At 42.0% G+C, this 72,089-nt stretch overlaps 5 protein-coding genes across 5 annotated transcripts in view; 2 read left to right on the top strand and 3 right to left on the bottom strand.

Moving 5' to 3' along the window:
- Nucleotides 1-43,498: 43,498 nt before the first annotated feature.
- Nucleotides 43,499-46,657, bottom strand: LOC122320698. The gene is made up of 4 exons (XM_043208865.1): nt 46,459-46,657; nt 45,906-46,374; nt 44,236-45,284; nt 43,499-43,959 (listed from the first exon to the last, which is right to left on the bottom strand). The coding sequence occupies exons 1-4, from the start codon at nt 46,655-46,657 to the stop codon at nt 43,499-43,501; spliced, it is 2,178 nt and encodes a 725-aa protein (XP_043064800.1).
- Nucleotides 46,658-47,776: 1,119 nt separating this feature from the next.
- On the bottom strand, nt 47,777-48,733 carry LOC122320697. Its single transcript, XM_043208864.1, has one exon. It carries the CDS (start codon nt 48,731-48,733, stop codon nt 47,777-47,779), a length of 957 nt encoding a protein of 318 aa, XP_043064799.1.
- A 7,681-nt stretch (nt 48,734-56,414) lies between these two features.
- On the top strand, nt 56,415-58,538 carry LOC122320696. The gene has a single exon (XM_043208863.1). The coding sequence runs from the start codon at nt 56,415-56,417 to the stop codon at nt 58,536-58,538; it is 2,124 nt and encodes a 707-aa protein (XP_043064798.1).
- An 18-nt stretch (nt 58,539-58,556) lies between these two features.
- LOC122320695 lies at nt 58,557-61,558 on the top strand. The gene is made up of 2 exons (XM_043208862.1): nt 58,557-59,833; nt 60,985-61,558. The coding sequence occupies exons 1-2, from the start codon at nt 58,557-58,559 to the stop codon at nt 61,556-61,558; spliced, it is 1,851 nt and encodes a 616-aa protein (XP_043064797.1).
- A 6,847-nt stretch (nt 61,559-68,405) lies between these two features.
- The window catches only part of LOC122320694, a 13,893-nt gene continuing 10,209 nt past the window's right edge, over nt 68,406-72,089 (bottom strand). Inside the window, exons 2-3 of the mRNA XM_043208861.1 lie at nt 68,662-69,220; nt 68,406-68,603 (exon numbers count right to left, since the gene is read on the bottom strand). Of these exons, the coding sequence (XP_043064796.1) occupies nt 68,406-68,603; nt 68,662-69,220 (757 nt within the window). The remainder of the gene's footprint in view (nt 68,604-68,661; nt 69,221-72,089) is intronic.

Raw genomic sequence — 72,089 nt, 5'->3', positions numbered from 1 at the left:
GGTAAAGGGTGCGACTTGTGCAATAGAGAAAACCATCCAGTGCGGACATGCGCACGGTTTCTCCGGATGTCTGTCGATGAGCGGTCCGCCTATATCAAAGGCAAGAAGCTGTGTCTGAACTGCTTCGCACGAGGACATCAGCTAGGGGACTGTGACAGCACTCATAGTTGCTTCACATGCCGCGGCCGCCATCACACGCTACTGCATCGAGGTAACGCGTCTCCAACGCCCTCGACTCCAACTCCAACTTCTTCGCCCAGGTCAAGACCAACTACGACCGCTCCAGCGACTACCAATGCCGCAACCTCCACGGTGCAAAATTATTTTGCCACGGGTCATAGATCCGTCTTGTTGGGCACCGCCGTTATTGACATTTGCCATTTGGGATCAACCTTCAAAGCTCGTGCCTTGATCGACTCTGGATCGGAGGCGACATTCATAACTGAGAGGCTGTTCAACTTGATTAAGTTGCCTCATCAGCTCATTCGAGCTTCCTCCGGCTTAAGCCAAACACTGGCAGCAGAATCCGAAAGACTCTGCCAGTTTTCAATTCGTTCTCCGACCAGGCCTGGCCTGCAACTAGACGCGACTGCCTATGTCCACAATTAGCTGGTCAACTTCCGTCCTGCTCAATTCCGCAGCATTTCCTACGGGAGCTTCCCGATTTTTCTTTGGCGGACCCGAAATTTTATGAGAGTGCACAGATAGATGTGTTAATCGGGGCTGATCTGCTGCCTTCCATACTCCTAAGCGGCACCCGAGCAAACATCTGTGGCTCTCTTCTTGGTCAAGAGACTATATTCGGATGGATCCTTACCGGACCAGTACCAGCTGCTAGGCAAGAGCAAATTTCCGCTTTCTCCACTCGAATCTCCCATATATTCGATTCAAACCTGGATCAACTTCTCACCAAGTTTTGGGAGGTGGAGGATCTGCCAATAAAAATGGCAAAAGAGTCAGATTTGGCTTGGGAGGAAAATTTCCTCCGGACAACCACGAGAGACGATAGTGGAAAATATATCGTAAGCCTTCCATTCCGTGATCCGGAGAACGTAAAGTCCGCCCTGGGACACTCCAGATCCTTCGCGTTGGCTCAATTCTTAAGAAACGAGCAGCGTTTGAAAAGGGACAGAGAGGTCTATCCTACCCATGATTCTGCGAGTAATTATCTTCCGCATCATGCCGTGCTCAAGCCGGAAAGTACGACCACCAAGCTTCGTGTGGTGTTCAATGCCTCGAGCCCTTCAGACAATGGGGTCAGTCCAAATGATATCCTTCATGCTGGCCCGGTCTTACAGTCCGATCTGACCATTCAAATTCTGAAGTGGCGATATTTCCGATACGTTTACAGTGCCGATATCGAGAAAATGTATCGACAGATCTGGGTAGACCCGAAGCATACCCCGTTCCAACGCATTTTATTCCGAAACAGCGAGGGGTACATTCGAGATTTTAAATTAAAGACGGTAACTTTCGGGATTAATTGTGCGCCCTTCCTGGCGATACGAGTCCTACAACAGCTAGCGACTGACGTTCAGCTCAGCCATCCAAGAGCGAGCAAAGTCATTCGTAGCGCAATGTATGTAGACGATGTCCTTTCGGGAGCTGACTCTGCTGGAGATGCTCAACTCACAATAAAAGAGTTACAGAATGCCCTAGACTCCGCGGGTTTTCCGTTAAGAAAATGGACATCCAACAACAAAGAGGTGTTAGCTCATATCCAACCCGATCATCTTCTGAACAGCGATTTCCTTGATCTCGACACTGAAAGTACAGCCAAGAGTTTTTCTTCGTTCCACCAGATCTACCCACAGAAATGTCCCCCACAAAACGCCAGGTGCTTTCCCAAATCGCCCAACTGTTTGATCCGGCAGGCTGGCTCGCTCCATTTGTTGTGTGTGCCAAGATCTTTATGCAAGAGATTTGGCTTCAGGAGCTGGGGTGGGACGATAAGCTGCCATCTGAGCTGTGCCAAAGGTGGCACAGTTTTCTTCAGAGCTATTCGGTCCTTGATCAGGTCCGGATTTTAAGATGGGTTTCCTTTCGCCCAGAATTCCGCTTAGAGCATCATGGATTTTGTGATGCCTCGCAGAAAGCCTACGGCGCTGCGATCTACGTGCGCGTAGAGATGGGACATACCATGATGGTACACCTGCTCACCGCCAAGACGCGCGCTGCGCCAGTCAAAACTGTGTCGCTTCCTCGACTAGAGCTGTGCGGAGCTTTACTGCTTGCCGAAATGGCTGAAGCGATCCTTGCCGATGCTGAATTCGAATCTCCACTGCTGGACCGACTCCACTATTGTGTTGGCGCGGTTAGCAAAACCAGCTTGCCATTGGACTACATTCGTTGCCAACAGAGTGACGAAGATCACTCAGTCCACAAAGGCAGCCAACTGGTCACACGGTCAATCCGAACATAATCCCGCTGACTTGGCTAGTCTGGGCTGGCCCTTCCAGAGCTTGTCGGTAGTTCTCTCTGGTGGCATAGACCCACGTGGTTGCAAAGGCCACGCAGCCAATGGCCTAGCCAGGGGACCGACCTACCCGTGACAGAGATCGAAAAGCGAGCAGTCAAAGCCCACGTAGCGTATATTCCGAACGAAGACTTCCTTGATCGTTTTTCAAAATTGGATAGAGCGTTGCGGGTCCTCGCGTATGTCCAGCGATTTATCAGTCGGTGCAAAAAACAATCGCCGTTTTCAGAGATCCGTCTGGAGGCCAAGGAACTTGTCGCTGCCGAACGGCTCATTATTCTCTGCACTCAGCGCAGGTATTTAACGAACGAGTATCGCTGTTTGAGTCAGAAGCTTCCGGTGCCCCCTTCCAGTTCGATCCTCTTCTTAAACCCTTTCCTAGATCAGGAGGGGCTGATAAGGGCATGTGGCCGAGTCACAGCCTCTGAAAGTTTGCGTTACGATGAACGACATCCAATAATCCTCCCGTACGAATGTTCACTCTCTCGGCTTCTGGTAAAGTTCACGCATCTCATAACGCTTCACGGTGGTAATCAGTTGGTGGTACGTCTCACCCGGTCCAGATATTGGGTTCCGAGAATTAAAAACTTGGTGAAGGCAGTTATCAATGCCTGCAATGTCTGCGTTATTTACAAAAAGAGATTGCAAGTCCAGATGATGGGAAATTTTCCAAGAGAACGAGTGTCATTCTTCCGTCCATTCACGTACACGGGGATGGACTACGCAGGGCCCTTCGATATAAAAAATTACACTGGTAGAGCATGTCTTATTACGAAAGGGTATGTGTTGGTTTTCGTTTGTTTCTCCACTAAGGCTATCCATTTGGAGCCTACTTCAGATCTGACGACCGAGAAATTTCTTGCGGCGTTCGCTCGGTTCGTATCCAGAAGAGGGTGTCCTCGCCAAGTGCAGTCGGACAATGGGAAGACCTTTGTTGGCGCTTCCACATTACTGTCTCGGGATTTTCTTAAAGAGTCTGTGACTGATGCGTATAGTCATCAGCAGCTCGACTGGCATTTCATTCCGCCAGGAGCACCCCATATGGGAGGCCTATGGGAAGCTGGTGTCAAGAGCTTCAAGGCATTGTTCTATAAATGCACAGCTACGCGGAAATATACCTTTGAAGAACTTGCCACTCTGCTAGCGAAGATTGAAGCTTGTCTAAATTCCAGGCCGCTATCTCCCATGTCAGAGGATCCCACTGATCTTCTAGCGTTGACACCAGGGCACTTTCTTGTCGGCGGCCCTCTTCTATCCATAGTGGAGCCCGAAGTAAAGGGAGAATCCAAGACCATATTAAACAGGTGGCAACATTTGAAAGCGCTCCATCAGCAATTCCGCGCTCGAATTCCTCAAGCTGAGCGCGGAGAAGCGGCTACGGGCAGTTCTTGTCAATAAGTATTGCGCAAATTGCCTTGCCCACGAGCATTCGCAAGGGGACTGCCGTAGCGGTGACCGGTGCAGAACGTGCGATGAGGAGCATCACACGCTGCTCCACATCACCGAGCCTTCCAAGCCTTCCAAAAGGGGCTCCGCTTCTCAGCAGCGTTCGCGCCGGCAAGATCCGCCAACTCTCAGAGCGCTCGCTTCTCCACCGCGCTCAGCATCCTCGACACCAGAGCCCTTGACTCGCGCAGCGCGCGCTGCTCCGACGCTGGCAACCCTCCTTCAGCACCACGTCGTCAACGTCCTGCCAAAGGCTTTGGTCACCCTGGAGGCGGGTCCGAAGATCGTGGACACCGTGGCGCTCATCGACCCCTGCTCGCCTCAAAGCTGCATCGACGCCACCCTGGCGTCCAGCCTTCGTCTGCCGACCACCAATGTCGGAAAGGAAAGGGTGTGCACGGCGATCCTCCGATCGAAAGTCGTCGGGGGAGCTGCATTGGAAGTCGTCCTCAAGGTCGAACCCGGCGTCGGCGTCTGCACCCCCATCCGAGCGATCGACGAATCTGTCGTCGGCCGCTACAAGGACCTTCCGCTGGCCGACAAGCGGTTCTATCTGCCGGCGTCGATTTCCATGGTCCTGGGTGCGGACGTCTACGCCAAGGTCATCCAACCAGGATTCCACCTGGTCGCCGAGGGATTGCCAGTAGCTCAGAAGACCATCTTCGGCTGGATCCTGTCGGGCGCCTGCAACCAGGGCTAGTTATTTTGCAACGCCAGCGGTTGCAAGGGGGGCGGAATGTTCAGGCCTCTCCCGCTCTCCCTCTCCCAGAGCTTCTCCCCACACCGCACTCTCCCTCTCCCGGAGCTTGGAGCATGTCGCGCTCGGCCGTCCAGGCTCTCCACTCCCCGAGCGCAAGAAGTCTCCATTGCGCCTCCAAACGCCTAGCTTAGAATAGCTTAAGTCAGTTCCAAATACGTCATCGCATGAATTAAACGCCCGGACGGTCCGCGCCATAACCGAAATCTAAAGTCTTTTTCTTTTCCGCGATCGCCGAGTGTTTTTCTTGCCCCCACAGCTAACACCGCCAGCCGTCGCTGACCACAGGAGTTTGCTGCCTTCAAGTCGGACGCCCCCAGCACAACATACATAAAGGACATATTGCCGCAGACTGTCCCTCAAAATTTCGTTGTAGGACATGCCATGGATTGCATCATTCTTCTTTGCATCGCCCAACTGTGACCAAGACTGCGATTGAGAAAGAGGAGCACGAGGACTCTCAAGCCAGTTCCTCATCTCAGGTGTTTGCAGGAATTACGCGCAACTCGAGACGCTCGCTCATCCCAACAGCTCTTATCTTAATAAAGGACAAGTGTGGCGTATATCACTCTGCTAGAGCTCTATTAGACTCAAGTTCTGAAGTCTATTTCATTACGGAAACTTTTGCGAAAACCCTTCAATTACCATGAAAGCAAAAGAATTTAGAGGTATCGGGAATTGGCAACATTCGAGAGCGCATAAAGTTTTCTTTAGAAGCAACCATCCGGTCACGACTAACAGTTGATGAATGGACTCTGCAGTTTTCGGTCACAAAGTCAATAGCTCAACAGCAGCCAGATCGTTGCATAGACATTTCACAATGGTCTATCCCGGAAGACATTGATTTGGCGGATCCACAGTTTTTTAAGCCAAAAAAGATAAAAAGAACCTCACTATGTCATTCCGCACCATGCAGTGTTGCGGCCTCAAAGCTCAACTACTAAACTGCGTGTGGTTTTTTGTCTCTAAACGACATCCTAATGGTTGGACCAACGATCCAACAAAATTTGATTATAACGTTGTTGGCTTTCAGATTGCACAAATTCGTATTCACAGCTGACATAACCAAAATGTATCGGCAATTCTTGGTCGACCCTGAAGACCGTAATTTCCAGCTTATTTTCTGGAGAGATAGTATTCATCAGCCTCTACAATTGTTTCGTTTGAATACGGTGACTTACGGCCTTGCTAGTGCTCCGTTTTTGGCTATACAGAGTCTTTATTTCTTTTCCAAAAGATACGAAAAGGAATTCCCAATTGGATCGATTACTATACAGAACGACATGTACGTAGATGACCTTCTGACAAGAGCAGACAGCTTAGAGGATTTGCGAATTAAAATGCTTCAGACCGAAGAGATTCTCTCATGAGCAGGTTTAAAGCTGTCCAAGTGGAATTTTAGCGGCGAGGGCAAATGTGTAAGAGAATACCAGTTTAAGATGGAAGACAAAGAAGTGACAAAGGCTTTGGGAATGTCATGGAAGCCGCAAATGGATATATTTTGCTTCCGATTTGATCTACCGAAATCCGAAGCTACCACCAAGAGGCAAATTATTTCCATTATTGCAAGTTTATACGACCTCCTTGGACTTCTAAGTCCAATCATTATTCGGTACAAAATGTTCGTACAAGTGTTTTGGAGGCATAGTCTTGAATGGGATGACCCACTGCCAGCAACGCTGCAAGAAAGCTGGAGGCGAATTAAGCCTGATTTACTGTTGCTAAACCGAATTGAAGTGCCAAGATTTGTCAATTCTTCTCGCAATATGGAGTGCGAAATACATGGGTTTGCAGATGCCTCAGAGCTTGCGTACGGGTGCTACATTTATCTGCGATCATCTCAAAGAGGACAAGCGGAATCACATTTAGTTATCGCAAAATCAAAGGTGGCACCTCTTCAGACTGTCTGTCTCCCGAGGTTAGAATTGTGCGCAGCTTTGCTGCTGTGTGAAACTTGGGATAAAATCAAACACAAGTTTGAAAACATATTCAAGGATGTCACATTTTGGTCAGATTCGACAATTGTCTTGCAGTGGATTACAATGCACACATCCCAGCTTAAGTGTTTTGTAGCCAATCGAGTATCAACGATTAAAACAAAGTCTGTGAACGTTAAATGGCGACATGTTCCGGGTAAGGAGAATCCAGCGGATATCGTATCCCGAGGATGCACAGCAACAGATCTTCCAAACACAATCTGGTTCACAGGGCCAACATTTCTTCGATTTGATAAATACTCATGGCCAAAGGAAAAACGAACATCCAACTCAGCAGATACCGCACTAGAATTGCGTAAGGTATCAACATTTAAATGTAGCGATAGTGGCACCGAGGGAACCATCATGAATCAACTTATCAGCAGAACCTCATCATATCTTCGAATTCTCCGGATTGTAGCGTTCATATTTCGAGTTTTTAATGGCGTTCCTGCCAGTAGACAGCTTCTTGGCTCACAACCTATCAAGCTAGAAGCTAGCGAAATTCAAAGGGCGTTTGTATATGTCATCTCCACCATTCAAAGCCAAAGTTTTACGAAGGAATTAGTTGACCTAAAAAAGGGAAATCGTCTCAGTCAACATCTTCAAAAATTGACTCCGTTTGTAGCTGAAGCTGACATTGGACATCGAACTGTCACAGTGATCAGAGTCGGTGGCCGTTTAGCAAACGCTCCGATTCCTGTCGATGCAAAATTCCCATTGCTTCTTCCTACAGATCACCCTTTTACCTATAAGTACGTGGAATATCTTCACAAGGTCAATATGCATGCGGGCCCCAAAGCGCTGATTGGAATTTTAAGGCTTCAAATATGGATTGTAAACTCTCGTCGCATCGCCGCCAAGGTAGTCAGGAAATGTGTTCATTGTTGCCATTACAAGCCCAGACTAATGCAACAAATTATGGGATCCTTTCCAGCTGAAAGGCTTACTCTAAGCAAGCCATTCGCTATCTCAGGAGTAGATCTGTGTGGACCATTTTTAACCTCCTACCGGATACGTGGAAAAGTTCCATACAAAACGTATATGGCCGTATTTATCTGCTTTGCAACCAAAGCAGTGCATGTTGAACTTGTATCAGACCTCTCCACTAATACTTTTGTTTTATGTTTAAAGCGCTTCGTTGGACGCAGAGGACTGCCAGAGAGTATTTGGTGCGACAACGCAACTAATTTTGTTGGTGCTCAATCCCAACTTGACGGAATCAAAAAGCAGCTGTTCAGTCAGCAGGCCCTTCAAGACCTACAGACGTTCACCTCGTCAACGGGCGTCTTGTTTCACTTCATCCCTCCACGTGCGCCGCACTTCGGCGGGCTCTGGGAAGCGGCGGTGAAGTCAATGAAGCATTTGTTGATCAAAAACATTGGCAATTCTGGTCTGACATACGAGGAACTGCAAACTGTTGCCATTGAGGTCGAAGCCGTCCTAAATTCAAGACCAATGGCACCAATATCAGAGGATCCGAATGATGGAGAAGCTCTAAACCCATCTCATTTCTTATTAGGTTCTTCTATAAAGGTGCTTCCAGAACCGTGTTTGCAGGATCGGAACCCTAACATTCTGACTCGCTGGCAGCGGGTCACGAATCTCAAACAGCAGTTGTGGGATCTCTGGCGAAGAGACTACCTTCACACTTTGCAATTCCGCAGCAAATGGTTGACGCCGCAAGCCAACATCACACCTGGACAACTGGTAGTTATCCACGATGACAACGCTCCACCTCAGCAGTGGCCTCTCGGCCGAATCTTAAACACTTGTGCTGGAGCTGACGGAAGAGTCAGAGTTGTGGATATAAAGACGATGAAAGGAGTTACTCGCCGTCCCATTTGTAAGATTGCGCCACTCCCAGTCTAAGGATCTATTGCAAGGACCAGAGTCCTTCCAACGGGGGGAGTATGTAGAAGCATCATAAACGAATATCCTACATTGTACTTGTAAATAAGATCCACTTACTGTAACCAAACGAGCTTGCACTCTTGTCATCAGCATAAAGCTTGTAAGCTGAGATTAGTTCAATACAGATATTAGTAGAAAACAGAACACCTCCCTGTCTCTTGATTTCTTTTTGGAATCTCGTTTGCACAAGGGCAAACACCCCACACACGCACTCTTACATCGAGATCTTGGGCTTGCACAAGGGCAAGCCGCAACTAAATTCATGTTAAAAGGTGCAAGGCGAAACAGTTAGTTTATAAATCCGGGCAGCTTTGAATACTTACATAAGTTAACACCCGAAATAATAAGATCAACAAAATAAAAGATAGGGTGAGCATAGATTGCGTAATTGAGGAAATGGTATTGCAATACCATGCCTTCAATAAGTTCGACGCCCCGCGCGCTGAGCTTGCACTTTACAATCATGGGAACGCTTAACACCAAACGCCCAAAGTTGATTGAACTAAGGCAAGTGCATCCAACAACAATAATAATAAGATCGGATGACACGTGCGCTGAGCTTGCACCTTCTTGACCATCGATCGTGGGAAACGCTTATCCCCAAAGTTGAGTGAACTGAAGCAAAGTGCATCCAACAACAATGACTAATAGTGAATCGCCCAATTACAATTAAGATTGGCCAACAGCGACAACGACATCAGCAATTGCGGAAGCCAAAACAAATAGAAACAAAGAACGTCAGCAGAAGCAGCGACAACGGCAGAGACGGTGACAGCGATGGAGCGACGCGTAGCTATAAATTAAACCTGTAAAACCTAATCCAGTTAGTTCTTAATCAAACTCAATAAAGTAAAGATTGATTTTTTTTATAACAAATTATAATCATTCTTTTAACTGGCGCCCGAACAGGGACCTGATTAAAAGCCGCGAAAGGATACTAAGTTCCGCGTCCCGCGAAGTTCAGAAAAGTTTCTGACGTTTCGTTCCAACCTCCGCCTAATAAGTGAGAAGTGAAAAGGACTCGAGACCCGGAAGTGCAAAAGTGCCGTTTTAAAGAACGCTACAAAATTGTACTCCTGAAAAAACAGGACTTGTACCTAGCGGAAAAATCAGGCCAAAAACTTATCGCCGTGATCCCTTTAGTATCCGTTCGGAGGGAACGTGAACCAAAGTACAGAGAAGGCCCCTTAGTAGACCCACACTCAGGAGAGATCGTTGCAGAGTGGGATAAAACGGAATCCGCCGATCCTGTCGTCACGAGAGCACGCCGAGATATGTTACTACTGTAAGCATAGTTTTAAGCAAAACAAGAATCTAAAAAATTGAAAAATACAAACACACCAATTACTGAAATTTTAAAAATATTACAAGATACACAAAAATCTACGAAAATAAAAAATATAGGAAACACACTTTAATATTATTTTTAAAAAACCACAACAATTTAAAAACTCGAAAATTTTTATTAAACCCCCAATATAATTAAAATTCTCTAGAAAAATATTTCCGAATTCTGAGTGACTAAAATTAAAAATTTAGCTTAACCGTAACGTTTTTTTTGATTGCTCAAATGACCGAACAAGAGTTAGCAGACAGACTCGCAAATCTCGCCGGACCTTCATCAGTTAGTAACGCACAACTAAACGCGAGAGTCATGACCGAGAGAGATATCGAGGAAAAAATAAAAGCTGTCTTAGAGGCCAACCTCGGCAGCCTAGTGAAGAAAATTCTAAACTCTAGAGCATCGGAAGATATAAAAAATCCGTTAAGGGAAATGTTAATTGCTTTCGGTATGCCGAAATGGATAATAATGGACAATGAACGATCATTAAGCTCAGCAGCAATCAAGTTTATGTTAGAAGATGAACTAAAAATATCAGTACACACCACTGCCCCTTATGCATCGACAAGTAACGGACAAATAGAAAGGTTCCACTCAACTTTATCCGAAATCATGCGTTGCCTCAAAAAAGACAACGGTAGCATGACATTTGAGGACCTAATTTTTAAAGCAGTTCAGGCATATAACAAGTCAATCCATTCCATAACAAAGGAAAGCCCCATAGACATATTTTTCAGAAGCACAATTTCCAATTCTGCAGAAGAGATAGAAAAGAAAAGAGAAGAAATTAAACAGAAAATTCTAAACAAACAAAACGCTGACCTACAGTACCACAACCAGGAAAAAACGCTCCCGAAAATTTTTAAACCAGGCGACACAGTCCACGTAAGAATAGACAAAAGGTTAGGAAGTAAACTGACACCTAGGTACAAAGTGGAAAAAGTAGCAGAAAATAAAACAACCACCATCAAGACACAATCAGGAAAAATCATACATAAAAATAACATAAGAACATAATTTTTCAGACTATTTTTACCAACGTGCTTGGGAATAACCACGGTCCTTGACTATTCCAACTCACAAATCATCTCACTCGAAACCGGACTTGCAGCTAAACAAGACGGAACATTCAAAATCATCCACATCTTTAATTTGCAGAGCTATAAGGACACTTTAGCGAAATTAGAGGAATCATTTTATTCACTTAACTCATCTCATCCACTACACCCATACCTTTCCTACGAACTAGAACAGATTCACAACGATTTACGCATACTCCGAACACAAAAGAGACCAAAAAGAGCAATAGAAACAATAGGTACTGCGTGGAAATGGCTAGCAGGTTCACCAGACCACCACGACTACGAGATCATAGTCAACAAAATAGATGAGCAATTAGAAAATAACAACAAACAAGTGGTAATCAACAAATTAATTAATGAGAAAATAAACCAACTTACTAAAACTACCAATGCTATGTTAAAAGTTACCCAGAGCTCGGAAGAAATAGCAAACCAAAATGCTAATATTTTAAAATATAAAATTCAATTAATTAAAGAAGAAATTAATAACATTATTTACGCAATCACATGGGCAAAATCTAACACAATAAATTCATTTGTATTCACAAGCACAGAAACTAAAATAGTAGAGGACATTTTCAAAAAAGAAAATAACTTATTTTTTAACATAGAGGAATTATTAGAATTTGCTAAAGTTAAATTAGCCACAAACGGCGATGACCTCATTTATATTATTAGCCTTCCAACCATCAAAACAGATAATTGTAGAACTTTAAAAATTAAAGCACTAAAGAAAGCCCAAATGATCAATGATATAAAATATGAAAATTTGTTAGAATGTAAGAAACAATTATTTGCTATTAAAACACCTTGCGAATCCCATAATGATAAGACAGTCTGCAATACAGAAAATTTGTTAAACTTAAGTAACGACACTTGCGTAAATGCTCTCCTGAATCTCCGAGAACCTCAATGTAAGATGATCAACAATCAACACATCCCAGATTTCGAGGAAATACTGCCTGGAACCATATTGCTGAACAACTTCAATGGACCAGTTCTGCTAGACGAAAAACTTCTACAACTGCAAGGCTCTTTCATTATTCAATACCGAAATTCAACGGTAACTATTGGCGAAACTATCTACAAGTCGAAAGAAATCAACTCGGTCGAACCAGAGCCTCCCTTATTCCAACTTATGGGAGAGAAGACTAAACTAGAGGAAGTCCTATCTCTTCAAATGATCAAGGAATTAAATCTTGACAACACAAAGGCGCTGGAAAAATTAAGAAGAAAATCGATCATAGAATCCTCAGTCAGCTTCGGATCCACCATCATCCTACTCCTACTAATAATAGGATCGGTCACGGAACTACTACGAAGACGTAAAACAACGAAAAGTACTGCAGCCCCTGTACCAGAAACGCGAGAAGAACCCCACATTCCGGACCTGTGCTGTATTACATTGCGACCGAGGACAGTCGCGCTTAAGGAGGGAAGAGTTAACACCCGAAATAATAAGATCAACAAAATAAAAGATAGGGTGAGCATAGATTGCGTAATTGAGGAAATGGTATTGCAATACCATGCCTTCAATAAGTTCGACGCCCCGCGCGCTGAGCTTGCACTTTACAATCATGGGAACGCTTAACACCAAACGCCCAAAGTTGATTGAACTAAGGCAAGTGCATCCAACAACAATAATAATAAGATCGGATGACACGTGCGCTGAGCTTGCACCTTCTTGACCATCGATCGTGGGAAACGCTTATCCCCAAAGTTGAGTGAACTGAAGCAAAGTGCATCCAACAACAATGACTAATAGTGAATCGCCCAATTACAATTAAGATTGGCCAACAGCGACAACGACATCAGCAATTGCGGAAGCCAAAACAAATAGAAACAAAGAACGTCAGCAGAAGCAGCGACAACGGCAGAGACGGTGACAGCGATGGAGCGACGCGTAGCTATAAATTAAACCTGTAAAACCTAATCCAGTTAGTTCTTAATCAAACTCAATAAAGTAAAGATTGATTTTTTTTATAACAAATTATAATCATTCTTTTAACTCATACACTTAAAATGTTTTCTAAGAAATAAAAAAATAAAAATAAAGAATTTTTTTTTTTTAGAAAAATAGGAAATAAAGTTTTACAGAAATTGAATTTATTTACCAGTGAGTCTTAATGAATAAAAATAATGACTCAGTAAGGCTCCACACGTTGGGCGCAACTGTTTCTTAATAATAATAATGAATTATAACTGTAGCGTGTAACGTTCGACTGAAGTGTTATGAATCGAGGGATCTGTACTTACGGGGCACGCTATAGGGTCCGGCACTAACTCGTCGGCTTTGGGGGTTTTGTTCTTGCTTTATACAGACCCTGACACTGTTTACAAATTATTATTAAAAGACTACGAATAGAGCGTGCTTGTTATAGTGCTCGCATGTTGCCCACCCTACCTAAGATCACCTGCCGCAAGAGCATGGCTTCGGTGACCCCTTTTGTACCCTACGACCGTGAAAACATCAGCAAAGTTCAGTAATTTAAGGTTTTAAGCTTCAATTTTTAATTGTTGAATTCAGAAAAATAAGACATAAATAATATAATTAAGAACTAGTGTATATAATTTCATAAAAGAGTAATGGGCATGCAATAGTAATAATATTTGAATAATAGCATGGGTATATAAAAAAAAGAGTGAAAATATGTATGGTTTTTAACTTTTCAACTTTTAGGATTTCAATTTGTTTCAGTGTATACTGGTATTTGGGTTTTTGTTTCTTCAAATAAATTTATGACTTAGGAAATATTTTTAAATAAATTCAAGATTAAGTTCAAATAAATTCTATTCATGTTCTAAGTACTTAACATTCATAGTTTAATTATTAAATTTAATATTTAAATCGATTTAATTCCAAGATAGGATAATTAAATTAATTCAATTCCAATAGTTAACTTCATTAATAGGGATTCCTTGAATTCTGGCTTCTCGTATTATCAAATGAGATTATAAAAATTATTCAATTAGCCATTAGATCTCCAGTCGCAGGCGTGCTGGAAAAGGTCTATGGCGTATTACACCATAAGATTACAAAAATACTCAAATCCACTAGATAATTTTGAAAACGATTAAAAATAAACTTTAAGCCAGTATTAATCCCGATAAATATTTTTTATGTTTAGGGAGAATTTAAAAAAAATAGTTGATATTCTTCTCCATCAATTAGTCCGTGTTGATTGCTGTTGTTGTGTAAAGTTGTAAGGTAACCCTCACAAGGGCCCCCTCCCCCCACTGTAGGTACTGTAAATATTAGTTAGGAATAGTTTATAAGGTGGAATATTAAGACTTAGGTTAAGGACATCCCAAAGACCCATGGAGGGCACCCTTTCTAAGCTAGTTTTAAGGCCCATGAAGGGCATTCCTTTTCTTAGCTAGACCTACGGTAGAGAACCCGTACATACGTTTCCCGGCGGGTGCACTCGCCACACCGCCCTGGCAACATCGCCGCCAACACCTGCCACATCCCCGGCCACACCAGGAGCACCGGCAACCGGATGACGGGGCCGGCCAACCGATTCCCGGGTGACGGGATCGGCCGCTCGCATTCCTCCCTGTAGTTTGGGCACCGGCACCCGGTTGACGGGGCCGGACGACCGACTCCCGGCTGACGGGATCGGCCGCCCTTAGCCTGTCCAGGTCTGCTGGCCGCCCCGGTTGACGGGCCGGCGGCCCGACCGCGGCAGACACCCTCCCCCAGCTACCTCACCGGCCGCACTCGGAGTGCCCACGGTTGACTGGCCGGAGCGGGAACCAGTATCCGGATGACGGATCGGTTCTCCGGCGGCCAGTGGCCAGGCGTATTCCTGCGAGGACCCGGATTTTCCCCTCCAGACACACACCTAAGTAAAAGCCCGCCTCCTTTTCCTGCCTGTCTCCGTAAATAAATAAATATTTCTGTAGGGGACCCTGGATAGACTGAGTATTTATCCTGGCCCGTGATTAGCATCCTTACAAAGTTGCTTGCAAATAAGTTGCAAAGTGCTTGGGGTCGTTTGCAGAAAATTAAATCAAATCAGCTTGAGGCTAGGCACTAAGGGTTCTAACCACTGTGCGAGCGTAGGTGCGTTGACCGCGGAGGTTATGTCTGCATATGCAAGGACCGCGCGTGTGTGTGTGTGTAGTCGGCCCAGAAGATCACGCGCGCATGCTTATGAGGTTATGCACTGAAGGAGAGGTTATGCTGCGGCCAGCAGAGGAGCTCGTGTGTATAAGTGTTGGCTGCCACTAAATCCCCTGCGCATGTATACATGGAGCGCGTTCTCCTGTAGGTATGGTCACTTGGGGCTACCGCACATGGGTGTCTCCCGCTTCAGGTTATGTAATTCTACTCATCTGGGGTGCTCCCGGGGACAACAACTTTATACAACCCGCTACTGGGCACAACCTGACAAATGGGAACGGACACATGAAATTCCTCACCAAAAACTCTATTCCCAAAAAATATCTATTACCTTTCGATCGGCCCTAAAACCCTTTTGAGGTTCAGAATAAATTTCACAGATGGGAGCCGGCCGACTCGGTTTTCTTCCCCTTGTTTGCCTAAAATTATTATTATTAAAATTATTAATATCGAATTTGATTCACCGATCGAAGACTTTAAACTTTGTGCATGTGCACGCTACGAAGGTCGGATTGGAAAGAACCGGAACTTAACCAGGAAAATCTGGCCTAGGGTGACAACGGAAATACACCGCAGCTGCCAAACATGCCAAGATGGCAATTAAGCTTTCCAGATCTACCCTGGTACAACTGTCTAGATTAGCCCTGGTCAGTTGACATTTCCAAAAAAATACTAACTAAGCTAGGCTTACCAACATCTGTGGTTTAAACTGAGCTACCCTAATACAGCCGATTACTATCGCCACGGTCAGTTACCATCTCAAACAAAAAAAATACTAAGTAAGCCGGGCTTACTAACAGCTGTTGATTTGAAACTAAGCTAAGCTCAGAAACAAAAGAGTATTTTCTTGGCCGAATTAAAGAAAATGTTTGTTGCTTCAGTCGCCGCTACAGAATATCATACTTTTGTAACGCAACACACTTAGGTATAATATGATTATAGTAAAGATATACAACTTGTTGTCTTAATATCGAGTTCCAACATAAAAATGTTGTGAAAAATATACCTAATCTTAGTAATGACCTCCAGGACTCACTATCAAACTCAATTTTATTGCCATACTGATTTAGTACCATTATAACTACTAATCGGATTTTCGTAACCTAAAATTACATTTTATAGTTGACACAGTTGGATGATCAATAATTTTATCAGGCATCATGAAATCGTACTGATCAAGTTTTAGTTGCATATACTCCCTGTACGTAATTAGTTGCATCCATTCTTCCTTTTCAAATCCAATGTAAAATTGTCGGGAAGTTGACAACCCGCATTTCAACCTTAAGTTGTGAACAACATTGTACTCGAAGTCAGAAATAACTTCATGTTCCTGATTCTTTTGACTTTTTTTGCTTTCTTTAATCCTGACACGGGTCCATAATGGTTGAGTACTTTATTTAAACTTGGAATATTTATTGGGAAGACCGCTATATAAAGAGGAAAGTCAAACCCTTAAGCTCTCAGTTGACTTTAAAATTTCAAGCAATCATGAACACTGTAGATCGTAATTCAAGCGTTATAGTTGATTTTCAATACTTACTTGAAATATTTTTACCCCTTCAAACCACCATTTAACATAAAGGAATTGTTAAGTTTAGCGGGAAATGTTAAATTATAATACCCTAAAAATTACCAAAAAAGTGGAGTGTGCCCATTATGAATGTCTGGCAGCTCTGCTAATAAAAGAATTAATTGAATTCGAACGAACGAACAAGCAAGTTGATTTTTGGTGCTGAAGGAAGTTTTATTTGGAAGCCTTTTTTTCTCTCGTCTTTGGATCACCCACCATTTCACCAGTTGTTTTCACGCAACATTTTGGCGCCCCCGGGTGGACATTTGGACTCTTGGATTAATCTGGATCTTCGCAAATTTTTGGAATTTTTTGACCTTTGGATGTTGACATCGCCGGTAAATGAGTTGCCTTGTCAAGGAAAGTTTTCAACAGGTAACAGCATTCAATAAATTATTTGAAAGTGCAAGTGATCATTACCAATAAATTTATTGAGTGTTCAAAGTACATACCTAATTTTTAAAAAAAACTGCTTGTGAACAAATCATTTAAAACTTACCTCACATATACACACACACAAATTTGCATATACGGTTCCCTTTTTGCATTCTTCTTTGTGCTTGTACAATTCGATCTTTGGAGATTGTCATCTGTACTTTTCTGTGTCAAAAATTGGTTTTGCTTATGCACAGTGGGCTACTGAGTGCAAATTTGTGACGAAAATTTAACTTGCTGATTTTTTTTGCATTCTTCTTTGTGCTTGTGCAGTTGGACCTTTGAAGGTTGCCATCTGCATTTTACTGTAGCAACTATTGGTTTTGCTTATTTACAGTGGGCTACTGAGTGCAAATTTGTGACAAAAATTTAACTGGCTGATTACAGTTACTTGTTCATTTCGGTATTTGGGCAGGCACAATTGGTAGCTGTCTGCGCATATTAAACACGAAATATAGCATTTAGGGCAATATTAATTTACAGTTTGGTATTTTAATTGGTTTTATTTAACTTTATAATCATGCCTGGTAAACGCAAAGTAAACAAGTCTTTTGATGACTCCGATTTGGATCAATTTGATTGTGTATATCAACTCCACAAAAATGTTATGAGGGATATAGAACGTATTCGGAAAAGCGTCGCTGAGACTGAGGACATGGAGCCTATGCACGTGTAATGCCAACTAGAAATCTTAAATCGATATATGGATAGGGCATTTCAGATTCAATTAGATTTGGAGAAAATTAACCCCAATACAGATAGTAGAGCTGATCTTGAAACTTTGTTCGTAGTAACCAAATCTCTATTGTTAAGTAAAAATGATCGACCGTGCTTCCCTAAAGACAGTGCTAATTCAACTATGATTAGTAATACTAAGCAGTCAAAGCAACTACCAGCAATGAAACTGCCTAAGTTCAGTGGTGATTATGCTGAGTAAAAGAATTTTATTGGGTTATTTGAAAACTTGGTGGATAGTGATTGTAATTTGTCTAATATTGAAAAGTTCAACCACTTGCTTTCTTGTCTTGAGGGAGAGGCCTTAGGCACAGTAAAGTCATATCAAATTGCCTCTGCAAATTACCCAAAGGCACCAGCAACAGTTAAAAAGGTTTACGATAATAACTGTTTAATTGCATTCGACAATATTTCGAAATTATTTGATAGGTATTCCCAAAATCCAGAGCGCCAATTCTACGGCCTTAAGGGCAGTGATCGATAATGTTCGAGCTATTTATGGATCCTTATCATCTTTAGCAGACTCTAAACAAATTTGCGAGGCCATGCTCATTCACATTACTATGAGTAAAGTTGATCAATCTACTAAAACTAAATGGGAAGAGAGTTTAGACTATACCAAGATTCCCTCTTGGGAGGATTGTGAATCTGCTCTTAATAGAAGATTTCAGCATTTGTCAGCTGAAGATGCCTCCTCCAGTCATGCAAAATCAAATAAGTTTTTCAAAAGAGCAGTAAAACTTCTTTGACAGCAGTTCAGGTAGATCAACAAAAATGCGTGTTTTGTAAATCTGATCAACATTACATTCAATCGTGTTCAGCGTTTGCTGCTAGTCCATGCAATAAGAGATTCTCATTCGCTAAAAGTCATCCACTTTGTATAAATTGCTTACGCAAGGGTCACTCAGTCACATCTTGTAAGTCTGGACCCTGTAGAGTGTGCTCAAAGCCACACCACACCTTATTGCATAGGTATACCAATCCTCAAACGACCTTTGTCTCTCAACCGTCTGCAGCATCGCATATCGCTGTTGATCAAGGAACACAGGATGCTTATCAGCTAACTCAATCAAAAAATCTTGTAAGTCCGTCAACAACAGCTTCGTCTTATGATGCAAGTTCCGATACAGATAGGGTAGTTTTAGCAACTGCTTTTGTGAAAATTAAAGACCAAGCCGGAACCTATCAGCTGGCAAGAGCATTATTAGATGGAGGTTCTCAGGTTGACTTCATGACCGAAGAGTTAGCCAAGATGCTTAAACTTAAAAGAAAGAGGCAAGAGGTCAATCTGCTCGGTTTTGATAGCTTGTGTTTGTGTACATGTGGTACAGACATCTTTTGCTTCTCGTTTTAACGATCAGGAGATTCTCACCGAATTCGGCATTATGTCTTCTGTATCTTCGTTTCAGCCAGATCGGCCAATAGAAAACATAAAGTATCCAAGGAATGTGGACTTAGCTGATCCGCTTTTTTATAAACCTCAACGTATCGATATTCTCTTAGGTGCTGAGTCATTCTTTGAGCTGCTCAGAGATGGAAGAATAGATTGTGGCCGAGGGCTGCCACCGTTGAGAGCAACAGAGTTGGGTTGGATCTTTGCTGGCCGGTGCAAATCAAACCACCAAATTATGCCAACAAATACTTCATTAATAAGTACAATTAGCGACCCACAGGCTTTAGATGCCTTCGTTCAAAAGTTCTAGGAGTTGGAAGATCTTCCAAACTCAACAAATCCTCGTTTTTACACCCCAGAACAGCAAATCGTTTGGGGAAACCATTACTCGAGTGTCTGATGGTCGGCTTTGTGTATCATTGCCATTTAAAACCAGCCCGAATCGCCTTGGCTTGTCATTCGACACTGCCAAACGCAGATTTCTTTCTTTAGAGAGAAGAATGGCTAATCAACCTGAAAATCAAGCAATGTACATAGCATTTATGAAGGAGTATCTTGATCTTGGACACATGAGTTCCACAGATAATAAAATCCCTCAAGAACCGCATTACTTCATTCCATACCAATGCGTGTTGAGACCTCAAAGCACATCGACAAAACTTAGAGTAGTTTTCGATGCTTCGAGTAAAACTTCGTCTCAAATTTCTTTAAATGACTTACTCATGGTAGGTCCAACCATTCAACCAACATTATATTCAACATTGTTGCGTTTTAGATTCCGTCGATATGCTGTAACTGCTAATATAGCAAAAATGTACCGTCAAGTTCGTATTGACGAGACCCAGCAAAACTTTCAACTGATTGTCTGGCGAGAATGTCCAGCAGATCCACTACAAATATTCAAACTCAAAACAGTGACTTATGGAACGGCTTCAGCGCCATTTCTAGCTGTCCGGTGCTTGAAGTATTTGAGCGAAAAGCACAAGTTGTCCCATCCAGTTGCCTCTAGAGCTTTATCCAATGAATTTTACGTTGATGATTTATTATCAAGTGTTGACACAAGTCAAGAATTACAGACATTGCACTCTGAATTGGTGTCGGTTCTCAGCGAGCATGGATTCGAACTGACTAAATGGTACTCGAATTGTAAGGATGTCAGTTCACTTGATTCAGCTGTGGCAGTAGGAAAGCAGGATGAGACTAAGATACTAGGTCTTATTTGGGATCCACTAAAAGATGAATTTAAATACTCTGCTGAAGGTTTACATGCAGAAGAACCATTTACTAAGAGGACGATTTTGGCCTTTGTTTCTCGATTGTATGATCCTCTTGGACTTTTGTGTCCGATTATCGTGAGAGCAAAGATATTTATTCAGGAAATTTGGTTACAACGTTTAGATTGGGATGACTTGCTGCCACCTAACTTGCAAGGCATTGCAGCCAGCCTTATGGCAGATTTTGAGTGCTTAGACTCAATAATCATACCTCGCCACATAGGGCATAGGCACAGTTCAAGCGTCAAATCCATGGTTTTGCAGACGCCTCAACCAGGGCTTATGGCTGTTGTCTTTATTTACGGATAGATGTGGGAGAGCATAAAATTGTTCGGCTCCTTACAGCCAAATCGAAAGTGGCACCACTGAAAACTAAATCAGTGCCGCGGTTAGAGTTGTGTGCAGCACAATAACTAGCAAATTTATGGGCCAAGCTCAAGCCCTTGCTAGAATTTTAAGTCGAACAAATCGTATTCTGGTCCGATTCAGAGGTTGTCTTGCATTGGCTCAAAACACATCCGTCTACTTTGAATGCCTTTGTCGCCAATCGAGTCGCTGAGGTACAAAAATTGACAGCAGAAGGTTCTTGGCGCCATGTCCCAACAAGTGATAACCCTGCTGATTTGGTATCGCGAGGATGCTCAGCTGTAGAGCTGAAATCATCTCTTTGGTTTACAGGTCCTTCGTTCCTGCAGCGCGATCAAAGTTCTTGGCCAATTAACCCTCATTTTGAACTTTCTGAGGAGCAACAAGCATTGGAGAAGCGCAAGTCCGCCACAGGCTTAATCGCGGCCGATGTTGGACCTCATCCAATCGTTGAATTAATAGAAAACACGTCATCATATATGAAAATCTTGCGCATTGTAGCATATATGCTTCGATTCATAAATGGGCGAAAGGTGGTTTATGAATCAATTCAGATATCACCTGAAGAACTGAACTCAGCATTTATCGCGATTATACACCTCCTGCAGCACATTATGTACGGAGAGGAAATAGAGAAAACTCAGAAATCGGTTCTACTGCAACCATCTCTTCAAAAGTTAAACCCATTTCTATATCAACATGAATTGAAGGGTCGAAAGTATTGGGTATTGAGAATAGGAGGGCGATTATTCAATGCACCGTTGCCACACCATGCTAAATTTCCCTTACTCATGCCAAAAGACTGCACATTTATTCTGCGATACATAAAACACCTGCACTTAACTAACTGTCATGCTGGAGCTCGAGTTCTGGTTAGTTTACTTCGCCAACAAGTCTGGCTTATAAATGCTCGAAGAGAGTGTGGAGCTGTTGTTCGAAAGTTTGTTCATTGTTTCAAATACAAGCCCGTTTTGGCTTCCCAGATAATGGGTAATTTACCCGCTGAAAGACTGACTGCAAATGATCCATTCAAGATCAGCGGAGTAGATTTCTTTGGTCCAATTTCAATAACTTTGGGGATAAGAGGGAAATCTCCTGTGAAAATGTATATCGCAGTGTTTATTTGTTTCACAACGAAAGCAGTTCACTGAGAGCTCGTTACTGATCTAACTTCTAAATCATTTCTGATGTGTCTTTCTAGATTTGTAGGTCGTCGTGGTCTTGTCAAGACCATCTATTGCGACAATGCTGCCAATTTTGTCGGGGCTGCTCGCATGTTGGCAGAGTTCAAGGAGGATTTTGTCGCTGCGAGGGATACAATAGCCAAGGATGCGGCAGCCAAGGGCATTGCCTTTGCTTTCATTCCACCGCGTGCTTCCCATTTCGGCGGCCTGTGGGAAGCTGCGGTGAAGTCAGCGAAGTCGCTGTTTATCAAGGCGATAGGGAGCGCAGTGCTGCGACAAGACGAGGTGGAGACGGCGCTTGTGGAGGTAGAGGCCATTTTAAACTCCAGACCCATCGTCGCAGAGTTAACGAGTCCCAACGACGTAGAACCAATAACGCCGGCGCACTTTCTCGTAGGGAGAACGCTCGTTGCGCTGCCATTCGGGTCAATTCCGCAAACAGGAGACGCGAATCTGACCTACTTGCAACGATGGCATCGAATTTGCGCAATCAAGCAGCGCTTTTGGGCCGAGTGGTCAAAGGATTACGTTCTAAGTCTGCAGCAAAAAGGAAAATGGACAAAGGAGGAAAGGAACTTAGCGATCGGCCAAATAGTTCTGGTTCACGAGGACAACGTGCCCCCTCAGCAGTGGCTGATAGGGCGAATTGCAGAGACAGTGGTCGGCGGCGATGGTAGAGTTCGAGTTGCAGTTGTCCGCACAAGGAGTGGTGTATACAAACGGGCTACCCATAAGCTAGCACCTCTACCATTAGAATAGCATGTTTGCTGTATTGAATTGTATTGAGTATTGAAGTGTTTTAAGTATTGAATTGTATTAAGCATTGAATTGTATTAAGCATTGAATTGTATTAATATTGCATACTAGAGGTCCTGTGTCCGCTTCGCTGGTCAACACAATTTAACAACATAAAAGTCAATGTTGCAACATTTTTCAAATATGTGGAAGTATAGAAAGATGGTGATTTAACACTTTTCCAGTTTGACTTTTCCACTTGCGCAGCACAATCCAGCCGTTTCTCTTTTAAACTTTAACGCACTGCAATATCGGTATATAGTCGCCATTGGTCCAATATCTAAATTTTCATTATCACTGTAGTTCGCAGTGGGGTCATATTGGAATGCCAAGCGATTGAATGATGCCAATGATCTCCATGTGCTCATTTGTCTTTCTTCGCTTAAGTTTTGTGAATATACTTGTTGCTGGCTTGGATGTCTGCGGCCAATGTTTACGTCGTCCTCTAAGCATTTTGGACTATGGACAGAGCACAGTGGGTGATTTGGTCTCGCTAGCGGCATTTAATTAATAACTTCTAAACTAAAATAGATATCTTCAGTCGGTTTTTTTTCACCGATCAAAGAAAAATCATAAAATTTTTTAAGTTAAAAAAAGTTTTTTTTTAATACTTTTTTATTTTTTTTTTAATTTAAAAAAATATATTTTTTAATTTTAAATTTTGATTTATTTTTATTTTTTAAACTTCAATTAATATATTCCATAAACAAACATAATTTAAAAATGGCTAGAATTTTATTCAGAATCATCGGAATCAGACGGCGGCATAGTAAAAATACTAAAATATACTAAAAAAGATCCCTTTTTGCTACTGACATTGTGCCTTAAAAGTACCATAGTTTGAAGGCTAGCAGGTACTAGCAGTTCATATTACACACATTGGACGCCACAGATTCACACTTTCGGCTAATAAAAGAGTTAGACTGAATCCACTTGAATCAGGTAAGTTCTTCTCCACGAAAGACAGGTGTACGCTAATCCGGGCTCGTTGTTAATACACTGAATTGCCACTACGTTTTATGAGCTACACATTTATAGACCGGTCACAAACATTAATTTTTTTTGTAATGCATACCTTGAAATTAATAAAAAACCAAACTTTTAATAAATTCACTAAAAATTGTAAATTTCCGAGGAACTTGAATTCGATGCGCGCAGGTAAAATTTTGTAAAGTTCTTTGCAAAATCATTTTCTGTGTTTTTCCGTTCACAGCTGATGATCAGCTCATCGTAGAGCTTTTAAAATGCTTGGATAAATCTAATCAAAGTATCTATTATCGAATTGTGAAAAAAAATCATCGCTTTTTGAAAGTTGAAATTTGAATTAAATGCCGCTAGCGAGACCAAATCGCCCACTGTGCAGAGTGGTGAATTTATCCTCAAATGCACGATCCACAAAATTTTCACAGTACAACTTAAATTGAATAAAAATTCTTTTTTTTTCACAATTTCACAGTGAACACAAAAATAGAGTTAAAATGCTATGGGAGCGAGTTTGTCAGTGTGACAACTCACTTTATATGCGACAATATTGCAATTTTCTTACGGATCCCTAATTTTTTCAAAATAAATTATAGCCTATTTAACTCCACGATAATATAGCTTTCTATCGGTGAAAGAATTTTTTAAATCGGACCAGTAGTTCCGGAGCCTATTCGCTGCAAACAAACAAACAAACAAATTTTACCTCTTTATAATATTAGTATAGATTGAATTGTATTGTTTGAATTGAAGACCTTCAGTCGTTCAACGCGGCCGATGCACTATGGTTTTTTTTTTCGATTTTTTTGGCATAAACTCTAATTTTAAACCTATTGAATTGAAATTTGGTTTGAATACATTTTGTAAGCTCCCAAGATGAACTACCAAGTTTCAAATAATTTGGGGCACTATTTCATAAAGCTGCCATATAACCGATCTGGCCGATTTGCCCCAACTTGTTTATCAAGCTATTGCTTTGAAATTTGGTTTGTATACATTTTTGAAGCTCTTAAGATGACCTACCAAGTTTCAAATAATTTGGAGCACTATTTCATATAGCTGCCATATAACCGATCTGGCCGACATACAAAAAAGCTCCATTAAACATTTTTATTTCTTATTTTCTTTATATTGTGTTTAATAAAAAAAAAACCAATTATCTAAGATCACATTTTAGTACTCATCTCCATTATTAGTGCTTCAATCTGAAAGTAAAGATACATTTTACAAAATTTTAAACAAGTTTGGTTATGTTACTTGCTATAGAAGTTACTCAATTTTCTTTATGATTTTTTTCGAAAACGTGTGGATTCGGACAAAAATGGTTAAATTCTCATTAATCTGCACACTTTGGTTAATAGTTTCTCATTTACAACTTTTTGCAACACTTTGCCATGCAAAAGTACTGATCCACGAAACACAACTACACTTGTTAAGCTCGTTCTAAAAATACACATAAACAAAACACGGTACAGTTGGAAAAAAACACAACAACGACACAAACATTGGTAAACTTTAGTTTTGGATATTCCATATTTATTCACTTATTTTTTTCGTAAACTTTTGCCACAACAAACGATCAAAGTTGCACAATTTTTCGCGCAAATTTCATACAAAACAGGTGGTACATAATTAGCTGACTTTAACAGCTCGCCAGCAGAACAGTGTTGCTCTATATATTAAAGTTACATATTTTTTTTATCTGTCTAGGGTGTTTAAAAATTAAAAATAAAAAAAAAATGTAAGATACAAAAAAAAAAAAAATTGACTTTATGCCAAAAAAACGGGAAAAAAAACCATAGTGCGATGTTAAGTTTAGCGGGAAATGTTAAATTATAATACCCTAAAAATTACCAAAAAAAAGTGGAGTGTGCCAATTATGAATGTCTGGCAGCTCTGCTAATAAAAGAATTAATTGAATTGTAACGAACGAACAAGCAAGTTGATTTTTGGTGCTGAAGGAAGTTTTATTTGGAAGCCTTTTTTTCTCTCGTCTTTGGATCACCCACCATTTCACCAGTTGTTTGCACGCAACAGGAATTATATAATGATGCAATTAGACAACATCTTAATGAACACAAAATTAACGGATTGGATTGGACAGCTGGGGATATAGCATATATATATCTTCAAGAAATTCTTCACCGCTTAATAAGTACAATTCAATTATTGTACGCGGTGAAATAAAGAAAAATTTTGCTCAGCTACACCAAATCTAGAATACATAAGAATAAACATCTACTCCGATATTCATTGAATAATTTTTTGTTTAAGCTTTTGTTTAAAAATCAGTAAAAAAGGTGATTGGGAGCGATCCCGCCAAAAAAGGCTGCAAAAAACATACTTATTGTAACTACTGTGGGCGAAAAACTTGGAAAAAAAAACGCAATCAGCATAAAATTAAGAAAAACTAAAAAATTAAAATAAAGAAGAAAAAAAAACAATTAAAAGAAAAATATTGCAAACTTTAAAAATGTTTACACAGTTTATAAATCCGAATAATATACAAAAATAAATTTATATATATATTAGGTTGTCAAAAAAGTCTTGCGGTATTTTCGCTAGTTGGCGCTGAAATCGCGTAGTTCTTGTTTTATTCATCGCATCAGGTCATACTATACCTTTTTGGAAAGCTCATTTCACGCGCTAACACGTGTTTGATTGATTGTCTTTTCTTTTAAGTTATAGCGTCGCAATCATGGAGCAAAATAAAGAGAAAATACGGCATATTTTACAGTACTACTACGATAAAGGCAAAAATGCATCTCAAGCCGCCAATAAAATTTGTGCAGTTTATGGACCCGATACAGTTTCCATTTCCACCGCACAACGATGGTTTCAACGTTTTCGTTCTGGTGTAGAGGTGTCGAAAATTGCGATAAAATCGCTGAATTGGTCGGAAGAGACCGGCATAGTAGCAGCCGTAGCATCGGTCAAGAGCTGGGCATGAGTCATCAAACCGTTATTAACCATTTGAAGAAGCTTGGAGTCACTAAGAAGCTCGATGTATGAGTGCCACACGAATTGACGCGAAAAAACATCTTTGACCGTATCGACGCATGCGAATCGCTTCTAAATCGCAACAAAATCGTCCCGTTTTTGAAGAGTACGGTGACTGGCGATAAAAAGTGGGTCACTTACGATAACGTAAGGCGCAAACGGTCGTGGTTCTTCTGTGTGTTTGGTGGGATTGGCAGGGAATAATCCACTATGAGCTGCTCCCCTATGGCCAAACGCTCAATTCGGGCCTGTACTGCCAACAACTGGACCGCTTGAAGACAGCACTCATGCAGAAGAGGCTATTTTGATCAACAGAGGCCGAATTGTCTTCCACCAGGACAACGCCAGGCCACACACATCTTTAGTGACGCGCCAGAAGCTCCGGGAGCTCGGATGGGAGGTTCTTTTGCATCCACCGTATAGTCCGGATCTCGCACCAAGTGATTACCACCTGTTTCTGTCCATGGCGAACGCGCTTGGTAGTCTGAGGTTGGCCACAAGAGAGTCCTGTGAAAATTGGCTCTCCGAGTTTTTTGCCAATAGGGAAGCGAGCTTCTATGTGAGGGGCATTATGAAGTTGGCATCTCGTTGGGAACGCGTCATCGAACAAAACGGCGCATATTTGACTTGAATCGCATTATTGTAACCAATTTTATGAACAATTCAATATAAATAGTGGGAAATAATTATAAGGTCGTTGTTTTTAATCCCACGAGTACGATTTCTTTAATATTGAGTTTTTATTTAAACCATAAATCGAGAAAAAATGTCACTAAAATCTTACAACGTTATCATATAGCTGCCATAGGAAAGATCAAAAAATCTATAAAGAAATAACGAAAATTCAATTATACCATCTTTGTTTTTCATCAGACAAGCGGAATTTTCGGAATATAGAGTTTTCTAACGACTCTTGAATTACGAATAAAACTTCTTCAAAATCGGACAACTATATCATATAGCTGCCATGCGAACAATATTCGAAAATATAGAAAATAAGAAGCTAGCTTCGGCAAGCCGAAGCTTATATACCCTTGCAGTCATTTTATTTCCGTTATTTCTATATAGACACGCCTTTAGGTAAAGTTTCAGCACATAGCTTTAAAACTGAGAGACTAGTTTGAAGAGAAACGGACAGACGGAGAGACAGACAGACGGACAGACAGACAGACGTACATCCGTATTTGGATTCTGATCGTGATGCTGATCAAGAATATATATACTTTATGGGGTCTAAGGAGTCTCCTTCACTGCGTTGCAAACTTCTGACTGAAATTATAATACCCTCTGCTCTGCAAGGGTTAATGAATAGAAAAATCGTCATAGCTTCGATGTGGTTTAGCCTTTATGTATTTTGTTCGACTTATTATATGACTGCAAGGGTATAGAAGCTTCAATAATTTCAAAAAGAAAAGATCTTATTCAAAAAGGTGGTTTGTTACCTGTTTTTATAAGTACATTGCTTTCGGGTATTTTTCGAAAACATAATTTAACCAAAGTCATTTTCATTGATAAACGATGAAAGAGGAATTGATATTATAAACAAGTGATTTTGATAAATGGATTAAAAAACGACAAGAATTGTGTTACTAACAAAATAAAAACGAAATAAGTCATTCAACATTCATAATAACCACAAACCCCCTGTAATGGAAAATAAAACTGTTAGAACACAAATAAACAGTTTACCTAATCGGATTAATTTAAGACCTAGCACTTCAAATTCAGTTATAAATAAAGAGTTTTCAGATTTACCACCCGAAAGTGATGAGGAAGCTGAATTAAACCCTGATGAGAGAATTAATCAGTTACAAAATAAACGTAAGATCAAAGATAAATCTTTTTTCTCCAAATAAACAAACTTAGAAGGTGGCAATACAAAAAGTTAAATTTAGTGCTCAACAAAAAAAATTATAAGAGTTCAAAAATTATAAGGTTGAAACTAAACCATTTCAGAATGACGTGCATGTAAGAGTTTTCCGCTGATTTTCCGAGGAAATTTCCATTTTCCAAGGTAAAAAACCTTCTGCCCCTCCTAAGGGGGTTATTATCTTACGAAAAAACCCTTGATTCGGTTCCCAAGTTTTTTTGGGGCTGAGATATAGCTGGAGTCAAAATTCCGAAGCATTAACAAAATCTTAAATAGAAAAAATTTTTGAATTCAAAGATTTCGGGGGGGGCTCGGGCCCCCCGGGCACCCCCCCTGGATACGTGCCTTGCCCTGACAAATTATGGCCATGAGTTATGAGATTTTCCTTGTATGACGCTTTTTGCTTCTCTATTTCATCTTTTATTGCGAGTATGCCAAAATCCCTGTGGATGTTTTGGTTTCGAATATACCATGGTGCCCCAGTGATAATTCTCAGGGTCTTTGCTTGAGCGCGCTGTATGATGTCTATGTTAGTTTTGCTCGCGTTCCTCCAGAGCTGGGAGCCATACGTTCAGATTGGTTTAAGAGTGGAGTTGTAGAGCAGTACTTTGTAGTCCAGACACATGGGCGATCGGGCGTTTATAATCCAGTGGAGGCTGCTGGCTTTTAATTTAAAGTGTAGTTTCTTGCATTCGATGTGTCTACGCAATGTTAGACGTCTGTCGAGGTGGATGCCGAGATTTGGCGAATCTGTGAGCTATTCAAGTAGATCGGAGGGCATGTTTGTTTGTTGAGAGTAAACGTTATGTGTTTACACTTGTGTTCATTAATTTGATACGCCAGTTGGATAGCCATTTCTCTACTACCGTGAGGTGATTGGCTAATTGGGATTTAGCACGGACTGGGCATCTGGAGGGGCTGAGGATCGCAGTATCGTCAGCGAAGGTGGATGTTAGTAGTCGGTCGCTCGTGAGAATATCCGCTGTGTAAAGGACGAATAGAGTTGTTCCAAGTGCGCTTCCTTGTGGGACTCCAGCTTCGATTTTGTAGTTGTTGAATCTTGTTGTGTTGCACCTCACCGCGAAGACTCTGTTATAGGAATACGACTCAAGTAATTTTTGAGTGTACCCGGGAAAGTGTGTTTAGTGCTTGTTTAGTTTGGACAGGCATGATAATAGACTTATTGGTCTGTAAGAGAACGGAAACGTGTGATCTTTTCCGGGCTTCGGTTTCATTGTAATTATTGACTTTTTCCATATTTTTGGGTAGTAGCCTGTAGCGAGCGGAGTATATAATTTTAATTCTATTTTAATTAAATAAATATATCCGTTGTAAGGGCACATGCAAATGATTTCAATTCATATTTTAAGTACATAAATACATACATTGTATATGCCCATACAAACTAACACATTCCTTCTCAAGTGTCCGGCCAGCGAGCCGGCCCTAAAATGCTGACCATGCATTCCCACGGAGACGACTGGCCTTCACACCAACTAACACTTAAAGCCAGCCGTCTCGTGGTATATATAAACATAGGGAAAATATGCCAATGCAAGTATATACTCCTATCGCTGCTCACTTCAGTTTTTAGCCTTTAAGAATATATGTTTGAGAATAAAGTTCAGTTCAGAATACCACTCACAACGGCACGGTGTTATAATTTGTATCGATCTTACAATATAATTCTACATGGCGACCGTGACAGGACGTGGAATATTTTTTTTTGTCAAGTACTAAATGAACGATACTAAAGAATAAATGAGAAAGTGAATTAAAAAAAAAAAAAAAAAAAACGAACAATAATGATATCCACTGACAACAAAAATCTGAAATAAAACAGAAAGACAATTAATCATTACAAAAGGAACGCAAGGAACTATTTACAACGCATGGTAGGCAGGACCGCCCACTATGCCAACGATCTTGGATTTAAAAGAAGAGTATTAGTACGGCAAGCAATATCCGCTGGCTGTATCACCGTTGGAAAAGTATGGATGGTACACCCGTACCCCAAAAAGACAAGCCCTCACTTCAAGAGGCACTGGAAACACAGCCAAAGGATGGACCAAGACCTTTGACCATTGCCGAATATAAAGCAAGGCAAGCAGCGAGGGAGCGTCAGCGAGCCCAGGACAGGGACAACCGGTTAACGCAAATACCGAAAACTACACCCCAAAAAAAAACAAAGGGGAGGCAGGCGAGCGAAACTACTCAAAGAGCGGGCGGTGATCATCGGGGACTTGAAGGAAGGAAGACCCCAAACCAACCAGGAAAAATTAAAACAGCGACTAAAGGAATTAAATTGCCTTCTCCACCGGGAAAAGAAGAAGCGGACTAAGTAATTAGTTCACCGCTTGATTTTTTTTAGCACTTGCAACGCGTTTACGCGGGGTGCGCTAATTAAGCTCATTAACAACTTATTTTTTTCACATAAACTCATGTACTAACACACAACTTTTGGTGTAAACTTAATATAAGTAAAGCCATTGTAACTTGAATATTGCCGATATGTAAACTAAAAGTTGTGCACTTAATAACCTCATCATTTATAGGTTTACTAAACAGCTTATTCCCCCTACTCACAAAAAAAAAAATAATTAATCACATTATAAAGCAAAAATGGGTCTGTGGAGCTCAAAAGAGGAAGAAATAAAAGACAATACGGCTAACGTCGTGAACAATGTCATTGTCGACAACACTCCTCTTTTTAACTCCATGTATATTCTTTTAATAATAATAACTGTAGCTCTATTGATACAAGTAGTGCTTAAAGTGCATTACATTTATAAAAAATGTATCAAAAGAGAACATTTGTATAAAGAACACATGAGCCGAGCACAAGACCTCGACAAAATTAAAAAAAAAAAAAAAGAGAACAACTCAAAAATATTCTTCATGAAAATTAATAAAACGATTATATATGCATATATAAATATTTAAAAAAAAAAAAAAATATATATATATATATATATATATTCCATATCTTTGCTTACATGAGGAAATGAAATACAAACTTTTAAAACTAAGGGAAATATTATATCATAGCGGTATAGGGAAATGTCTACAACTAAGGAGGCTTTAGAGAGAGTAATTGTAGAACACCCAGAGTTCGTTAACAGAAGTAAGTTCATTTTAGGAAAATATAATAAGCCGATTACAATATATGATTTTGAATATAAGTACATGGAAGAGTTTGGCTTACGGTTTTCACCATTGATAAGCTGCTCAAGCACACAAAAGGCAATAATACTATCAACTATTCCTCAAGTGAAAGTTGAATCTGTCCTAGACCGCAACAAAATGCTGGCAGGAAATATACAATTCAAAATCAGCCTAAATATTGCTAATCAGGCTAATGAGTAGCCAATGGTTAAGACTAGAAAAATTCTTGGCTAATAAAAAGACCGAGATTTTGAGAAGTTATAAGTGTGTTAATAAAAATACACACATAAGGAAAGAAACGCTCGAAAAACATTTGGGCGAAATTATCATTAACGCCAACAAAGTAAGAAGAGCAATAGCAGTAAGTCGAGAATCAGTATCTACTTGTCATGAAAGTCAAGTAATACTTATACATAATCAGATTATATCTATTGTAAGAAAAGCTCTCGAAAAGTATGAGATTGTTTTCCATATACCAGAGAATTTTAAAGAACCAATAGAGGCAAATATAACAACTGCCTACACAGACGTCCACGATAATTCGTTGGCTGATATTTTTAAGGAAGATACCTGTGAAGATTTCTTAGGGCTCGAAAGGCCATTAGAAGTCTGCAAAACAGAAGTAAAGGTGGATCCAGCCAACATTAATAACATAGCTGAGGACTTGGAAGAGACAACAATGGCCCAAACCAATGTCCAATTCTTAAAAACTGCGGCTTCACTCATTCCTGAGTTTGATGGCAAAGCAGAAAATCTACGAAGTTTCATAGATGCCTTGGAGCTTGTAGATGGAATAAAGGAATCATATGAAAACACGGTAGTCCAATTAATAAAGACAAAATTAAAAGGACATGCTCGCAACCTTATTGGAGAGGAAAACACAATAGCAACAATTGTGGCAAAGCTGAGTAAATCAGTCAAAGGGGAGTCGGTTGAAGTTTTATCAGCCAAACTTATGAATTTACACCAGAAAAACAAAACGGCAAATGCATATGCCAAAGAAGTAGAAGATTTGACCAGAGCATTACAAGGGGCTTATATAAACGATGGTTTATCATTAGAATTAGCATCTAAATATAGCACCCAAAATGCAGTAAAAGCAATGACAACAAACTGCTCAATCGATAAGGTAAAACTTATCATGCAGGCGGGAACGTTCACAAACATGAACGAAGCCGTAACTAAATTTGTCAACAGTTATACCGAAGCAACAGGACAGTCAAACGCCGTATTATTTTATAATAATCGGTATTACCATAACAATTCCCGAGGAAATAATACATACCGGGGCAGAGGAAATCGTGGTGGTGGACGTGGTAATTACAATAACCGTGGCTATTATCACAACAACACCACGCCGCAAGGAGTCCAAAACTCCTCAAACCGCGGAAATAACTCTAATCGGAGTGTTAGGGTCACACAGGAAAACGAGGAGGACCCCTTGACGGTAGAAGAAGAACAGTAAAAATATATAAAATCAATATCAGCCTCAGTTTTTTCATAAAAGTTAAAAATGAAAAAACCAACACAAATTTAACATTGTTAGTAGATACAGGAGCCGAGATTTCATTACTCAAACAACGTAATCAAGAGTACCCCGAATTAGACAGTTCTAAAATTTCGAATATAACGGGAATTGGACAAGGTTCTATAAAATCCTTGGGTTTGGCGCTAGTGGAGCTTAAAACAAAAAATGTCATTATACCACACGATTTTCAAATAGTTCCACCTGATTTTCCGATTCCATGCGATGGCATTCTGGGGATAGATTTCATTAAAGAGTTCAATTGCATTTTAGATTTTCAAGACTCACAGGGTTCTTTAGTATTAAGACCTAATAACCTGACTTTTCCAATACAAATTCCAATGCACAATTCGGTTTCCGAAAATACTGTCTTACTGCCATCTAGAGCAGAAGTAATTAGAACAGTGAAAATTAACTCAACAGAATCGTCCGTTTTTATTCCGAGTCAAGAACCATTTAAAGGTGTGCTGGTTCCGTGCACATTAGTTAACACGGGTTGTGCAACAGTCCGATTTTTAAATACAAACTCCGAAACAATTAGTTTAAATGTTAACACAATAAAATTCGAGTCGTTAGAAAACTATGATATACAAAAGCCCATGGTACTCAAACCCAAGAACAGTAATGATAGAACAAAAGAAGTATTGAAAAAACTAAGTTTCCCCTCTCAATTCCAAACAAAATTATCAGAACTGTGTACTACTTATAGTGATATATTCGGTCTTGAATCGGAACCGATATTAGCTAACAATTTTTATAAACAACAACTTCGTTTAAGAGATAAAACACCAGTATATATAAAAAATTATAGAAATGCAGAAAGTGAAAAGCCAGAAATAAACAAACAGGTTGACAAATTAATAAGGGATGGTATAGTCGAACCTTCAATTTCAGAATATGACAGTCCATTATTGTTGGTTCCAAAAAAATGTCTACCAAATTCAACAGAAAAACGATGGAGACTAGTGGTTGACTATAGACAAATAAACAAAAAATTATTAGCTGACAAATTTCCTTTACCACGCATAGAAGATATATTAGATCAGTTAGGACGAGCTAAATACTTTTCTTGCTTGGACCTTTTGTCCGGATTTCACCAAATAGAGTTGTCCGAAAGGTCTAGAAACCTTACATCATTCTCTACAAATAAAGGTTCATTTCGTTATACGAGATTGCCGTACGGACTAAAAGTGGCACCAAATTCATTCATGAGAATGATGACCTTAGCATTTTCCAGTCTAGAACCATCACAGGCGTTCCTATACATGGACGAATTAGTAGTCATAGGATGCTCCGAACAACATATGTTTAACAATTTAACAAAAGTATTTCAGTTATGCCGTAAATTTAACTTAAAACTTCATCCAGAAAAATGTTCATTCTTTATGCACGAAGTCACTTATCTGGGTCATAGGTACCAGACGAAAATAAATACGAAGCAATTAAAAATTATCCAGTGCCCAAAAACTCAGATGAGGCGTGCAGATTCGTAGCATTCTGTAATTACTATAGAAGATTCATAAAAAATTTTGCAGATTACTCTAGGCATATAACAAAACTTTGCAAGAAAAATGTCCACTTCGAATGGAATAAAGATTGAAATGATGCATTTAATTATTTAAAAGAGGCCTTAATGAGCCCAAAACTCTTACAATACCCAGATTTCAACAAAGAATTTTGTATAACAACAGATGCTAGCAAATACGCTTGCGGAGCAGTACTTACGCAGGAACATGGGGGCGCGCACCTACCAATTGCATATGCGTCTCGATCATTCACGAAAGGAGAATCCAACAAGTCAACCACTGAGCAAGAATTAGCAGCCATCCATTGGGCCATAAAATATTTCAGACCATACGTTTATGGGAGACATTTTATAGTAAAAACAGACCATCGACCATTAATTTATTTATTTTCAATGAAAGACCCTAGTTCAAAATTAACAAGAATGAGGCTAGATTTAGAAATATACGATTTTACTGCGGAATACCTCAAGGGGAAAAATAATTGTGTGGCGGACGCGCTGTCCAGGATCACAATAAATGACCTAAAGTCAATAAACAGACAGGTAATGAAAATTACAACTAGGTCAGAACCTCGTAAAAACCAGGATCAGAAATCAGAAAAGGAACCCTTGCAGAAGCAAGAGCTTCAAGAGCCCAGAGTCTACGACGTTGTCAATAACAATGACATCAGGAAATATGTGAAACTTAAATTCGTAAAACATAAGTGTTTGTTTAAACGAGGAAAACGAATAATTTCACAATTTGAAATTGATGATTTGTACTCTAATGGGAAAATTGATTTAAAACAATTTTTCCAAAGGCTTGAGATACAGGCCGGAGTGCAAAACATAAAACAATTCCAAATGGCACCCAGGGCACTGATTCTAAAGTCAGTATTACTACGAGAATTAAAGAAATGGGCAACCGTACATTACAAAATACAAATAGCGCTACGTTCTGAGGTGACCATAGTAGACAAAAACAATGAAAAAAGTATAAGAGAAATCTTAAAAAAATTTCATGACGATCCAATCGAGGGAGGCCATTCAGGAATAACAAGAACATTATTAAAAATAAGGCGACATTACTATTGGCCTAACATGACAAAAGTAGTCACAAAATACGTAAAAACATGTCAGACCTGTCAAAAATCTAAGACAATCACTCATACAAAAACATCAATGACCATTACCGAGACACCTACATCAGCTTTTGACACAGTATTAATTGATACTATCGGCCCATTTCCGCGATCGGAGGAAGGAAACGAATACGCAGTCACAATTATTTGTGATTTAACTAAATACTTAGTAACAGTATTGATTCCGAATAAAAGCGCAAATGCCGTTGCAAAAGCAATTTTTGAAAACTTTATACTTGTTTACGGCCCAGTGAAGGTTATTCTAACAGACATGGGCACAGAGTATAAAAACAGTATAATAAGAGACTTCTGCAAATATATGAAAATTGACAACATTTCATCGACTGCACACCACCATCAAACCTTAGGGACTATTGAACGCAGTCACCGAACGTTTAACGAATATGTCCGTTCATATATTTCAAGTGACAAAAGTGATTGGGACATATGGTTGAAATATTTCACCTATTGTTTCAACACTACACCATCAGTCACGCATAATTACTGCCCATACGAATTAGTGTTTGGGAGACCTGCTCGAAAATTTATAGATATTTCTAAAATAAATCAAATAGATCCTATATGTAACATATATGATTATGCTAAGGAAATTAAGTTTAGGTTAGAATCAGCATACAAACGGGCAAGAACCATGCAAGAAAGGGAAAAAGAAAAGCGAAAAACGCTATACGACAAAGACGTAAATAACTTCGACCTAAAAATTGGAGATCAGGTCTTACTCAAGAATGAAACCGGTCACAAATTAGATCGAAATTATTTAGGACCATTTAAGGTCATAGGTATAGACGATAGGAATAATATTAAAATCATAGACAGTAAGAAAAAACAACAGATAGTAAGCAAAGATAGATTAAAACCATTTTTCGAATAATACAACATAATTAATCAAATATAAATGTACACGTATATGTAAGAACATACAAAGTTGTTCTATATCCTTTAATTAATTCTTAATTCCTTTTAACTTTCAATTATTTTAACATTACAAAAAAAAAAAAAAAAAAAAAATTTTGAAAATTAAAAATAAGACCCACATAAAAACAATTCAACACCCAACATATATGCATCATCATATCATTCCATACAATTGCATTCAATTTTAATTCTTTTTGATTTTATATTCATTCTTTAAAAAAAAAAAAACTATTTTAGAATGACTTCATAAATATACGTCATTCATTTTAACGGGGGAGGTGTAGCGAGCGGAGTATATAATTTTAATTCTATTTTAATTACATAAATATATCCGTTGTAAGGGCACATGCAAATGATTTCAATTCATATTTTAATTACATAAATACATACATTGTATATGCCCATACAAACTAACACATTCCTTCCCAAGTGTCCGGCCAGCGAGCCGGCCCTAAAATGCTGACCATGCATTCCCACGGAGACGACTGGCCTTCACACCAACTAACACTTAAAGCCAGCCGTCTCGTGGTATATATAAACATAGGGAAAATATGCCAATGCAAGTATATACTCCTATCGCTGCTCACTTCAGTTTTTAGCCTTTAAGAATATATGTTTGAGAATAAAGTTCAGTTCAGAATACCACTCACAACGGCACGGTGTTATAATTTGTATCGATCTTACAATCTAATTCTACAAGCCAAGACTGATGATCCCATTAAAGAGTTTACAAATGACCTCAATAGCACAGTTTGGAAGTTCAATTATCATTTTTGGAGTTATTTGGTCACCGCCGGGAGCCTTTTTCGGTTTTAGCCCCCGAATGACTTTGGTGATCTCGTTCAGTCGAAACGGTGGCTTCAGTTAGACGTTGCTTTGAGCATGGCGATCTGCTGGTTTGCCACGCCCGTCGCAGACGCCTCTTTTCCAGAACGAGCTATTGAATTTGCAGGTTGGTTTTGAACTTCTTTATTTGCACATCATGTCGTTGTGGTGTTGAGATCCTGGCTGCTGTAACGAGTACCTCTTCCAGGGCGGCGGTAGAGCAATCGATGTCCGCTTCGATATTGAGCTGGGTAGTAAGCTCAATGTGGGAACTGACGTACTTCCTGTATTTCATCCAGTCAGTTCTGTGCAACGTCAGCCTGTAGGTCTGGTCGGTAATTTCTGGTCTTTGAAGAAGGGTTATCAACAATGGAGAGTGGTCTGATGAGAGATCCGGTAGGGCCTTGGCGCTTATTAGGTTGCGTGGGGATGTTTTTTGTCACCGCGAAATCTTTCTGGGATCTGCTGGCCAATATGTGGGGCTACCAGGAGAAACGTAGTCCAACTTATTTCTTACATGTATAAGTGCATTATAAAGTTGCCTTCCCTTGGGAGTAACGAGGCGTGATCCCCAGTGCGTATGCTTGGCGTTGTAATCTCCAGCAGCTATGAAGCGATCCCCAAGTGAGTTGTAGAAATCCATGAATTGACCTTCAGAGATTGTAAAGCGAGGTGGGCAGTAGACAGCGGCGATGCAAAGGTTGTCGTTTCCTGATTGCACTTTTATGGACGTGGCTTGCAAGTAATTTGTGGCAAACCTTTGGTGGCAGATGGTGTTTGATGCGTTCTCTTGTTAAGATGCCAGTGCCGCTGCGGGCTTTACCATCGGGATGATTTGTGCGGTAGAAGGTATAACCCCGTATATGGAAGTTATATCTGCTTGTAAGGTGGGTTTCAACCAGCAGCATGGCGTCGATGTAATTTACATTTAGGAATTGTGTTATTTCCAGTTTATGCCGTGAAATGCCGTTGGCATTCCACATGGATATTTTTTTTTTTTTTTTTTTTTTGCGTGTGGCTGGGGTGGATTTTCCATACCCGTTCGTAGTGCATCAGCGTAGGAGATGCCGTTGGTGGTACTGAGCGGACCGAAAGATGATCTGGCTTTGTATGGGAGTCTTCTTTGTTAGCAGGGCAGTGTGCGGAATCGTGGAAGTCTCCGCAGACTACGCAGACTGACCGAAGTGTGCAGTATGTCCTGGTGTGCCCAAACTCCTGGCAATTTGTGCATTGCACTGGTCCGTTTCGTTTGTGTGGTTCTTCCACTATGACCCTCCGGTGCAGTAAAAACTGCACCTTGTAGATCGGGTGCACTTCATTTTTCTTTACGGTTTTGCTATCTGGCTCGAGCTCGACCCTAAAGAGTGGTTGCGGCTTTTTATTTTTGTTGATAATATTGCTAACATTCTTAGCAGAGAATCTCTTGTCTTTAAGGGCTTCTAGTATCTCAGAGGGGGCGACGTCGGGTTCGATTCCTTTTAGTACTACTTGTAGCCCTTTGCTGCTTTTTAGTTGGTAGGTGTAAAAGTTCTTTTTTGTTTCCTCCAGGTATTTGGACACAGCTCGGAAGTGTTCTTCATATTTCGTTTGAACTTTAGTTTCGTGGATGTTCCCTTTAATAAGCGGAACAACATGAAAATTTTCGTCCCCGACCAGCGCAACAATTTTGTTGACCAGAGCGTTTGAGCTTTTTTCCCTAATATAAATAGGTGGGGGCTTTGGTTTCTTTTGAGTCACTTGCTCCGGCTCAGCTTGGCTCTCAACATCTGCTAAGAAGGAAAATCTGTTGCTGTTGTTGGAAATCCTGGTTTTTTTCTTTGGTTTGGATTGTACGGTTGATCTTAGGTTTTTACCAACCGTGTTTTGCGGACTAAGCTTACGCTTTATCTGGATGTAGGGATCCATACCTGTCTGTATGGCCGGAACCGCTTGTTGCTTATCAAATCTTACGTTTTTTGATGCTGTAGCAGTTTGCGATGGAGCCGTTGTTACCGTTTTCGCAATATTGGTCGTTGCTTTAGTTGTTGCCGTTACTTTTGCTGAGGTAGTAGAAATTGAAGCACTGCTTGTTGTTGGTGCGTCTCCTATAGAAGCCGGTGGTGGTGGGGTCTGGCATTGATAACTCCAAGAGGTAGGAGTTGGAATGAGTAGGACTGGTGATAGAGAGCGGGCTCTCGTGCTTTCGACGGCCAGTAGGGCCGGGTTGCTCTTTGTAGACGTTTTCTCTACTTCGGTATCGCGGGTTGAGAAATAAGCATAACAAGCGTTTCTTTGGTTTACGGAGCTTCTACGCTCATTATTTTGCTCGCCGCTCATTTATTTGAGCTTATCGCGTGGCAATATTTGTGAAAAACTGTATTCTTTCACTTATATTAGTAATTAGATATAGGAAAAATGAGCAGAAGTACCCACGCGTACCCTGAACGTCTTTTCGCGAAATAAAACTCGGCTATTTTGGAAGTTGTTTTAGTTACTCGGCGGAGCGATATAAAAACACGTCTGTTGTCATTGACAGTTTACTTGACTTTACTTACATTTGCATTTACAATCATTGTAAATTTACCTGAAGACATGAATGATGATTGGGAAGTTGGGATTACAGACATATATCTGAACAGTTACATACATAATACCTCTGATAAGCCCCATAAAGTAACAGAAAATTCAGAAAATATAATATCAGAATTTGTTAGCTTAGTTAATGCTGAAACATTCTAGAGTCAAAAATATCTCCTGAAAATGAATTAGTTTTTATATAAATTAAAAATTTAATTAATAATTAATAATGATAAATATTAAATTTAAAAACGTTGAATATTATCCTTTAGATATATGGAGTCAAAAAGAAATCTCGATACTAATTACTGATACAAATGGACAGTGGCGGATTTACGGGAGTGGTTTTAGGGGTTCAAATACCTACCAAAAAGCCCCGCAGGGCGGTAAAATTGAGTTGAAACTATTCGTTTTTCGTATTCGTATTTTTTTTCAATCGAAACAGATAATAGGTACTATAAATATGGCAACACAAAAATTTAGTCAGAATAAAAATAGTCATCATGGTGAAATCTTATCATCATTATAATCTTAATCAGTGCGGACGAGGTCTAAGTAATATAGATAGTCTTTATGTATCACCCCGAATCGTTCAACAAAGCCGAGGAATCGAAATCTTTTTTAGCGGACTTTTTAATTATATAAAACCACTATTTCTTTCTTGGATAACAGCTATAAAAACTCAGGCTGCAGAGACTGGAAAGGCTGTCATAGATGAATTCGGTGGAAAACCTTTAAGAAATATTATTCTGTAGTATGCTCACATATTGGGTACCCTCTTTACCAGCTATATTCAAATACAGTAGAATCCTGTTATAACGACTCCGCTTATAGTGTCCGTCCGGGTTGTGCGTCGAAAACTCGATGGTTTGGTTGGTCCCCATACAAAGTTATATGAAAGGGCCTCCGCTTAGAGCGTTTCCGCTTTTAGCGACAAACCGCTTATAAGAATGAAATTTTGCAAGAAAATTGAAAAATTTAACCGGATATTGCGTCGTGCCGGAAAAAATACAGTGCCATAGTTCCAAATTTAAGCATCAAAACACGCTGTTAGAAATGTATGTATGTATTTGTCAGTGATCGGCACCCTTGCTTGTGTGCGTAGCAGCGACACGAAGAATCTTGCACTGGCACAACTCTCTGTTAGTTTTAGCTGTCGCCTTAACAACGCTGCTGCGAGAGAGAGAGAGTCGAAGTGCAATGCCGACGTCACACTGCGTCTGCAGACCTCATAGTCGATTCCATGAGAAGTGCCGTTATATTTCTAGTTTTTTTCTACTTTTTTCCGAGTAAAACTGAATGTTTTAATTTGCCAAATGCAATATGTGCAATAATAAGCTCATTCAGTTTTCAGTATTTAGAAAAACCTATGTTTTTGAATTTAATTTATTAAATTTTTCGTTTTAATTAAAAAATTAATTTGATTTATTTTAAAAACCTATTACAAACACAGCAACCATAAAATAATCAAAAAAAAAAAATTTTTTTTCCTCCTTTTGCTTAGTGCGTCTTCCGGTTATAACGACGAAAAATGGTCGGTCCCTTGAAAGTCGTTATAACCGGATTCTACTGACAATGTTGCAAAACACAATATAAACAAAATATAAACATACCGCTGACCGGTCCAAGGAAGCCACATTAAGGGGACGTTCTCTTTGTTTTGGTCGAAATGAAGGCAAAGTTCGTCAATTTTTTGTGGGATAATGAAAAGGCGTACGAACTTCGGGTTATGCTTTTTGAATTCGTTTATTATTCAAGATTTTTTAAAAATTTATTTGATGGTGAAATTCAAAATGGCGGCTGCAAAATGGCGGCTTTCGTCTGCCTCCACGCGGCAAACTTCGTCCCAAAATTACGAGCCTGCAGCCTCTTGTAGTCAACAGAAATAGAAAATTGTTACCATTATGTAAAGTTAATATACTTGTGCGAGGCACTAACCTAGTGGCATCAAATTGCGGCCATAAATTGACCGCGTAATGAACGTTCGAAGTTTAAAGTTCGATTTTCGTACATTTTTTTTCAGTTAAACCACGTTGAAAAATTATAAATAAATTATTGTTTTTTTCCGGAGTAGGTTAGTGCCCTAAAGAAAAGAATATACTTTCATAAAAATTTTACATGAAGCAAATCGGTTCACAGGATGAAGCTGTGGACGCGTAATTTTGTTGAAAAACATGGTTTCGAGAAAAACGCGTTTAAAGTTTTTAGAGCATACCACAGCGCGCGTGACGCAGGTGTATTCGAGACGCTCTCATTCACAAACTTTTCATCGTATCGAAAAATCCTTTCACACACATATTCTACGGATATGTGGCTTTCAATTTTTGCAAAAAAAAAAAATCGATTTTTTGATCCAAAACAAAGAGAACGTCCCCTTAAATAGGCATGCGAGGCATTGGACCGCCACCTGTGCCGCACTTGGAAGTCGTTTTAAAAAGCGCGGGAGGCATTGGACCGTCCCTTGCGCCGACGATGAAAAAAAAAAAAAAAGGATGTGTGGGAGGCATGGCAAAGCCTCCTGCATCTACGTAGGAACAAATAGAGCGAGTGTGGGAGGCATGGCAAGCCCCCTACAAGCGAAGTGTGGTAGGCAGACCGCCAACTACACCAACGATGGAAGTAGGACGAATAGAGTGCCCGGCCAAAAAAATTGTTAAACTTCGTAAATATGCGAAGCAACGCAACAAGAGCTGCATTTATGCCAATGCTCAAGCTGCCATTAGTTTAAAAAAATATATAAATAACTCTTGTTCAGAGGAATGCAACTAATTTGTTGCTACCGCTTTGTGCACTTCCAAAAAAAGGCCAATGTTTGTGATTTAAATGAGATGTGGTTTTATATTTGTGTCTCTGAGTGTTATTTGTTTGTTCTTGTGTACAATGTTTGTGTGTTTTTTGTATACAAGATCGCGACCGACAACTTGCTTGCGAGGGTTTTGCGAGATCGAACGAAAATTGAATCGGTTAAGAGTTGCGAAAAGAAGTGATGATAATAGAGATAGATAAAACAAGATAAGCAAAGTTAGGCGCGATTGCAATTATGCGGGTGTTGGTAAACAACTTTACGTTTACGTTACGTTACATTATCAGTTGGACATTTGAATTTAGGATAAAATTTACAAATTAGGGGTTCTGCTCCGAACATGCTCCCCCCGCTGGAAGAGTCACGCTGACAGACGAGGTGGTCTCAAAGGGCAGAACGGCCAACTTGCCAACAGCTCTTCGGATGATGCCTGCAGCTGTTCGAATAACTGCAACACGGGCCACGCCATCTGGTCCAAGAACGATGCTCTCGACTCTGCCCATCCGCCATTGGAGTGAAGGAAGATTGTCGTCCTTAATGATGACTATATTGCCGGGCGACAAGTTTGCCTTTTCTGATCGCCATTTCCCACGTTCCTGGAGTAGCGATAGGTAGGCAGTGCTCCACTTGTGCCAAATCGCCTGCTGCATCTGGCAAACTCGCTGCCAGCGACTTAGCCGGTTGATGTTGAGGTGGGTGATGTCGGGTTCGTCTATGGCGTTGAAAGCGGTGCCAATAAGAAAATGTCCAGGCGTGAGAACCTCCAAGTCGCTACGATTTTCTGAAATGGGGCAGAGTGGTCGAGAATTAAGCATGGCAGACACTTCGCAAACTAGAGTACGAAGTTCATGAAAAGTTAAAACCGATCTTCCAACCACCCTATGAAAATGATATTTGGCTGCTTTTACTGCGGCCTCCCACAAGCCACCAAAATGAGGCGAGCGAGGGGGTATGAACTGCCAATTAATTCCATTAGACAACAGGTCATTGCGAAGCTCGATATTTGGAGGATTAGCGAGGAAGATTTGCCTGAGCTCTTGCAACTCGTTTCTCGCACCAACAAAGTTTGTTGCGTTGTCCGACCAGATCGTGTTGGGCTTGCCCCTGATGCTGGTGAAACGCTTGAGAGCGGCGAGGAACGATGCGGTTGACAAATCCTCTTCTAACTCCAAGTGAGAGGCCTTAGTTGCGAAGCAAATAAAAACTGCCACGTAGCACTTCGCAGGCGGTCGATTCCTGACTTCCGATTTCGAGAAGAATGGGCCACAAAAGTCGATTCCAGTCGTTGTAAAGGGACGACTTGGTTGCACTCGGCTGGCCGGCAAGGGGGCCATGATGTGCTCCATCATTCTCGGCTTCAGTCTGAAACACCTGATGCATTTGTTAACAATAGCTGCGACTGTTTTTCTGCCTCCAATTGGCCAAAACCTCTGGCGCAAGGCAGCTAGTAGACTTTGCGGTCCTGCGTGCAAAAACTTGTGATGAAAGTGAGCGACGATTGCTTGAGTGACAGGATAATCCTTTGGCAGCAAAATGGGATGTCTCGCATCGTAGTCCAGAAGCGAGTTTTGCAAGCGACCACCAACACGAATTAATCCTGAGTCATCTAGAATAGGATGCAACGACGAGAGCTTGCTATTTGATGCAACCTGCTTGTTCTTTCGCAATGCTTTGTAGTCCTCTGCGAAGAAAACACGCTGGATCCCTTTGATGAGTAGATGTGTGCCACCTTTGACGTCATCGACTGTGAGTGGTCCTTTGCGACGCGTTTGATTTTGGAATTTGAGAAGCCAGAACCGGTATATATATCCAAAAACTCGCTGCAGCTTTCCAAATGAGTTTTGAAATTTGCAATCGTACGAGATATCCTGCTTCTCGGTTACAACTAAAACCATGCGACGACGTTCAGGCAAGTCGTCCACAATAGGCGCTATGTTTGGCCAGCACGATGAATCCGAACGTAAAAATGGAGGTCCCTCTCGCCACAGGTTCGACTCCAAGAGCTCGAGAGGTGAGCATCCACGCGATAATATATCGGCAGGGTTCCAGCGTGTGGGTACATGACGCCATGTCATGCTCTTGGTGCGATCCTGAATCTGCGCAATTCTGTTGGATACAAAGATATTAAAATCTGACGGAGGTTTACGAATCCAAGAAAGCGTTATGGTTGAATCAGACCAACAATAAAAATTGCAATCAGATGAAATGGTTAGGGCAATGTTTGAGATGAGCTCTGATAATAATGTGGGTATGGTGAGGGTTTTTAGAGGCGAAACTCTAGATTTGGAACAGAGCAAATGAGTTGAGACACAGCCATGCACTTCAGATCTGACGTAAACGCAGGCGCCATACGCTGCTAAGCTTGCGTCACAAAAGGCGTGTATCTCCAACGACGAGTTGGGCTGCATGACGAAACGAGGAAATTTTAGATGATTGACCGCTGACATCTGCTTCATGTGCTCCAGCCATGAGGAGTGCAAAGATTGCGGAAGCGACTCGTCCCAATCCAGTTTGTCTTTCCAAAGAATTTGCAGAAATATTTTCAATTTCGTAACAATCGGTGCTATCAATCCGAGAGGGTCGTAGAACTTGGCAATGGCCGATAAAATCGATCTTTTCGTTGAACCGCTTTCTGTCATGGTTCCAGACAACGAGAAAAGCAAATGATCCGATTTTGCATCCCAATATAAGCCGAGTGCTTTGAGGACATCAGTTCCATCATGAAACCTGAGCGTTTTCTCGCGATCAATTTCTAACTCGCCTTCTAAAGCTGCTGCCTCATTTGAACACCATTTTCGAAGTGGAAAATGACCCATGGATAGCAATTCCTTCACCTGCTCACGAATTTGAGCTGCCTCCTCGATCGAGTCACCTCCAGAAATAAGATCGTCCACATAAAAGTCTCGGCGAACTATTTTGGCTGCCAATGGGAACTCAGCTTCCTCATCATATGATAGCTGCTGCATAGCACGAATTGCCAGAAATGCAGCCGGCTTAGTGCCGTAGGTAACCGTATCGAGCGTATAAGCCTTAACTTGTTGCTTTGGGTCGTCACGCCATAAGATAGACTGCAAATAGTTATCGGGGCTAGTGACACGGACACATCGATACATTTTGCAGATGTCCCCGCATAATGCAACTTTGAAAAATCGAAAACGAAGCAGTGTGCTGAAGATTTTAGGCTGTATTGAGGGACCTGAAAACAACAAATCATTTAGAGAGTACCCTGAGGTCGTTTTAGCTGAGCCATCGAATACGACTCGTAACTTTGTGGTTGTACTATCTGGCTTCTGCACGCAATGATGAGGCAAGTAATATTGCGAGGCTACTGATTGCTCATAAGCAAGCGACATATGCTGTAGATCGATGTATTCCTTGATGAATGCAGCGTATTGCGACTTCAATTCCACATCCTTGAGCAATTTGCCCTCTAGCGTCTTAAATCGACGTAAGGCACGACCGTAAGAATCACCGAGCATGTCAAAACTGGCTTTGGCAGGCAAACGAACTGAGTATTGCCCAGAACTGAGTCGAGAAAAGGTATTCTGGAATAGCTACTCGCACAATACGTCTTCATCAGTTGTGACGATTGGAGATCCACAGTAGCTGTCGATTTCCCAAAACCGTTTGACAATATCTGGCAAGGAATCGGTTTCCGATTGGATGACGGGCTCAGTGGTCACCGCAAGTGCTGAACGCTTGAAGTTTGAGAACGAAATCCCTCCAGATGCGATCCAGCCAAGACGCGTTTTTTGCAAAATGGGCAGATTTTCGGCTAATCGCATTTGCCCAACGCAAAGCAATTCTTAAAAGATGCCAGCTCCTATCAACAAATCGATACGCTGACTATTGTAGAACCACGGATCAGCAAGAACTAGATTCGGTGGCATGTTCCACCCTAGGGCGTTTAAATCGAAATGAGGCTGATAATCTGTAATTTTGCCACTAATTACTGCTGTCAGTGCTGTGCGATATTTTCTATCCCTGGAGTGTGCTTCGAGATCGACGGTTGCGTTTGATGAAAATGTTGATTCACCAACTCCAGATACAGATGTGTTAGCTTGACGAGTAGTGAGCTGCAACTGCTTAACGAAACGAGAAGTGACGATGTTGATTTGAGCACAAGAATCTAACAAGGCTCTGCAGGGAACAAATGCACCAGATCGATTTCTGATGTATACGATGGCAGTTGCAAGCAGCACATAATCGGTCTTACTATCTGACGAGACAACAGGTGGAGCTTCAGAGAATGATGATGATAAAAGCGAAACGACATTTTGAGGGTTAATAGCGGTAGTTGGAGGAGAGGGTGTGGCGATGGCATTAGAATCGATGTGAAGCAACGAATTATGCTTCGAATGGCACCGTTTGCAAGAAAAAGACTTGCACTGTTGCATACCATGGCCTTTGCGCAAACAAATTAGGCACGAGTGCAGCCTTTAAGCCTCCTTATATAGCAAGGTGGGACTGAGGTTTAAAAACTGAGCGCATTTAGAAATAAAATGGTCTCTACTTTCACACATGCTACATGATGAGGTATTTAATGATGATGCTACGAGAGCGTTGTGAATACTTTTGTTAGTGTTTGGTTTTCCCACCTAGGTGTCTGGATTACCATAGCGTTTTCCAATATTCTCCAACATGCGGCACCTCTTTTCCAGGAATGCAGCCATATCTTTCCACTTCAGCAGCTTGTTTGCCGGCAGACCCTCTTCCCATTTCTCCCGAGTGTGGCGATTCAACTTCGAAGCTACCATATAGATTAGAAGACCGTCCATGATCTCCTGTGTCGTTGTCATGGTATTCAGCGCACGCAGATGCGAATTCATCTGGTCGCTTAAGCGTCGTAAGCTTGTTGCCGATCCTTGCTCCACACCTGAAATCCCGCAGATTGACCGTATATGTGCCTGAAAATGCAAAAGTTTGTTATCAAATCTCGAAACTAGTAATTCGATAGCCTTCTCATAGTTAGCTTCCGTGGGCTCCAGTGAACGAATTGTGTCCAACGCTGTGCCATCCAAGCATGACCGAAGATGCTGGAGCTTTTCCACGTTGCTCAGGTCATCATTATTGCCCACAATGGTGTTGTACATTGCGTAGAAATCAGGCCAATCGATATAGGCACCGCTGAACCTTGGCAACTTGAACTCTGGGAGCCTTGTGGCATGCGCAGCGGGTCTCGAATCACCACCGACATGTGGAAGGGCCGTAGAATTCACGACTGAAAATCTACGCTGCTTGCCAAGCTCACGCGAAATTTGCGATTTTGCCGCGAGGAAGATGTTTGCGAACTTTGACCGAGCGTCACTGTACAACTCCTGCAAGTCTAACCTTTCGACCGCGGTTTGACTTTTATCAAAGTCCACTTGCATTTGATCGACAAAATCAAATCGCACTTGAAGATCAGTCACGTCGAAGTTGACCGCCTCATCTGACTCCAGGTAGCTTTTTAAAGCTTCTACCTGCCTTAAGGTAGCATCAGCCTTTGCTTTATAAAAGTCCAAGTCACTTGGTACCGCCGCGGGTCTTGCACCAACCGAATCACTATCAGCCATCATTTTCAAAAAGAGTATACGAAAGTCACTATCACCGTAAGCTGCCGATGCAACTGCACGAAATTGAATGCAAGAGACGAAAATGCAACGGAACAAATTCGCAAGCGTTCAGTGACCTAACACGGCTTATATATGCACTGCACTTTATATAACCAAGCTCAAACTGTGGTTATGTATACGAACAAGATCACAAAAGAAAGCGCGCCAAATAATACCCAAGCACAGGAATATATGTATGTATGTTTGTAGGCCTCTTCACCGAATTGCGAAGTGGTGTCCAAATGCACTGATAGGCCTTTTCACCGATTTGTGAAACCGAAAAACGAAATAAAAAACACACCCCACGTAGATCACGTCGGGGTCACCAAATGTTCAGAGGAATGCAACTAATTTGTTGCTACCGCTTTGTGCACTTCCAAAAAAGGCCAATGTTTGTGATTTAAATGAGATGTGGTTTTATATTTGTGTCTCTGAGTGTTATTTGTTTGTTCTTGTGTACAATGTTTGTGTGTTTTTTGTTTACAAGATCGCGGCCGACAACTTGCTTGCGAGGGTTTTGCGAGATCGAACGAAAATTGAATCGGTTAAGAGTTGCGAAAAGAAGTGATGATAATAGAGATAGATAAAACAAGATAAGCAAAGTTAGGCGCGATTGCAATTATGCGGGTGTTGGTAAACAACTTTACGTTTACGTTACGTTACGTTACATTATCAGTTGGACATTTGAATTTAGGATAAAATTTACAAATTAGGGGTTCTGCTCCGAACAACTCTAATTCAGAAAGCTGCGCGAAAGTGCTAGCTGAAAATTCAATTTTACTAACCTCTGTTAGGCTTCATACTAACAATATGAGATGGTATAAACTTAAAATAAGAAATTAACGTAGTATCAAATGTAAACCAGTTTGAAAAATTTGAATATGTAAGCCATCTCATATACTCTAACAACTTATAGCACCACATAGGAATCAGGATAATTTTTTTTTTTTTTTGTTTCTATGCGATTATTATTATATATATTGTCATAATGAGTCATGTTTATATTGCGTTTGATATTTTTTTATTGATCCTGACTCCTTAGAGTTCAGGATAACTTATGAATTGGTCATTGCTTTCCTGGTTATTCAAATTTTTATTTTTCCTATAGGTATGAATTAATCCAGTTAATTTTATCCCGAAAACTTGTTTTGAAAAATTTATATTATTTTCAATATTACTTGATGATTAATTTGATTTTGAATTTGAACTAATTTTTTTTTTTTTTGGACTGTTTAACGTTCTAGGGACTCAGAGATACTTAACTGATAAGACTTTAACGACAGTAGTCGGAGTAGAACTGTACGAGCAGTAGCTCCCTATTCATATACAGGGTGCGGCGCTTAAATCCGGACAAATTTGAATTTAAATTTCCCGCCACATAGTCATTCCTCCAGAGATCGCTACTGGCGTTCTTGTAAGCCATGGGCATCTAGTAAATAGTCATAACCTAAAAATGGCCGGGATGTTAAGTACAAGTGCGGAGTACAACCGAAGAGCCGCGATTATCGAAAGACTTCGCGCTGGGCGTTCGCCGACAGAAATAATTCGATTCTTCGGGTACCCGAGATCAACTGTGTACGATATTACATCCAAGTACAATGCTTCTGAAGAGTCAAGGGAAGGTTTTTCTAACCCAGCGAGGAGAAATCATTCAAGGGGACGCATTTCACGAACTCCGGCAGTCGTGGAAAAGGCTCAGGCGCTGATTTTGGAGGACCCAGGACAATCGTTGCGGAAATTGGCATCAGTATTGGGTGTCAGCGAGCGAACCATGCGTCGGATTGCAGAGGAGGACCTTCGTTACGCATGGTTCGCTCGGAGTTCGTGAAATGCTCATTACTGTTAATGCCAAACGAAGCGTATACATTTTTACAAATCTATTTTGTGGGTCTTGAAGATGCACGCGTGGAAACCAGGGACTGTAACGGTTATAATTAAAAAAGCAAAAAATTACAAAATAAAAGTTATTTCTTAATTTTTACGAAAAAATTGATTTTTAATACTTAAAATTAATTTTAATAATCAAAAATTAGTAATAATTATTAAGTATCAATTTTTATATAAAAATTACGCAATAACTTTTATTTTCAATTTTTATTTTATAAATTGAAAAATAAAAATTATTCAATAACTTTTATTTTAAAAATTGAAAATAAAGATTGAATCTATATATATATCTAATATATCTTTTGATCCATAGAAGCCAGATCCAATGTGTGTGTATATATATGATCTACACATCAATACCTTTCAGATGGTATATAATAAGTATGTATATATACATATATAGATTCAATCTTTATTTCCAATTTGTAAAATAAAAGTTATCGAATAATTTTTATTTTTCAATTTATATAATAAAAGTTGAAAATAAAAGTTATTGCGTAATTTTTATATAAAAATTGATACTTAATAATTATTACTAATTTTTTATTATTAAAATTAATTTTAAGTATTAAAAATCAATTTTTCGTAAAAATTGAAAAAAAAAATTTATCTTGTTTTTGAATTCGCCATGAAAATTTAACTTATGACAATTTTTTCCAATTTTTTTGGAGACTGTTTTGGGCTTCAATTTTTTTAAACTCATAATAATTATTTGCGGTCCCTGGTGGAAACACGTTGAAATACAAATACCTCAATTCATTGTTTGCCAATCAAATCGTTGGCGAGCTGGACACTCTCAATAATTCTTTTTTAATCAGAGCATGACTTTTTAACTAATAAACCACACACGCATACACTTTCAATAAGTAGGATATATTTTTATACTCTAGAAATGAACGCGAAAACCGTACGATTGTGGATATGGCAAGGACATTGAAGTATTCGAGCTGCAAAGTTGATTTTCCAGATGCGATGTAAGCAGAGCTTGTGACGACAGTAGTATTCATTCTTAATAGAACCGGAAAATCCTCCAAGAAAGGATGAGGCAGAAGTCAAGACCGAAGAAAATGATCATAATCAGCCATCAGTCAACTCTGAAGAAGAGTTCGAGTCCTTCACTGAAGAAGACTTCGAGTTCAACACTAAGGAAGAGACGAACAAGAGAGTGCTGAGATATCGTTAAACTCCAAAGAAGCCCCAGCATCTTGAATATTACGCCATGATAGTAGAAGAGGTCGTGAATCAGATGACTGAACATCCTGTGACGCTTGAAAATGCCCTAAGGAGCGAGGATTCAGCAAAGTGGAGGACAGCCATGGATCTAGAAATCGCCTCGATGAAAGGAAATCATATTTGGACTTTAACCGAACTTCAACCAGGTGCAAAGGCGATACCATGCATGTGGGTCTTCCAGCTGAAGAAAAATCCTGATGGTAGCATTGATAAGTTCAAAGCAAGACTTGTCATTTAGGGATTTAGTCAACGTTACGGCATTAAATACAATGAAACTTTCAGTCCAGTGACAGAGATGGGAACAATTGGATCGATACTCAGCATCTTATTTGATGCAATTTGATGTATCAACAGCCTTATTGTATGGACATCTCGAAAAAATCATATATATGAGATAACCACCAAATTATGAAGATGGATCCAGCAATGTCTGCAAGTAGAAGAGAAGTCTTTAGGGCCTGAACAACATGGGTTCAAGGCTAGCGATGCAGATTCATGCCTGTATATTCGGGAGAAGAACGGACAGAAACTCATACTTGTGGTCTTCGTGGATGATGGTCTTCTAGCAGCAACAGATTTAAGAGAGATGGAAACTTTCTGAATCTGAATTCTAAATCGATTTAAAAGAAAGCAAATTATTTTATGGGACTTGAAATTGCACAAGAAGAGTTTTTCAGAGTGTAAGCTAGTTTCAACTCCAATGTTGAAGGGCACAGAAACTTCCACACCAGGGAAAGCTGACGAGCCAACCAAGTTCTCTTACAGGCAGGCAGTTGGAGTCCTGTTGTACCCGATGCTTGGTACAAGACCGAACCTGGCATACAGTGTGGGGTTCATTTCGAGAACACTGGAAAATCCTACTCAAGAGGATGTCGTGTGAGTCAAAAGAGTCTTTCGATTTATAGCGAGACTTTGGACCTGTAAATCGTTTATGGAAGCAATGTAGTAGTGGGACTTTAACAAGTGTTCAGGGATGCAGACTTTGGCGGTTTTGATCTAGTCAGCCCGTTCTACTTCTTGAGTCGTCGTGAAGTATGCAGGAGGCACAGTTTCCTGGACTAGCCAACGACAAGCAGATGTCGCAACCGCAACAACAGAAGCAGAGATTATCGCAGCGAACGAAGCACAGTGGGCGATTTGGCCTCGCTAGCGGCATTTAATTCAAATTTCAACTTTCAAAAAGCTATGATTTTTTTTCACGATTCGATAATAGATACATTGATTAGATTTATCCAAGCATTTTAAAAGCTCTACGATCAGCTCATCATCAGCTGTGAACGGACAAACACAGGAAATGATTTTGCAAAGAGCTTTACAAAATTTTACCTGTTTGCGCGCATCGAATTCAAGTTCCTGGGAAATTTACAATTTTTAGTGAATTTATTAAAAGTTTGGTTTTTTATTAATTTCAAGGTATGTATTACAAAAAAAATAATGTTTGTGACCGGTCTATAAATGTGTAGCTCATAAAACGTATTGGTAATTCAGTGTATTAACAACGAGCCCGGATTAGCGTACACCTGTCTTTCGTGGAGTAGAACTTATCTGATTCAAGTGGATTCAGTTTAACTCTTTTATTAGCCGAAAGTGTGAATCTGTGGCGTCCAATGTGTGTAATATGAACTGCTAGTACATGCTAGCCTTCAAACTATGGTACTTTTAAGGCACAATGTCAGTAGCAAAAAGGGGTCTTTTTCAGTATATTTTAGTATTTTTACTATGCCGCCGTCTGATTCCGATGATTCTGAATAAAATTCTTGCCTTTTTTTAATTATGTTTGTTTATGGAATATATTAATTGAAGTTTAAAAAACATAAAAATAAAACCAAATTTAAAATTAAAAAATATTTTTTTTAATTAAAAAAAAAAAAATAAAAAAATATTTAAAAAAAACTTTTTTTAACTTAAAAAATTGTATGATTTTTCTTTGATCAGTGAAAAAAAACCAACTAAAGATATCTATTTTAGTTTAGAAGTTATTAATTAAATGCCGCTAGCGAGACCAAATCGCCCACTGTGCGAAGGAGCAAAAAAAGCAATTTGGTTAAGCAGGCTCTTCAGATGGATCGTCAAACTCAAAGACGTTCCCATCAAACAAGTTGACAATTCCGCAGCAGTGAAGCTGTCTCAAAACCCGGAGTTTCACCGCAGAACCAAACATATTTCCATCACCCATTTTTTTATAAGAGAAAAAGTGATAGAAGGGAAACTTAGGGTTCAACAAATCTCCATAGAAGATTAATTGACGGACATCCTCCCGAAGCCGCTGCAGAGAACACGCCTGAATATTCTTTCGGTGAAGATAGAACTTATGTAGATAGAGGGAGAGACTCAGTAATTCAACTCTAATTATCAAGGGAAAGTGTTAAAGTAATGTTTAATTATTTGAATTTAAACTGAGAATTCACGAATATTAGGTTGTTTGGTAATGACATACCGGTTTTTACATTCAAATTTCGCGCTTCGCTTGTTAAGTCAAATATAATCGTATCTGGCAATGCTGTATATCGTTTGAAAGGTATTGGCATCACCTTTAAAATTACTTATAGTTTGTTTACATGAGCTTCCACAACAAAAAATTACAATCGATTGAAATGGAGTTCACAAACGCAGAAATTCGGGCAATTTTTAAATTTTATTTCGCACGAGGAAAAACTGCAAAAAAAACTAACAAAATGTGTTAAAATCTTAAAGTACTACATTATTCTAACAATTTTTTAAACTGGCCCCCTATCTGAGCTTAGAGCTCACCCATCAACCCGGCTCCTTCAATAAGGTTAAGGAGCTTTATCGGGTCGATGCTTCCAGAGTTCCCAAGCGTAAGGAACCTGGACCCGAGGGTTCTGCTCCTCAGGCTACTTAGTGCTGGGCAATCTGATATTATGTGTAGGGAGGTTTCATCCTCGCTATCACAGAATCTGCATGTTTTTCTGTTTGTAATCCCTATATTAAATAGGTGTCTCCTTAGTTTGCAGTGTCCGGTTAGTAAGCCAGTAACTATCCTAAGTGATCTCTTCCCTAGTAGTATAAGTTTCTTAAACTTCTTCATGTCATAATTGACGATGAGGGTTTTGGCTTGTCTTTGGCCTGTGGTGTCTACCCAGCAGGCTTGCCTCATATGTACCTCTTCCGTTCTTAGGTAATCTTTGACTGTGTGTCTGCCTATGCCACAGTAAGGCTCGGGTCCTATAAGGGGTCGTTCCGCCCCTAGTTTTGCTAGCCTGTCGGCTAGTTCATTCCCGGATATGTATTTGTGTCCTGGAATCCATCTTAATGACAGCCTGTTGTTGCTGCCCAGAAGGTTCAGCTTTTTTCTTACTTCTCGTACCAGCTTCGAGGTGATTCTATTGCTGCATAGTGCAGTAATTGCCGCTCGACTGTCCGAGAGGATCGCAATGTCCTTGTTTGTGTACCCACGCTTTATATTGAGCTCTGCACACCGTCCTATGGCGCAAACTTCAGCTTGGAATATGCTGGTGTATTGGCCTAACGATTCATGGTATTTGATTCGTGGTCCTACTTCTCCAAGGCCAGTGCCTTGGTGTGTTAAAGACCCGTCCGTATACCATGCTATAGTGTGACTCGCATGGAGTGTACTTCCTTCATGGTGGTCCATTCTTTCTTGTTGCTCAGATGAGCAGAGAAATTCTTTTCAAAGATGAATTCTACTGTCATTTCGTCCCTGGGGTGTGAGCTCAGGGGAAGTTCGACTAGTAGTTTTGCTGCATCCCCAGAACTGAGGATGCGGTCACTGCCATTACCACAAGAAGTGATTCTTAGTAGGGTGGCCTTCCGCTGTAACTCTACTACGCAGTGTAACGGAGTGAGTTCCATGAGAACTTCCAGTGCCGCAGTGGGGCAGGTTCTCATTGCTCCTGTCATACATATGTGTTCGGTCAAACTTTGTTATTCCCTTAGTATTTTCCTGTATACATATCAGAGACTGTTAACTTTCTGGTATTTATTATGTTACGATAGTCATGTTATGCTAGCTGCACTTTGCGCAGCAGAATAAACGATCAGTACGAATGAAATAGTGAAACGAAGAACACTCTCTTTAAGCGGTACAAACTTTTCACGCCCCATTTTTCACACCGCCCAGATCCTAGTTTCATGTCACCACAAAAACGCTTGTGGATGCAACATTTTGGCGCCCAACGTGGGACAGTGTGTTAAATAAGCATTTAAATAAACTAATAAACTCATAAATTAAACGTTCTCGCGCGATCCGTATGCACACAGCTGCACACATACGCATACGATCACAAGTGCGAGCAGTCAAGTGTCGCTAACAAACGGGACAATTCTTCGATTTCGCTTTGCGCTTGAAATTCCTCTCCTCACTTAAACCGAAATTGAAAGGGAATCTTTGCTTGCAGTTCTTTCGTTTTCGCTAATTTCTGCAACTGTGTAGCCGCTTGTCGCTCAACAAATTTGTCGCTTTCGGAATCTAACGGCAAGTCTTCGCGCTACACCGGTTCAGAACTTTGATACGCTTCAACCTTAACCTAACTGAAAAATAATGGTTCCAAGTGTAACCCAACTTGACGAGGCCAAACGTCTAAGAGCCAATGTCAAACGAAACATTTCGCGAATTAAATCAGTAGTTGACGAACATGTTGAAGAGGAGTCTTTCAACCGCTCTACCGCTGAACTCCAATGCCGTCTGGGAATTTTGGAATCCTACTTTAAACAGGCGCTAGTGACTCAAACTAAAATTGAAACTCTGGATTCAGCGGACAACGGGCGTGTTGACATTGAGGAGTCATATATAGCGACCAAATTGGCTATCAAACAACTACTCGGTGAAAATCTAAGCAGCACAATGCTCGAATCCAATCCACCGGCACTGCCGCAGTCAAAGCTCCCAAGGCTGCCGCTGCCAACCTTTGATGGTACTCACACGGAGTATAAAAACTTCATTACTTCGTTTATGCAGCTTACTGGACGTGAGAATTTGTCATCAATTGAGAAATTCAACCATCTTCTCAACTGTTTGAAGGGCCCAGCTCTGGAAGCAGTAAAGGCGTTTCCAGTGACCAGCGAAAACTTTCCCAAGGCTTTGGATAAGTTGAAGGCTCGATACGACAAGCCAGCGCTAATATTTATGCAAACAATAACCACAATCTTTAAATTGCAGCCTGTTAACTCTTCGAATGCACAACAATTGCGAAGCTTGATCGATAATTCATCCGCCCTATTCAGCTCTCTGTCGTCGCTGGGCTCAGATGCACAAATTTCGGAGGCAATGCTGATCTACCTGGTCATGGACAAGTGCGATCAACAACCTCGGAATAAATGGAATGTATCCCTGGACTACTCTTCGTTGCCATCCTGGACCCAGTGCGCTATTGTGCTCGAACGCCACTGCCAATTTCTAGTATCCAGTGGATCTTCCTCAACTCAACTTCGAAGGCCTGTCCAGACTAAACCAATATCGGGTGCAACCAACAACGCTCACAACGTATCATTTGCACTCACCAAGACCACATGCGTCTTTTGCTCCAGCGCTGGACTCATTGCCTGCGACCAGTTTCGGAATTTGGACTCACTGCAACGCCTAGAAGTGGTGAAAAAACATGGCCTTTGCGTCAATTATCTTGGCAAGGGACATAAGGTGTCAAATTGCCCGTCGAAAAATCGCTGTCGAAGTTGCAATCAGCCGCATCATACGCTCTTGCATCACCACAACTCTCCGAAGTCGTTATCATTTCCTTCGACAAGCTCGTCCCAGCACAGCGGAACAGCAGCTTATTCTCAACCACAATTGAGCGCAGCACCAAACTACGTGAATGTGCAGCCGTATCCTATCGGAGCTGCAACCCATGCGCACGCTCAATCAGATGCAAGAGGGGGATCACAAGTCATCCTAGCCACAGCAATGGTACAAGTTCAGGACTCAGTTGGCTCCTTCAGACTCGGAAGAGCGCTTCTCGACTCCTGCTCTCAGGTCAATTTTATAACCGAGGCTTTTGCTCAAATGCTTAGATTGCCGAGGGACAAACATAGTGTTCAAATTCGCAGTATCGGCGACTCGAACACGCACATCAAACACCGTACATCAACAACAAACAAATCTCGTCTTTCGCCTTTCGAATTGTCTCTCGATCTCTGCATAACGCCTAACATTGCATATCAACCGGATACTCAAATTGACATCTCGAACTGGAACCTTCCACCCAACACGCCGTTAGCGGACGAACAATTTCATCTTTCCCGAAACTTCGACATGCTGCTAGGTGCAGAGGCATTCTACGATATTCTAGCAGTGGGCCAAGTCAAACTGGGCTCCAATTTGCCGACTCTCCAGAAGACACTATTCGGTTGGGTAGTAGCGGGAAGCCATCGCCCAAACCAATCAAAGGAGTCCTACGCATATCTGGCTCAAAGCTCTGCAGCCATTGATGCAAATCTTAAGCGTCTGTGGGAGGTCGAAACAATCAGCACCTCGGGTGAACGACTTAAGCCAGAACATCAGTTATGTGAGACACACTTCAAGCAGTCAACTCGCTTAGAAGCAAACGGAAGGATCGTCGTTAAGTTACCATTCAAGGATGCCCCTACTCAGCTTGGCAATTCGGTTGACATTGCTCGTCGAAGATTTCTCAACGTCGAACGGCGACTTGTACGTTCACCGGAAGTCTAAGCCCAATATAGGACGTTCATGAACGAATATGAACAAATGGGTCACATGGAGCTAGTGGCAAATCCCAATTTATCGGCCCCTCACTACTACATTCCTCACCACTGTGTGATAAAGCCAGCCAGTAAATCTACAAAGCTTCCAGTTGTATTCGATGCGTCCTGCAAAACGTCAAGTCAAGTCTCCTTGAATGACATCTTACTTTGCGGTCCCACGATTCAAGATGATCTCTTCATGCTACTGCTACGTTTTGGACTTTCAAGATATGCCCTGACAGCCGACATAGCGAAGATGTACAGGCAAGTAAATGTTGATATTAGTGACCGCAAATTTCAGTACATTCTCTGGCGAGATTTTCCAGGCGATCAACTACGCACATATCAGCTTAATACGATCACTTACGGAACGGCTTCCGCACCATATCTCGCTGTACGTAGCCTACACCATTTAGCGGATCTTCATGGCGCTGAATTTCCCATTGGTGCTGCCGTTATAAGGACTTCATTCTATATCGACGGTTTAATAACTGGTGCAGACGAAATATCGACTCTGTCAGTCATAAAGGATCAAGTTACCAAATTACTAGAACGCGGTCAGTTTCCGCTTACCAAATGGCACTCAAATCACATGGAATTCGTCGAGAGTCGTAACAACAAGGATCTCAATCCATGCATAAACGCTATGACTAGTGCACTTGGAGTACAGTGGGATCAGAATTCCGATGTCCTACGATTTGCATTTGCGCCCAAAACCGTGCCTGCAGCAATCACAAAACGTACGATTCTATCTGTTGCGTCTGCACTATACGACCCACTTGGATTGCTGTCAACGCTAATTATCGTCGCCAAGATCATTCTACAGGAACTCTGGCTAGCAGGATTGAGTTGGGATGAATCGGTACCGCAACACTTGCAAATCGCTTGGAGCAAGTGCTTGGAATCCTTAAGAACCTGTTCAAACCTTTCGGTGCCACGCTATTGTCTACAAGCTCAATACCCATCAGTTCAGATTCACGGATTCTGTGACGCGTCAATCCGAGCATATGGTTGCGCCATTTATCTACGCACCGTAGGCATTGACGGAACCATCGGTGTTCAACTGTTTACTTCTAAGTCCAGAGTGGCCCCGGTAAAAAGGAAGTCTCTTCCAAAATTGGAATTGTACGGAGCGCACTTGCTGGCGCAGTTGTATACTAAGGTCCTCCCGATGCTACAGGACAAGCCGTATACCTCATACTTTTGGATTCCCAGATCGTACTGCATTGGCTACAGGAGCATTCTGTTACACTATCGACATTCGTAGGAAATCGAGTATCCGAAATACAAGATTCAACATCGACTGGAGAATGGAGATATGTACCCACATCGCTCAACCCAGCTGATATTGTGTCCAGAGGAGCTACAACACACGAACTCCAAGCTTCAATATGGTTTTCTGGACCGCCCTTTCTATCGCAACATATGTCAGATTGGCCTCAGCCTCCCAAGCTGAGGAATCTTGACCAGGAAGTAGTTAATTCAGAGAAACGAAAAAGCACATTCACAGCCGTTGTGGGGTCAAACCATTTACTTGAAAGGATGGAATCAATCAGCTCGTATACTCGGTGTCTACGCGTAATCGCATGGATATTCCGCTTCTATCGTCTCACAAGCAAAACGAATAATACCAAAGCGGCTGGATTGACATCGGAGGAACTACAACATGCATCCAACTGCATCATATGGAATCTCCAACATCAATCGTTTTCAATCAAATTTCCGCTGCTACTAAAATCTCGACCGCTGAAAGGACAGCTGAAATTTCTCAACCCTTTCATTGAATCTTCCTCAGGTTTCCAGCTCATCAGAGTCGGCGGCAGGCTCGAAAACGCCAACATCTCAGAACGTGAGAAGCACCCGATTCTTTTGCCTAAGAAGTCCCATATATCCTGGATTTATGTTCGACATCTTCATCTTCGAAACTTTCACGCTGGACCGAAAGCTTTGGTGGCGCTCAGTCGTTTGGAATTCTGGATAGTCAATGTCAGAGACTTAACCCGGCGAGTCGTTCGATCGTGCGTCTCTTGTGTTCGCTACAAACCGAAACTACAAGAGCAACAACCTTTTTCGAAGTGCGGCGTCGACTTTTGCGGTCCAATCAACACTTATCTTCGCATCCGTGGAAAGGGTCCTGTGAAGTCTTACTTGGCAATCTTCGTCTGTATGGCATCAAAGGCTGTACACATAGAAGTCGTTTCAGAACTATCGACTAAGGCGTTTCTCGCTGCACTCAAACGAATGATTGCTCGACGCGCATTGCCCACGGACATTTATTGTGACAATGCCACAAATTTTGCAGGCGCTTCTAACCATCTTCAAGAACTCAAGAAATTCATCTTTGACCGCAACACGAAATGCAATTGAATCCTTTTGTTCTTCTGATTTTATTAATTTTCACTTTATCCCCCCAGAGCCGCACATTTCGGCGGACTTTGGGAAGCGGCAGTAAAAAGTGCAAAAGGACTGCTGAACAGAACTCTTATGAATACGCGGCCCACCTTTGAAGAGCTCACCACCGTGGCAGCTGAAGTTGAGGCCATACTCAACTCACGCCCGTTAACCCCATTATCGCCTGATCCGAGTGATTTTGGAGCGATCACTCCGGGTCACCTGCTGGTTGGAAAGCCGTTGCGTGCCTTGCTGGAACGCCACGTCACCACAGCCAACATCACCAATCTTCAGCGCTTTGACGTCGTGACGGCCATCAAGCAAGAGTTTTGGCGTCGTTGGTCAGCGGAATACATCAACGAACTGCGAGCCCGCACTAAATGGTCACAATCTTCAACAAACGTCACCGTTGGATCTTTAGTCATCATCCACGACGACAATCGTCCTCCACAGCATTGGAAACTCGGCCGTATTGACTTCGTTGTAGTCGGAAAAGACGGTCTCGTCAGAGTTGTTCATGTCAGAACACCTAACGGCTACTGCTCTCGACCAATACACAAGTTGGCATTAATCCCTACATCTGACCTGAAGGACTGAGAATTTTGAAAGTGGATCCTTTCAAGGGTGCCGGGATGTTCGGTCAAACTTTGTTATTCCCTTAGTATTTTCCTGTATACATATCAGAGACTGTTAACTTTCTGGTATTTATTATGTTACGATAGTCATGTTATGCTAGCTGCACTTTGCGCAGCAGAATAAACGATCAGTACGAATGAAATAGTGAAACGAAGAACACTCTCTTTAAGCGGTACAGACTTTTCACGCCCCATTTTTCACACCGCCCAGATCCTAGTTTCATGTCACCACAAAAACGCTTGTGGATGCAACAATATGCATGCCAGTCTTTGCAGCCTTTGGAGCTGTTTCTGTGTGGTAACGAGCCTAGCTCGTTTACCCCAGGCTACTGACCCATATGTGAGTATTGGCCTCACAATTATAAGGTATAACCATCTGATAATTTGGGGTGAGGTTCCCCAAGATTTCGCTGCAATTTTCCGACAGGTGAAGAGAGCCCTGAGGCACTTATCCACTGTCTTTTGCATATGGGTTGCAAACGTTAGCCTTCTGTCGAAGGTAACTCCGAGGTACTTAACTTCCCGGCTTATTGCTACGGGAGTACCTAGCAGCATGATTTGGTTCATCTTCTTTAGTTTGTACTTCATTGTAAAAGGAACAATGACTGCTTTTGCGGGGTTGAGGTTAAGTCCAACTTCCCTGCACCAGTCAAGCGTTATCTTGAGTCCGAGTTGGACAATATCGCAAAGCGTTTCTTCAAATTTCCCTTTGGATACTATTACTATGTCATCGGCATAGCCCTGACATTGTATTCCTCTGTCGGCGAGTTTCTTTAGTATTTCATCTACTAGTAGGCTCCACAGTAAAGGAGACAAGACTCCACCTTGCGGACATCCTCTGTTTGTGGCAACGGTCATTGTGCTGTTGCCTGCCTGGAGCTTAACAAGGCTCCAATCCACCTTCTTGTTGTCGCGTCTATATTCCTTCTGGCGAGGGCTGCTAAGACAGCATCATGCGACGCATTGTCAAAGGCTCCTTCTATATCCAAAAAGGCGCAGATTGCAACTTCTTTGTTGTCCACTACCCCTTCAAGAGTGTGACAAAGTGGTACAGTGCAGTGTCTGTTGAACGACCTGCCCTGTATGCGTGCTGCGTGGGTTGCAGCGGACAGTCCTTAAGAACTGTGCTCCTAATATGGTAGTCTACCAGCTTTTCCAACGTTTTAAGGCAAAACGAAGTTAAGCTGATGGGTCTGAAGGACTTTGGGTTGGTGATGTCTTTCTTCCCTGCTTTGGGGATAAAGACTACCCTAGCTCTACGCCACGCATTTGGGATGTGTCCAATTGCTAGGCTGCTTAGAATCAGTCTCCTTAAGCGGGTTAGGAGTAAATCCAGTCCCTGCTGCAGGAATGATGGAGAGATACCATCCATACCAGGTGACTTAAATGGTTGGAAGGTCCCAATTGCCCATTTAAGTCTCTCCGGAGAGACTAGAGACTTGGCAATTGCCCAGTCCCTGGTCTGAAGTGTCTTGGAGTGGACGATGCCTCCATTGGGTTGGACGTAACTTCCGCCAGGGGTGAGCTCCCGGGGAAGTGTGTTTTAAAAAGTAAAGCTAGTTTATCTCTGTCGTCGGAAGTATAAGAGTTGTCACATTTCCTCAGGGCTAGGTTACTTTCTGGTGCAACTTTGGCCATAGCCTTGTGCAATCTTACCCCTTCATGGGCAGTGCTGATTGCCTCACATAAGTCTCTGTAGTTCTTCCGTTTGCCCTTCCTGATCTCTTTGTTGTAGAGCGTCAGGCTTTATTTGTATTGTCTCCAGTTATCCTCGCTCGTTTTTGCTCTGTTAAAGAGCCGGCGGGTGGAGATTCGGAGCCGTTCCAGGTTGTCATTCCACCATGGGCCGTCTCTATCTGCTTTCCGTCTGCCAAGAGGGCAACTGTTCTCAAAAGCATTGGTTATCTTCTTGCAAAGGTTATCCACTGCCTGATCCAGTTCTAAAGAATGTCTGGGTATACCTGACGGTTCGTTAGAGAGATCGAGCTCAAGAGAGGACTTGAACCGATCCCAGTTTGTTTTCTTGGGATTCCTTTTGGGGTCGTCCCTAGCGGTGTTGAAGTCTACTTCAAATCTAATGATTTGGTGATCCGACATTGATTCCTCTGGCGACACATGCCAGTTCTTGATAAGTGGTCCTAGAGACCTGCTCATCAGAGTTATGTCTAGGACCTCCTCTCTTACTCTAGTAATGAATGTCGGTGTGGACCCGACATTACCGATTTCTAGGTTACTATTTACAATAAACTCTATTAGCTGCTCACCTCTGTTGTTGACGTCGGTGCTTCCCCATATCACGTGATGTGCATTGGCGTCACATCCTATGATTAGGGGTAACTTCTTCCTCCTGCAGCATTCCACGAGTCCGATGATTTCCGGTGGTGCGCATTCTGCATCCCCAGCGAAATACGCCGATGCTATGGCGATCGCTGGTAACTTTCCTGTGCCGCTCAGCGTTACCGCGACACAGTCACTGCTTAGGAACTCTGAAAGGATATTATAATTGATATCTTTCCTTATTAATATGCATGCTCTTGGGTGTGCACCCCGTTGGTCGCATATTACCTTTGATTCCTTGGTGTACAGGCCTTTAATGCCCTGATTGCACCAAGGCTCCTGAATGAGAGCTAGCTCGAGATGTTAGGAGGTGAACAACCTGGCCAGGACGGCGTATACCGCCTTGGCCCGGTGTAAGTTCACCTGGGCTAGCTGCGTGCTGCGGTGTGCAGCCATTACTGGAGCGGGTGCTCCATGTTTTGTGAAGGGGCCGGGAATTCACGTTCATATCGGCGATAGCCTCCTCCTTTGCACCCAATGGCTCTTGTGGCTTTCCGAGGGATTCCTCGACCTTCACTTTGCCGTCTTTGGGGGCCGGGGGGCGCTGCTTCTGTTGCCGCCATCTTCGCCGCCTTCCTGAGACCACTCACCGAGACGGTCCCGAATCTAAAGTTCAGCTGGTGCCCTTTAGAGACGATCTTATCTCGGGTGAGTTGGTCTATCCCTATAACGAGGAGTGCCCCGCCTCCGTCGTTCCTTCGGGAGATCACCTTCCAGGAATCGACCTCCATTCTGTTCTGGCGTCCCAGCATCATCAGAAGCTCCTCATTGCTTTTTTCTGCACTTCTAGGGCAGAAGACTGTGACATTGTATGCCGCAGGAATGTCTTCTCCTACCCTAGTGTCAAGGGGCACGCCCTTCCACGTCCTTAGCTGAGGCGTTACAGCCCTCAGCCAGTCCGCCGAGTCCTGGTCCAAGCAGTCTATCAGGAGGTATCCGACCCTAAAGTGGATACCTCTGAATACCTCTGCTGAGTCCCATTCAGACGTGACTACGTCGTCCATTATGGCCTCCTCCAGCTCGGCAAGCTCTTCGTTGCTCAGGTACACCTGCGGGTAGTCCTCAGGTAGTACCGCAACTCTCCTCTCTTGGCGGCCTCCGCGTAGGAGGTGTGTGTGCCAGTGAGTGGAGGGTGGCTGCTTCTCACCCTTGTCACCCGCCTTCGGCACGCTGGGTGTGCCAGCAGATGCCTCAGGGGGGTCTCCTCGTCGCCGCCGCCTTCGATGTGCTAGGCTCATCAGGCCTTGGGGGACGGGGGGGAGGGTGCCGCTGCCTCTTTGATGCCCTCTGACTTGGACCTTTTTGGGGGTGTCCATCGGAGTGGTGAGGGTACTATTTGCCCGCTTGCTGGCAGGGGCAACATTTTGTGCCACTGGTCGTGGCTCCTTCGCCTTCTTCAAAGCTTCATCAGGTGTCATGCCCTCCTGAAGATACCTGAGGTACCATTTGACCTTGGACCCCGACAGGCCTTTCCTGTTGGGGTCGCCAAGGCCTCCTGGTTGTCCTCTGGCTGGAAGGACATCTGCCTTATTGGCGGGCTTGGTCTTCTGTACAGCCGCGGGGGGTGGGCATGCCGGCCGGGATGGTCCTGCCGGTAGCCCACGTTCCCGTACTGGAACAGTCGATCGTTGTGGGGGTTGTCCCACATTCTGCGTCCGTGACGCACTCCTGATGGATGCTGCGCTCCTGGGTGGGGCTGGTCCCACCTGGGGTCGCACTCCGTCAAGGAGTCTGTTTTCCAAGAGCCTTGCGGCACTTGATGCAGGGATTTCCTGCGGCAATTTGGTGTTCGTATGTTTCTTCATAATCGAATCCCACGAGTTGCGGAGAAGGTATGGTCCACCCGGGCAGGGATCCGACATATCCGGGTAAGGCGCAGTTAGGACAGGCGTTCGCCACTTGCCTGAACCCTCCGTGAGAGACTGGGCTATTTGTTAATCCGGGCCCCCAGCCAGGCTGACTATCGGCACGGGTCGGATGACACCTTAGTCCGGCCCGGAGTGAGATTGTGTGGGGAGGGGAGTTGATAGGTAGTCGTGAGGGAAGAGGAGTATGTGAGGCTATACTTTTGAAGACGGCTAGATAAACGTCTCATCAGTACACCGACTCCGGTGTACCCGCTGTTTGTCCGGGGTTGCTTATTAGCTTGCGCCTATTCGCAACTAACCTTATAGAAAGCCGTTCGCTATCCGCAACCTGCGACCCGCCTGGTGGCCCCAGCTAAGCCCCCTCTTGAAGATCCCACTAGTTCTCGGAATAATGCTTATGCAGCAAATGTTTCGGAGACAGTGAGAAACGAACACGCAACAACGAAAGCAATGTCATTGACTGCTTCCGAGAAAACGCGCTCTCTGTTGCCTGCACTCCTAAGCTCAAGCAGCGCTGGAGCTCCCAATGCCCATCTTCCCTCTCACCACTCGTTGCTCTTGCGCTGACTAGCACGGTGCCCTCTATTACAACTGTTGTTTCGACGACGACAACAACAACTTCAACCTCGGTGGCAAAACTGTGGCCGATATTATCATCGCAATTGCAATGTGTCTCTGCTGCCTCTCTCCCACAAACTACGCTTGTACAGACCGGGCTCGATCGGTATGTACAAAAAAAAAAAAAAAGCTAAGCCCACAAAAAACTAATGTAAACCTGCGGAAAGCATCGAAAACTTCAGGCAACAACAACAAGGAAACCGCTGAAAATAGATTTGCAATGCTTGATGACTGTTGAGCTAATAAGCTTTTTTATTAGCTGTTTAAATTAATTATGCACGAAGAAAATTTTGATTTTCATTTCTGCGAAGGCAGCAATTTTATTTTCGACGAAAAAGAGTTACAATGGTCCGCGGGATCGAAAAGAAGTATTACAATTGAATTGAGACACGGATCAGCCGATTGCTGACTCAAAGTAGAAGCCAGCAAGCAACGAGAGGGAGCGAATAGAAAGAAAAAGAGGGAGAGAGAGAGAGAGCGATGGTAATTATGCAGATAAGCTAAGAGCTAGCATTAAGAGAACCTAAATATCTGCTGCGGCTGGATGACCCGACATACTCCCCCGTTGGAAGCCTGGCTTTCAACAGCATCTTTACGCGGCAGCAGACACAGTTTATTAACTGCTCGTTTTGTCACTCCTGATGTTGTCTTGAGAACTCCAACTCGAGCAACTCCATCTCGACCACTCAGAAGCTCAACGACTCTCGCTAGGGGCCACTTCATCGGAGGCAAGTTCTCATCCATGACCAGCACCACGTCACCGACAACTAGGCCAGGCTTCGGGGTACGCCATTTGGAGCGCTGCTGTAGTAGCGTCAGGTGTTCTTCCTTTCATCGGGTCCAGAAGACTTGCTGCAAATAGGCCACACGTTGCCATCCATCCAACCCATTCAAGTTAAGGGCGGTCACATCCGGCTCGATGAATGAGGATGGTGGACCACCATTCAGAAAGTGGGCTGGCGTTAGCACATCCAGATTAGCGGGATTTTCTGCCGAAATATGGCACAGAAGAGTCCGCAACTCGTCGAAGGTCAACACTGAAGACCCAATAGCGCGGTAGAAATGGTACTTCGCCGTCTTCACCGCAGCTTCCCAGAGATCATCAAAATTAGGCGACCTGGGAGGAATAAAGCGCCAATCAATAAGCTCCGCTAGGCAAAAATCCAACGTCGCTTTCTGATGCTCGTCGCTGAGGAACAGGCGTCTCAACTCAAGCACCTCATTACGTGCACCCACAAAGTTCGTTGCATTGTCCGACCAAATCTGCCGCGGTCTTCTTTTGGTGCATATAAATCTCTTGAGACCATGCAGAAATGATACCGTTGAGAGATCCCTGATCAACTCCAAGTGAATGGCCTTTGTTGCGAAGCAGATGAAGACGCAAACGTAGCATTTTACTGGGGCCTTGTTTCGTACTTCCAGCTTGTAAAAGAATGGCCCACAAAAATCAATGCCAGTGACTTCAAATGCATGATCGCTCCTTTGGGAGATCCGCCATTACATGCTCGACTAATCGGGGCTTCGTTCGAAAGCATCTGACGCATTTGTTCAAGACCTTGCTTACCGTCTTCCTCCCCTCAATAGGCCCATACCGGGATCGAATTATGCCGAGTAGGGCCCGAGGTCCAGTGTGCAGATTACGCTCATGAACGTGAGTAATGACGGCGGCTGTGTCAGGATGGCTCCGTGGCAATATGATTGGATGACGGCCATTAATTTTGCCATCACCGGACCAACGTGCAATGGCAGACAGGACAGATCGCCTACAGGGACTTGAGGTCAACTGCAAGACAGAAAAAGAGAACAAGAGCTGATCAGAAGCAGGATCCCAGGCTAAACCCAGAGTTTTGGTAAAGTCAGTGCCGTCATCAAACTTCAAATATGACTCCTTATCTTCGTCAGACACTCCACACAAAGCCGCTGGAACGTTTGAGCCCCACTTTCTAAATTTAAAGCCTCCTCTGGACAGAATATTAGAGGTCTGATCTACATCATAACCTCGTCCACGGTCTGGGCTCCAGATATCAGATTATCTACGTAAAAGTCACGCTGAATGACCTCAGCCCCTAGCGGAAACGAAGAATACTCGTCTCTTGACAGCTGATGCATAGCCCGCACAGCCAGAAATGATGCAGGCTTCGTGCCATAAGTGACGGTGTCCAGCTGAAACACTTGCAGCTTGTCCTGTGGGGAAGACCTCCATACCTAAAATGCATTGCAAATAGCTGTCCTCTGGATGTACCTTGACACAACGGTACATCTTACAAATGTCTCCAGTGATGGCTGTCGGGTATGAGCGAAATCGAATTAGAATCTGGAACAGGGTATGTTGAATTACGAGGCCTGCCATGAGCACGTCATTAAAAGAGTAGCCTGATGAAGAACCGGCAGATCCGTCAAAAACTACGCGAAGCTTTGTAGTGGAACTATCCTCCTTTATGACGCAATGATGAGGCAAAAAGAAGCGACAACCAGCAACTGTTGACATGTGCCCCAAGTCAAAGTATTCCTTTATAAAAGCCGCATATTGGGCCTTCAAGGCTGGCCGACGATCTAGCTTCCTCTCTAGGGACAGGAATCTACGATAAGCTTGCTGGTAGGACTCACCCAATAATTTCAGATTGAGCTTGGCAGGGAACCGAACAGAATAGTCTCCAGCAGGGGAGCGAATGAAATGCTTTGTAAAGTGCGCCTCACAGTCCAGCTCTTCCTTGGTAGCATGTGTAATTGGCTCGACGCAGCTTTCCACCTCCCAAAATCGACGAAGAAGATCATCAAGTCGATCGAAGCTATTATCCTTACTAACGGTAGGCAAAGCAATGGTCGAGATTAACGATGAGCCATTGGAGACGCCATATCCTCCGGAAACAACCCAGCCCAGGCGAGTTTTTGTATAAGCGGTAAGCCAGGTGGGAGCCTTATTTTCCCAACGCACAACAGCTCGTAAAACAAACTGGCTCCAATCAAAAGATCCACACGCTGAGGGACACAAAACGTAGGGTCAGCTAATTGAATGTTCTGCGGTATTTTCCAGCTGCCAATGTCCACATTGAAACTAGGCTGTCGCTCAGTTATATTGGGAGCAATAACTGCGGTTATGTTCACCGTGTACTCAAACGTTCGGGACTGCATCGTAATATTAACTGAGTGACCATTTGTAACAAAGCTGGAATCACCTATTCCAGTAACAGAAGCCAAAGTATTTATCTTCTTTGTTTGAAGCTGATCTGCGAAACGTGATGTTATTAGATGCGGCTGAGAGCCGGAGTCAAGAAGGGCTCGACATGGAACGAAAACTCCAGATCGATTTTTTATGAGAACGGTGGCAGTGGCAAGGAGCACAATGTCAGTTCTGAAATCCTGAGCAATAAGAGCAGGATCTCAGTAATGTGTGCCTGAAAACCCAAACGACGATTATCAAATCAAATTTTGCAATAAGTCTAAAGCAACAGAAAAATTGCCATCCGAAATTTCCAGCGAGCGGATGGTTTCCAACGCAGAATCCCTTAGGCATGAACGTAGATGCTGCAGCTTTTCAATGTTGGTCAGGTCAGGATGACTATCTATGATGGCGTATTGCCATCAGCAAAGGTTGAGTGCTGAAGCACTTGCGAGGAGCGCTTTGTGATCTCCGATCGAACCGTCGACTTCAGAGCTACGACGACATCATCAAATTTCTCCTCCAAGTCATTTCCAATTTCCTCAAAAAATCCAATTCTTCCAGCTCGTTGAGAACCTTTTTAAATGCCTTTTGAAGCTCCTCGATAAGTTCAAACCTCACATGAAGGCCAGAATCGTCAAAAGAATTCAAAGCCGAACTTGGAAGGGATTCCATTAACCGCTTCACTCTATTAAACATTGAAGTTGCCTTGCGCTTCAAAAATGTCATCCTGTTTGAATTGCGATTGTCGGTGACGCTAACCGAATTTTCTGAAGCCATGTTAAGCAGCAACAACAACAAAATAAATGCAGCAGATTCGGCGGGCAAAATTCGGCTTCAGCGGGAAGATAAGCGTAACGGGGAACAGCGAAAAATCGGTCCGCTTCTGGTCTATATACCGCCTTATGTAAAAGCTTGTGTAACCAGAGTGCTATTATTTGCATAAATCAATTAATTTTATTGTTTTGCAACAAACATAAAGTGAGATATGCAGCAGACTCAGCGGGCAAAATTCGGCTTCAGCGGGAAGATGAGCGCAAAGGAGAATGCGAAAAATTGGTCCGCTGCTGGTCTATATACCTCCTTATGTACAAGTTTGTGTAACCAAGAGTGATATTATTTTCACAAATCAATTTATAAATATTTGTATTGTTTATGGCAGGTCAACGCACAATGTAGCTGCAACACAGATAAAGAAAAATTTGCAGCCTGGTAAAATAAATTAATTTTTTGTGACTTTCACTGAGTCCCTTTTATTCACAAATAACGACGGGGTCATTAAATGTTGAGCTAATAAGCTTTTTTATTAGCTGTTTAAATTAATTATGCACGAAGAAAATTTTGATTTTCATTTCTGCGAAGGCAGCAATTTTATTTTCGACGAAAAAGAGTTACAATGGTCCGCGGGATCGAAAAGAAGTATTACAATTGAATTGAGACACGGATCAGCCGATTGCTGACTCAAAGTAGAAGCCAGCAAGCAACGAGAGGGAGCGAATAGAAAGAAAAAGAGGGGAGAGAGAGAGAGAGCGATGGTAATTATGCAGATAAGCTAAGAGCTAGCATTAAGAGAACCTAAATATATCCTGCGGCTGGATGACCCGACAGTGACCTTGGAGAAGATGTAAAGCCACCTCCAATCTCCATTAGGGAACACAATTGCTCGGAGCTTATTAACAATCTTAAACAAAAAATCGGGCCAAATAACTTCTATATTACCAACTTAAAAAGAGGTACTATATCAGAAACCAAACTCCAAATAAAAAACGAATGCAACTACCGCACTGCAACGAATTTCCTCGACCTTGTGCCGGTAAATTACTACACCTACCAGCTCAAAAGTAGCAAAGGACTACAAGTTGTAGTAAAAGGCATAGAATCAACCGTCCCAGTAGCTGATATAGCCGAGGGACTAAAATAACAAGGTTTTGACGATAAACATGTAACCAATATAATCAACAGGGCAAAAATCTCTCAGCCACTATTTAAGATTGAACTGGCGCCAGAGACTGCACCTCTTAAGAAAAATGCAGTCCACTCTATTTACAAGTTACAATATCTTCTCCACCGAAGAATTACCGTAGAGGAGCCACACAAGCGAAACGGCCCGGTACAGTGTACTAACTGTCAGGAGTTTGGGCACACAAGGAACTACTGCACCTTGCGATCAGTCTGCGTCGCCTGTGGTGATTTGCACTGCATATATGCATGTCTGAGAAACAAAGAAGACTCTGCCACGAGGAAATGTAGTAACTGTAGTGGAAACCACACAGCCAAATATAGGGGCTGCCCTATCTATAAAGAACTCAAAACAGAGGCGCAGCAAACCAACTACCGTTCAACATTTTGCTCAACCAAACTACTTCGCGCCATCAAAAACAACACCCGGAGTCTCCTTTGCCAGAGCTCTTCGATGCTCTGGAGCATCGTCAGTGCCAGTAAGGTATACTTAGCCTGAAGTTATGCATTCTCTCCAGCCCACACCAAATCGAAAAGATGACTCGCTGCCA

The sequence above is a fragment of the Drosophila ficusphila genome, unplaced genomic scaffold (assembly GCF_018152265.1).
Source record: "Drosophila ficusphila isolate 14025-0441.05 unplaced genomic scaffold, ASM1815226v1 contig_758, whole genome shotgun sequence".
Taxonomy (NCBI): Eukaryota; Metazoa; Arthropoda; class Insecta; order Diptera; family Drosophilidae; genus Drosophila; species Drosophila ficusphila.
Note: the sequence above shows the minus strand (reverse complement) of the source record. Positions and strands in the feature narration are given on the sequence as shown.

Coding starts and splice junctions, on each gene's coding strand:
- LOC122320696 (XM_043208863.1), top strand. CDS start 56,415: ATGGTTCCAAGTGTAACCCAACTTGACGAGGCCAAACGTCTAAGAGCC.
- LOC122320698 (XM_043208865.1), bottom strand. CDS start 46,657: ATGCTCGGTGATTCTTACGGTCGTGCCTTACGTCGATTTAAGACGCTA. Junction 46,375..46,458: donor TTGCGTGCAGAAGCCAGATA/GTACAACCACAA, acceptor TGTTGTTTTCAG/GTCCCTCAATACAGCCTAAA. Junction 43,960..44,235: donor CAACGCAACAAACTTTGTTG/GTGCGAGAAACG, acceptor GCCCCATTTCAG/AAAATCGTAGCGACTTGGAG.
- LOC122320697 (XM_043208864.1), bottom strand. CDS start 48,733: ATGGCTGATAGTGATTCGGTTGGTGCAAGACCCGCGGCGGTACCAAGT.
- LOC122320695 (XM_043208862.1), top strand. CDS start 58,557: ATGAACGAATATGAACAAATGGGTCACATGGAGCTAGTGGCAAATCCC. Junction 59,834..60,984: donor CTGTTACACTATCGACATTC/GTAGGAAATCGA, acceptor TTATCCCCCCAG/AGCCGCACATTTCGGCGGAC.